General features: G+C 43.1%; 1 protein-coding gene across 1 annotated transcript; it reads left to right on the top strand.

Moving 5' to 3' along the window:
* Positions 1–19,118: 19,118 nt before the first annotated feature.
* Positions 19,119–39,933, top strand: WNT8B (Wnt family member 8B). The gene is made up of 6 exons (XM_020791201.3): positions 19,119–19,436; positions 26,016–26,049; positions 31,002–31,140; positions 32,618–32,743; positions 36,738–36,880; positions 38,739–39,933. The coding sequence occupies exons 1-6, from the start codon at positions 19,369–19,371 to the stop codon at positions 39,297–39,299; spliced, it is 1,071 nt and encodes a 356-aa protein (XP_020646860.1). The 5' UTR covers positions 19,119–19,368; the 3' UTR covers positions 39,300–39,933.
* The last annotated feature ends 32,156 nt before the right edge of the window (positions 39,934–72,089 follow it).

Below are 72,089 nucleotides of genomic sequence, written 5' to 3'. Positions count from 1 at the left end.
CATCTGCCTGAATCACAGCTCTGCAACTGATGTGCTTTCAGCTTACAAGTTGTATTTACAATGTCTATTTCTGTCCTGAGATGGTGTCTTCTGGGTCGAAACTACGGTTTGGTGTCATGTAAACTAATAGGGCATGTCTCCTTTGGCAGAATAGCTCACTATTTGGATTGCTTTTGGTGGCATTTGGTTTATGACACCCACATGGAGTCCCCTGTCTGGACTTGCCCTAACATAGAAAGAATCTAAAGACTTACCAAAAATCACCACCTGCTGGTGACATCATCACCCTTCTGTAGGTGTAACTGCTAGGCATGGGGCTTTGGAGGGAATTCCTGCAGACTTCTGTTGATTTTCAGTGATGAAAGACTTCCCCTTCTCTCCCAAAGGTAGTGTGCCTCAGAATCATAGCCAGCGAAGTTGAATAAGCCTTATTTTGAGGCAAGTGTGTGTGGGGCTTAAACCATAAGATCCTTACATCATTATTATCCCTTTTAAAAATAGTACTTTATTGTCAGTTTAATATACCATGGTTGAAATCCAGTTGTATGTTGCAACTAGAGTAGGCCTGCTGAAACAGTGGAGATTTGCAGAGTCAACCCTTTTGTAAGTCCCATTCATTCAAATGAACCTACTCTAGTAATTTACTACGGAATTCCAGCCAATGCAACTTCCAAATTATTATAGTTATTTTAAATTTAATTTCCTTTTCACCAGGTAAATTTAATTTAATTTAAATTTAAATTTCCATTTCACCAGATAAGTACATCAGTCAGGCTCCTCCTATGCAGAGCATAAGAGCAATTGCAGGAGTATTTTGCTGCGCTGGCAGACTGCCTGTCACACGACTGGTCATGCAAGTGGTTGTGTGTCTATTCTTGCAAGCCAGGTGACCTGGGGCATTTATGGGGGAGCCTGCTGGAGTAGAGAAAGTGCTTCCATGATTGTTTAATGCACAAGGCAGGTCATCACATCCAATTTACATTCATAAGAGAAACAAAAACAAAAGCAAGAACAGGGCAGGACTTACCATTATTATTTACCTTGATTTCAACTGATTATCTCTAAACAGCACTAATGAGCTAAACGCTGACTCCTCTCATAAGACATTAATTATGTTCCATTTTAATTCTATGTATACAAATGGATATAGAGCCCAGAGTTATTTAAATAGATTATTTCATGTCTGCCTGGAACTTTCTTCCTGTCATGTACAGTTTTGTTGAACAAATGAATGGAAACCAAATGCTAACAAGGTCATTTATGCTGTTTTGTTCTCCGGCTTGCTCACCTTCATAGGTCCATTCTTCAGAGAAGACTAGTTTCCAAACACATTGGCACAAGAACAAAAAGTACTGTTACTGAAACTGTCAAGCAAGGACAGACGGTAGTCCCAGGATGTAAAAGGGGTATCAATACTTTATTCAAAGATAAATCCAATGCGTTTTGGCTATTGCACTTTTAGCCTTCTTCAGAGGCGCTGATATTATGCTTATGTGGAATCTGTCTCTGAGGATATTTTTGTGGACAGTCTCTCACTCCATTTAGCCCCTGAAGAAGGCTAAAAGTGCAATAGCCGAAATGCGTTGGGCTTACAGTATCTTTGAAAAAAGTATTGATACCCATTTTACATCCTGGGCCTGCCGCCTCTCCTTGCTTGACACCCAAACACATTGGCACCTACTCTCCAGATTCCCCCACCCCTTCCATCCATCTTTCAACCAATTCTTTTCTGCAAGGAAATGATCCTCATGTAGAGGATTAAAATTGTCATAAATAAATAAACTCAGTCATGCAAAAGGTGGACACAGTTACGTATAATGGAAGATTTGTGATTGCCTCTGTTTCACCTCGTCCAGAACTGGGATGTTGTAGGAGAATCCTATCATTTATATAATAATGTCCCCAGTCTACCTTCTGCCTTCCAACATAGGGTGGTAGAATCATTGGAAATGAGTAGTAGTTTAACTGGAGTCATAGATTCCCTTTAGATGGTCTTAATATCTTGTTTCCCCAACCCTTGCTGAATTAAATTTAAAGTGTTTTTGTTTTCAATTTTTCTCCCAAGTTTCTATAGCTTTATGTTTTGCTCCCAGATTATCATTAAACCATTGCTACAGTAAAATGTTATATATTGTTGAAGTGCTACCTTTTATTTTAGAATCTAAGTCATTCTTAGACATTCAAATGTCATTGGGAGTTCAATTTCCCACTGTGCCTCCTGGAGAAAAAGAGCCAGCCTATGTGGCCTTGGGCAAGCTGCACAGTACCCAGGGCAGCCCTAGAAGAAGGGAATGGAAAGCCACCTCTGAGTACTCTTTACCTGGGAAACCCTGGAAAGGGTCGCTGTAAGTCGGAATTGACCTGATGTAATATTGATAAGATTACAGTGGTGCCTCACTTAACGGGTGCTCCGTTTGACGACGAAATCGCTAGACGTCGATGTTTTTGCGATTGCAAAAGCGGTCGCAAAACGATGTTCCCTATGGGGGAATTTCGCTTTGTGATGATCGGTTCCCTGCTTCGGGAACCGATCATTGCAAAGTGATGATTTTCGGCCAGCTGATTGAAAGTTTCAAAATGGCTGCCGGGTAAACAAAATGGCCGCCTGCTCTTTTCTGGCACGGATTCCTCGCTGCACAGGCAGCAAAAATGGCCGTGCTATAGAGGATCTTCGCTGGACGGTGAGTTTCAAGCCCCTAGGAATGCATTAATAAGGTTTTAATGCGTTTCTATGGGCTTTTAAAAATTATGTTTTCGTTTTACAGCGATTTCGCTAGAACGAATTAACGTCGTAATGCGAGGCACCCTTGTATAAGGATTACAAGAGGTCTAATAGCTTGCTTCCTCTTCCACATCAGTGTGGTATCTTATCTGCACGAGAAAACCAAACTACTTCCTCGGGGGTCTGTTTCTATTTGCTCTTGTTTTGACATTGACTGATCTGGGTTTGATACGCCTATCACTTACCTCTGACAAAGTCTTCACAAGCACTTACTCCGGCACAATACTGATCGTGTAAGTCCTCCCTCTCGGCAACGCTGATTTATTTCACAGTATGAGAAAACATTTCTGAGTTGAGAGCAGTGTCCTTCTGAAAGGGCACATTGTTTAAGCACAACACATCTCACTGCCATCACTTTTAGCAAAAAAGGAAAGAGATGCCATTCTTTAGATTGTCACTTCTTTCTTTTTCTAAAATACAGTATTAGCAGAAATCTTGATTTATCACCAGAGGCACAGGGACACAACTGGACTAGTCAGGGGTGCCCCCTGCTGGCCCAGACTGTGATAGGTACATTTAAGGAGAATAGGGTGTGGAAATGCTGGCAGGATGCTCAGAGACAGGCATTAGTTACTATCTTGTAGGAATCATGTGCCGTCCTGTCAATTTTGACTTACGGCAACCCTTTCCAGCATTTCCAGGTAGATAATACTCAGAAGTGGTTTACCCTTCCTTTCTTCTGGGGGTACCCTGGGACTGTGCAACTTGCCCAAGGCCACACAGGCTGGCTCTTCTTGTTGGATGCACAGTAGGGAATCAAACTCCAAATCTCTGGCTCCCTAACCAGATGCCTAAACCATTGAGTTTTCCAGACGGCCTAGTTACTATCTAGGAGTGGTGTAATTGAGTCGCATCTGACCAGTACATCAGTCCAGCAGCTTTTTTTATTTCCTGAAATCAGAACAACAGTTAGCAGCTGGGGCTGTGATGGTTTCACCATAAGTAATGGTTACCATTTGACAAGAAAAGAGAAACATGTAGCTTGGATTTCCTCCTTCTCCATTTCTTCAGCCACGGCTTCTGGCCTTGATTCACATATAGAGCAAAACCCATGAATACAGATCATTAAAAAAAAAACTTTAAACGTATTTAAATGAAATGTATAAAACAAATCCCTGATATTAAAAACGGTTGCTCTTGGATGCATCCATGTGCAGAAAATATATATATTTTTTGTAAAAACAAAGCCACAGACAAAAATGTGTAGCAGGGGAGGCTTGGGAGCTGCAGAAATGCCTGTGGCATAGGCTGCGTTTTGCCTGTCTCTGAGGTACATGGCGCAAATGAACAAGGAATAAAGATAGAAGATGCACAAATGAGAAAGCTCCTTCAATACCAATCCTCAGAATGCCAAGAGCAACTAAAATCAAAACTACTAAGAGCTTCTATGAAATAATACTCTTTATTACCTTGTGAGAACTGCTGCATAGCACAGTGGTGTAGGTCTCTGGCTGTAGAGCCCGAGGTTGGCAGTTCGATATTCCCCACTGTGCCTCCTTGGCAGAGGCTGGACTCAATAATCCATAGGGCCCCTTCCAGCATGCAATTCTAAGATGATGATGATGATACACATCATTTATTAATGTGATCAGCCTTCACCCAGGTTAATCCCATTTAGAATACCCTTACTTTGAAAGGCTTGCCTTCAGCCACTAACGTATGAGCCCAAGCGGTTTTAGAATGAAACGTGAGGATATAGGTTTTGTAGCACGTATTTGTTTTTCAAAGTTCCACATGTGTTTGGGATCCTGGTCTGGGAGTCATTTCTTGTTGTGACTTTTGGAGGAGAGCAGTTAAGGCTACATCTCAAGACTGATAAACATGAAATTCCATTCTAATTGCTTGCCAGCTTGGGAACGATAGACTGGACTCTGGAAAGTTACAAGTTGGGCATGGACTTGTGAACAAAGGATTGTATGCTGGTTAGATACCATCAAGAAGCAGAGACTTTGATTTAAGTTATAGAAAGGGGGGCTAGGTGTGTAAGCTGGAGAACAAGGAGGAAGAGGTGGTAACAGGTTTAGAGTCTTCCTTGATTGATTAAGGAATTTAGCAATAGTGACTTAGAATACCATGGTAATTAAAGAGTAAAATCATTATACACTAGTTAGTTAATCATTTTATTGTTTTATGGGAAAGATTTACAGGAGCTTACTTAATACTTAGATGCTTGGCATTTAACAGTCCCATTTGTAACTTTTTTTGTATTTCTTATGTTTGATAACTTTTTTTTACTGTTTTTAAATAAACCTTTTATATTTTACCCAAATATGATTCTTGGGGGAACAAGGGTTTGAGTGTCTAATGAAAGTGCCTTAGTCAAAAGGGCTGCGTTTGCTACTTTTGTTCTTTGGGTGTCCTGTCTGGTAAGGCTGGTGTGCAAGGTTTAAAGTACACAACCAGGAGTATTTGATCCCAAATAAGGAAGGAATTGGAAATCTAGGTTAGAAGCTTGCCCATAGTTGCCCAGTCACACACACTCTAGGTCTCACCCAACCTAAAGAGCAAAGGGTGGTGGAAAATGGGAACTGGAGTCGGCACCTTCTCTTAGTGGAATCGCACGTTAAGGAAGCACATTCGTTACAAAACATATGAGATGTTCTTTATCACAACATAATAACTGGCAAGACAAGCAGAGTTCAATTTAAGTTTATACTGAGTTATATGCCAGCTCTCAAAATTGCAACCTCCCTCTCCCAGATACAAAACAACTCTCTCTCTCTCTCTCTTGTTCTCTTCAGCTCTTCTTGACTCCACCTCCTACAGGCTCTCCTGGATTGGCTCACCTTCTGCATTCTCTCAGCCACTCACCTTATTTCTGATCTTAATAGGCAAAATTGGTTAGGGTTCCGTCACATTCCTCCCTCCTTTGCTTTGTTGCTCGATCGAGAACCTCTGATCAGTTCTCCATAACAAGCAATGAACCATGGAGCATATATACACAATTCACCGTTTTTACATATTTCACATATTTTTAACATTTAATTCATACACATCTATAATCATACTTATCCAAAATACAATCTTATACCAATTCACCATATAAATAATACATTATCTTTAGTTAACCTTACTAGTGATGGTTCTATATGTAATATTATTTATCATACTATTCAATACTTTCCCCACTTTTACTTTTTCCATTTTCCCCTTTAATAAGACTAATTTATATCAATACTGTATAGCACATTCAGGAGCATATTCAAATTCCAAACCATTTGACAATTTTTACCATTTAATCACATCACTTTTAATGACCATTAGTAATTAATTACTTATTTTCCAAATACAACAATATATACATATAAAGTCAATTTCTTCTCCTTCCGAAGAATTCTCTTTCACCAAGACCTCATTGAAGCCCTCTCTCCACCTCACAAGAACTGATCTCTAGGTCAAGGAAATCTGGTGCTTGCCATAGAAACAGTTCTTTTATCTCTCCAGAGTAGTTTACTTTGGAATGACAATCTTTCCAGGTAGGACAGGTAATCAGAAGCTTGAACTTTTCATTTCCTAGGCTGAGGTGAATCCCCTACCTCCTTTGATCTCACATTCTCAGGCACAGTTTCCTGGGATCTCACCAACAGTCTCTTTGTACGAGACTCGTAATTGAGCAAGTTTTTCCAGATGTCAATGGAGTTTCAGGATTTGCAGTCACTGAAGCTGCTGCCATTTTGACCATTGCAAGTGGCACAGTTATTTATTTTTCCTAAAGCTGTTTTTAACCACTGCTTCTCCTCTCTTACTTCTTTTAAGCTTTTCACACAACCTTTTGAATGTGAATGTCTTGCATTGTCCTTCAAAGGTTTTACAGTATAGAAGCTTTTTTTTGGGGGGGGGGGAACTTTACCTCCAATACAGTTTTCCCTTCCTTTGCAACAGCTGTTGATTCTGGAATGTAAAGCAATCTCCTCCCCAAGTGGAGCTTTGCCAAAATCAGACAGATAATTTTCTAACGTGTGATTCTAGAAACTCAAGGGACCATTCCAGGTAATTAACATTGTTGACATCTCCACCTCTTTCTCTTTCTATTACAGTTCTGCCCATATTTTGCAATAATTTTGATGTAAAGTTTGTACTCATATCCAAAACAAACTCCATCAGAAACCCTAATCTACCATAGATGTTTATTAAGACGTTAGCCACTGAACTGGATTCTATATTACTGACCATTCCTCTGTCTGAACCAAACTTCAATTCAGGTCAAAGTACCTTTATGTCTATGAGTGATGTGTTGTACTGATTTTTCCTCCAACATTTTCTAGCATAATTCTTCCTTTATCTATAAATTACAAGTTTAATACCGATTTCTCCAGATTTTAATAACTCTCTCTCATTCTCTTCAGGTGTTCTTGATGCCACCTCCTGCAGGCTGTCCTGGATTAGTTCATCTTCTGTATTCTCCCAGCCAGTCACCGTATTTCTGCTGTTACTTGGCAAAGTTGGTTAGACTTCCAATCACAATTAACCATTTTAAAGGATTTGTAACTTCAGGAAAGAGTTGTAAGGTATATATGAAATGTATAAACAGATAAAACCTAAGCGCAAGCAGGGAGTTGGGCTTGATGGCCTTATAGGCCGCTTCCGACTCAATTATTCTATGATTTTATGAGATCTGGGGTGGTGAAGACAAATGCGAAGAGAGAAGAAGTGAGGCTCAAAGCACCAGAGGGAGAATGGAGGAAAAAATGTGGAAAAAGAAGTTAAAGAGGAGGGAATTCAAAACTCTGCCAAGCAGGAGCTAAGAAGGACGGTTGTCTTCCCAGGACTTTGATGTGACTTCTTTCATGAAAATGTTGTTCAGATATAAAATGTGTTAATATGAGCAAAATGAACTGCAGAGCACTGAGCAGGCAACCAGAATGCCCAAAAGTTCTGAGAGGAAAAATGTGGATCAACTCATTTCCTTTACTCTTTTATGTGGTAACCTTGCTGCTGTGAAGGGGTTAGGGAGGACATCTAAAACTATATTCAGGGCATTTTCTGATTTTCACTTCAAACATTGTAGTACTGAAGATAAGACTGCTTGATCATCAACCGCTTGTAGGTCTTATCAGATGCTTGGTAAACAAATTTGCTAGAAATATCAGCTCCTGACATGAAGCCACAGAGTGATATGCAACTGCGATATCTCTGGAGGTCATCATGATTTACCTTCTTTGGCCGCAATCCTATGTATACTTTGGAAGGGCTACACAGAGATGGAAATTCAGCAGAAAATGGCTATTAGTTCTGTTAAATGTTTAAAGATCTCAAAAACCCAATTCAGGCTAAATTGAACAAAATTCTAACACACTTTTTGATGCTGAATTGTTATCTAAATTTAAATCAGATTACTACTACCTTACTTCTTAGAAAGTGAAACACTTCTATCCAGAAATTAGGTTTTGACTTGTGTGGAGAGGATTCACAGATACAAGAAGCCTTCCTCGAGAAGCATGTCGTACCCCACTCAACTGTTGAATTCACATGTTGAAACTGACGATGGAGGGGATGGAGTTAGCCCATTTTCCTAAATATGTGTAGTCTTCACACACTTTCTGAATGACAACATAGAGCATCCCTTCAGGTGAAATGGGACTTCTAGTTGTGAGTGAGCATTTAGGAGATTGTAGGCAGTGCTATAGCAGAGAAAAACAGGTTCTTTTTTTTAAAAAGGGTTTATTTCTACAACACCTGGAAACTGCTGCAGGAATGCAACTTTGAAATCTCTCTGGTACTGTTTCATGACTCTGGTTTAAAAAAAAACACTCTGCCACACAACATTTATTTTTCTGATTTTGTGCACATAACTCTCTCTTTCTCTCTCTCTCTCTCTCTCACACACACACACACACACAAACACACACACACAGAGAGAGAGAGAGAGAGAGAGAGAGAGAGAGGGTTACAAACAAACAAAGAACATGGACTCCAGGAAAAAAATTTAATTTGTGTGTAGTAAAAACATAAAGTAGCAGGGGAAAACCCTTAGGAATAAGAGGGCACCCCCAGAGATGAATACAGTGGACCCTCAACTTACAGACGGCTCGACTTACAGACGGCTCGACTTACAGACTTCTCTGGCTGCAAAATTTAGGTTCAACTTGCAGCCAGAGAATTGACTTACAGACCAGAAAAAAAAAATGGAACAAAAACGGCCGGTTACGGGATTAATCGGTTTTCAATTCATTGTAGGTCAATGGAGATATCATCATATCTCAAGGTACCCAAAACCAGCCTGACCACCACATTTTGCACCTGTTGTAGCTTCTGTATCACCTTCAAGGGTAGAGAAAGTGCTTCCATGATTTTTTAATACACAAGGCAGGTCATCACACCCAATTTACATTCATAAGAGAAACAAAAACAAAAGCAAGAACAGAGCAGGGCTTACAATGATTTCAACTGATCATCTGTAAACAGCATTAATGAGCTAAATTCTGACTCCTCTCATAAGACATTAATTATGTTCCATTATAATTCTATTTATACAAGTGGATATAGAGCCCAGAGTTATTCAAATAGATTATTTCATGTCTGTCTGGAACTTTCTTCCTTTCATGTAGTTTTGTTGAACAAATGAATGGAAACCAAATGCTAACAAGGTCCTTTGGGTAGTGTGGGTGGCATATAAATTAAATAAATTAAATAAATAAATAAAATTTATGTCGTTTTGTTCTCTGGCTTGCTTACCTTCAAGGGTAGCCCCACATAGAGAGTATTGCAGTAGTCAGTCTTCACGACTACCAGCACATGAACTAGTGCACTAAAAACCATGTTAGTAGATTTAAAAAATACTCCATGGCAGAGGATGGGTATACCAACTGGTTCTTCAATCCAAATGCTGTAGAGCAGAGGTTGCCAATCCCCGGTCCGTGGCCCGGTGCGGGTCTGTGGCCTGAGCTGGACTGGGTGCAAAGACAGACCTGGCCCCCCTGCACGCACTTCCCTCCTCACAGCTGCTTTCCACGTGTGCCAGCACCAGTGTGAGTGCTCCCCCACTGCTTCGTGCATGTGCCCAAGTGCCCATGTGAAGGGGTGGGTGGGCATGTGGGCAGGTATGCGGGCACCTCTGTGCATGCGCAAAGGGGTGCGGAGCACTCACACAGCCGTGGGTGGGCAGGCGCTCCCCCACCGCTTCGCACATGGGCCTGAGAGCATGCACGCACCTGTGGGGGGTGCCTTCCTCAGAGGTTCAGCCTGTCCACGTTCCCAAAAAGGTTGGGGACTGCTGCTGTAGAGTAACACTACATGGCGATATAAGTAAAATAGTATGGTTGGATTTTAAGCCATGATTATATTCAGTGTTGCAAGGTCTCCATTCATGAGAAAGGTTTAGGTCAGCAGTCTCTGAACTACAGCCTGTGGGCCACATCTGGCCGCCTTGCCTTTTTATCTGACTCAGGCATAGGAAGAGGAGGGAAAGGGGACCCAAGCAATCCCCCCACCTCGCTTGTGTCCGCCTTCGCTCCTCTTCCTATGCCGAGGCAGAGACAGGAAGAGGAACGAAGCCTGACAGAAGTGATCCTCCATCTTGTTGTCTTTGCAAAGACAGCGGGGGGGGGGGGGACAGAATTGCTTGGGTCCCCTTCCTTCCTTCGGCCTTCAAAAATATGTAAAATATATGATGTGGCCCTCATACTGAAAAGTTTGGAGGCCCCTGGTTTAGGATATTGTGGCTGGGTAGGGTAGCAGCTGTGAAGATGATTCATTTGCAAGTTAAAATCCTCTCCTTTCCTAAGTTTTGTTGAAGGGATTTCCAGCACCCTGTTATTTTGGCAAAAAAGAGGAAATGCAGATCCTGGGATTCACTGCTTAAAAAGATCACACACACACACACGAACACCACCTTGTTTAGCTCTGCAAGATGGCTAGTATCTATTTTTCAGATATTTGGGGGCAATCTAAGTAATTCATGGATGTTTTGGGGACAGAATACTGGTCCCCAGACTCACTCAAGTTTTCTTTCCCATCTGAGATTTATTGTCATTCCAACAGAGAATAACAGAAAATAGTTTAATTGATTTTTCCAAATTGTGTTCTGTTTTGTCTATTTATTGTGCTGTATTCCATTTCACGTAGTTCATAAAATAAGTTTAACATTTCAAAAAAAGACAACAATACCCTTGACCTGCATTAATGGGGTTTACTCTATGTGTGAATTAAGGCTAGAAGCAGTGGCTGAAGAAGCAGAAAATTCCAGCTAGACTTTTCTCTTCTCTTGTCAGATAGCAGCTACTACCTATGGCGGAACCATCACAGTCCCAGTTTCAAACAATTCAAAAGCTGCTAGACTGATCCACTGGACAACTTAATTACACCACCTCTAGATAATAAAATACTGCCTGTGCTTGAGTGCCCTGCCAGCCATATTATCCTTCCTCTCACAGTCTGGGACCAGCAGAGGGCACTCCTGACTTAGTCAGTTGTAACCCTACGCCTCTGATGATATATGAGAATTTCTGTTGATACCATATTTCAGTAATGAAAGTGTTGGCGTTCCAAAGAATGGGTTCTACAGTATTTTATTCTTGCTCAAAGTGATGGCAGTTATGTTATGCATAAACATGTCTTTTCAGACACTGCTCTTAGTAATGTTTGTCCAAATGGGCTGGGTGGCCTCTTCTGAGACTGTGAATGGTTTTCTCCTTTCCTTCTTAATCATCATCATCATCATCATCATCATCATCATCATCATCATCATCATCATCATCATCATCTTAGAACTACAGAGCTGGAAAGGACCCTATGGATCATACATTCCAGGCCTTGTCAAGGAGGCACAGTGGGGAATCAAACTCCCAGCCTCTGGTTCCACAGCCAGAGACCTAAACTGCTAAGCTGCTATTATTATTATTATTATTATTATTATTATTATTATTATTATTATTATTATTATTATTATTATTATTATTATTATTATTATTATTATTATTATTATTATTATTATTATTATTATTATTGTTATTATTGTTATTATTGTTATTATTGTTATTATTGTTATTATTATCATTATTATTATCATTATCATTATCATTATTATCATTATTATTATCATTATCATTATCATCATCATCATCATCGTCGTTGTCATCGTCGTCGTTTGTTTGCTTTTGTTGTTTTTGTTGTTTTTGTTTTTGTTGTTTGATATCTGGTAGTTGGCTCTGTAACATACCTGCACACACAACTTCTATCCCATTAGTTAACACTGCAAGCTTACCTTGCATGCTATTGATTGATTCACTTCACTGTGTCCCAAACCTGATTCCTCCATCAATGGCTACATTTTTTATGACACCACATATGGCAAAACCTTGGCAAAGAATAACAAACTTGGCAGAGGGTGCATTTATCAGATACTACTGGAGCAAAACTAAATTTCTTCACCCCCTGCTACTTCAAGCTAGCAGGAGCGCCACCATTCATCAAGAAGGTATTACCAACCTCCAAAGTGCAAACACCCAGCTTTGCCCTGGCTGATCTCACAAGTCAGGGTGGGCAAGGCTCCAGAGGACACGTGGCATGTCTCTTAGTCCTCCCAGACTGTCAACCTGTGTTCTGAATGGTGTCTCTGCTAACATGCCAGAGGCAGAGCCTGGAAGCAGTGAGTTATAAATAACAGACTTCAGTAAGTTTTTTTTTTAAAGCATTATGAAATTAATCTTCAAAAGTAATGTTGAAGCCTTTTCAAGTATTGATTGACTGATTGATTGGTTGGTTGGTTGGTTGGTTGGTTGATTGAGTGATTGATTGATTGATTGCAGTTTTATACTGCCCATTTACTCTGAGTAAGAGTAAGCCACTACTCTGGTTGGTTTACAACAGTTAAAACATCCCAGCCATCCAGTATAAGTGAAACTAAACAACTAACAATAACAAAACTACCCCAGACGTGATTGCAAGCAGAAACAAAATTTAGACCTAATGGGGGTCTATCATAGGAAGAGGATGTCCTGGAAGACCTCCTTGAGAGAGCCTGTTTCCTGAAGGAGAGGCGGGAAGGTGCCTGGCAGACATCCACAGGCAATGCCTTCCAAAGCATCACAGCCATCACTGAGTTTTAGGCAATTCTCGTATCAGTTCTAGCATTTTCAAAAATAAAAATTCAGAGAAGGATGACAAAAAGGTGATAATCAACACAACAAATTGTTCAGCAATCGAAAAGTGTAATGGAAATAAATTACTTGGTAAACACTATAATGGGTAATGAGAATGAACTAGCTTAAAAAGTCACCTTCCAAGCTCTATGCATATAGTGTACCAGTCCTCCCTCTCCCTGAACCTGTTAGAACAATGGCCATCCTCATTGCACTGATATGAGCCGTCAGCTTATCTGGTAATCAGTAACACAGGCCGTTTGATAACAGGACCAGCACCAATGACGAGACTCATCGTTCCTGAAAAGAGCCGCATTGGATGGCCCTGAGTCCACAGATTGGTGGCAAAGAGGCAGGATCTTTGAAGAACAAGTCAAAGATAGGATGCCTCCACCCCCCACCCCACCCCCGATTTTCATGGAGTGGGAAAGGACAACAGTGCTCCTTTCCTTTCCCTGGTGTGAGACAGGAGCTTTGCCTTTGAAGGACATCCTTGACCTTAATCCTCTTCTCAAGCATGCAGCCTTCGCCAGCCTGTGGCTTTTCAGATCATGACCACTTGCCATCAAGTCCTTTCTGACATGACAGCCCTTTTCAGGGCTTCCCAGGTAGAGAGTACTCAGAGGTGGTTTACCATTCTCTTCTTCTGGAGGTGTTCTGGGACTGTGCAGCTTGCCCAAGGCCACACAGGCTGGCTCTTCTGGGATGCACAACGGGGAATTCAACTCCCAACTTCTGGCTCTGCACTGAGCTATCCAGCCAGCATGCCTTTCAGTTATCCGGACTATAAATTTTTGCGCTAGGGTATGCCAGTGCCCTCTCTATTTCAATTTTCCATCTGCCTCCCCATGCACTGCAATATATATTAAATTACCAGTCAACATTGTAGTGCGGACACATGCACGTAAACAGGTAACAGGATCTCTATCGTTTAGCGTGACTTACATCTTACTCATTGCTTTTCTGGACCAATATCAGTTAAAAGGCACTTGAAAATTAATGCCTTTTACAAAATTAATGTAAAGAGAAATTGATTGCCACATCCTCAGTAGCTGCTTTAGATGACGAGGTAGATATCTGGCAGTGTCATGAGACAGAGGTCAACCCCTTGATATAATTTTGATTTCTTGCATGAATAACAGTGGCTTGGATTGGCTTTAGCTTTCCATGAGAAAGAGAGCGGCAGATCACACAAGATCAAAGAGACTCCAGGCTTGTGAATCTGATGCTTCCATGGATCATGGAGAAAGCTAAGCTGGCTTGATGACCTGGGGAAGCTATTGGCACCTTGATGGTTCTGAGGAGCTGTGTCCCAGATCTATGTTTCCTGGATCCACACCTGAAAAGTCTTTGAATCAAGGCAAACTGGAAACTGTAAAGCAAGAAATGGAATGTATGAACACTGCAATGCCAGTGAACTAAAGTAGACTGGAACAGGATGTTTTCAGTCAAACAACTACAAAGTGTTCTATTTGGAAAACACAATCTCAGAAAAAATGGAGTGGCTCTAATACTGAGGCAAGATGTAGCACAGGCAATTAGGGGTTATAATGTAAGGTCTGACTGAATAATATTAATCAGACTTCCAACAAGAAAGCACTGTCCAACCAACAATAAAGAAAGGGTGGAAGCAATATACTAAAAACCTACAGAGAAAATAGAAAAGGATGACAGACTCCTTTGAAGAGGAATTCTATGACATAGAACTTGTAAAGTGAAGTGAAAGCTGCTCTGAAAGCACTAGGAAGAAAAAAATCACCAGGAGCAGATGAGGTACCAATAGAACTATTTCAAGAAACAGACTGAATCTGTCAAAATCCTAATAGGAATATGCCAACAAATATGAAAAACAAAATAATGTCCCACAGACATTGAAAACATTCAATATACATTCCAGTCCCCAAGAAAGGAGATGCCAAAGAATAAAGGCTCATTCCTCTGTTTTCCAGTGGAAGCAAAGTGATGCTCAAAGTGTTGCAATGAAAGCTTTTGCTTTAAATAGAGCAAAGAATGTCTGAAAAGGAAGAACCTCTAGAGATCATTTTGCAAATATCTGCTGGGCCGGCTACTAGAAGCTACAAAGAATTTCAAAAGGAGATCAGCCTATTCGTTATAGACTTCAGCAAAGCCTTCATGGATCATTAGAAACTATGGATTGTTCTAAAAGAAATGGGTGTTCCCAGGGATGGGGATCTGAGTCATAGGACTTGCTGTAGAGTTGGATTTCACTTGCACCAACAACACAACTCAGACTCGACTTCTAAGAAAAAATGTTTGGGGCTCGGGACTTGGGACTGAAACCCAGAGACTTGCCAATATCCCTAGGTGTGCCTCAGCAATTGTTTGTCCTGATCCATAACCTGTACTGTGGACATGAAACTACTGATAGGAAAGAATATGGAGAGAGTGAATGGTTTCCTATAGGAAAATGTGTCAGACAAGGGTGCATTTTATCCTCTTATCTATTCAGTCTTTTGCAGAACATATCATACAGAAAGCAGGACTGGATTCAGATGAAGAGGGAGTAAACATTGGTGGAAGAAACATCAAGAATTTAAGATATGCAGATGATACCCTCTTACTGACAGAAAACAGCAATCACTTGAAATGACTTATGATGAATATAAAAGAAAAAAGTGCTAAAGCAGGACTGCAGCTGGACATTAGGAAGACAAAAATCATGACTACAAAACAACTGTTGTTGTTTAGTCGTTAAGTTGTGTCCGACTCTTCGTGACAGCTACACGACTGTAAAATTGAGAGTGAAATGGTTAAAGATTTTGTATGCCTTGGTTCAATCATCATGCAGCCAAGAAATTAGAGGAAGACTGAGACTTCGAATGGCAGCAATGAAGAGGTTAGAAAAGATAATCACGTGTAAGGACGTGTCACTGCAGACTAACACCAAGATCTTCCACACTATTGTACTCCCAGTCACCACATATGGATGTGAAACCTCGTCAGTAAAGAAAACTGACAGGGAAAAAAATGATTTGTTTGAAATGTGGTGCTTGAGGAGAGCTCTGTGGATACCCTGGACTTCCAGAAAGATGAACAAGTGGGTCCCTGAGCAAATCAAGCCTGAACTGTTTCTGGCAGCAAAAATGATGAAACTGAGGCTAGGCACACCATGAGAAGGCAAGATTCTCTAGAAAACACAATAATGCTGGGAAAGGCTGGAGTCAGCAGGAAAAGAGGGAGAGGAAACACAAGATGAATGGACTCCCTAAAGGAACCACAGGGTTGAATTTACAATAGGTGAGCAGAGCCGTTGAGAAAAGAACATTCTGGAGACTACTTATTCACAGGCTCACTGTAAGTCAAAGATCATTTGACAGCACATAGCAACAAATTGTTCTCTATAAAAGACATGATCATTTAATTTTGTGGCATGTGATTATCTTAACATTTGCTTCCAAGAAGACACGGCAAGCATAATAGGTACTTTAGAAATTTTAGTTGAGCTTTCTGGATGTTGCTTGAATAGTACCATTGAACCTAGTATAAATGCCAATTTAGCTTACATTTTGGACCACTATTTTCCAAATACCAGATGACATACATGAAATCATTATTCAGGCTGACCCTGTTTTATACCCATCTGGACCTTTTTAAGTTCAGCAGCAAAACTACTCTGAGCGCATTTGGTTTTTGGTGTGATGAGGACTGGATCAGGTATGCACGGGGGCGGGGAGTTGCTTTAAATGAGCTTGCACCCAGTCAAGTGCCTCTTTTCAGTGTGATCCAACATGATCCTGTTTCCCTGTCTGATCACATCCTGTGTTTCAAAGAAAGAGACTTGGAGGGCATTAACATTTGATTACTATATTGACAACATTAATTCAGTGATTTAAATATTTAAAGATGTAATTTTAATAGCAGAATTTACTTTCTGATTTCTAATGTTCAGCTTTAACTAAGATTTTGACCTAAGATGCCAAGTTCTGCTTTTCCTCCCTTTCCCGCTATTCTTCCATCATGTACAGAAGGGTTGAGAAGGTTAGGTTTTCTCTGCTGTGTTTTGGAACTTAGGAAACATCTTACATCTTTTCAGCCTCCCAAGAATTCAGAGATGGAAAGAGGAATAATATTCAGAGCATTTGGGAGACGTCCATCAGAGGTGGGTGAAAGAGTGGCCTATTGACTGTGCTTGTCCAGCCCTGTATTTCTGTGCTGGTTTTTATGAAAAGATTCATAGATTGCTTTATGAATACCTAGCAGATCGGTTCCCTATTCTACCTTATGAGAGAAGAGCTAGCCAAATGGGTCCAGAGCACCACAAAAGGAGGGACTAGAAAACCACTTTTGACTACTTTACACCTAGAAAACCCTGGCAGTCACCATACATCAGAATCATCTTGATGAAACATTATTATTATTATTATTATTATTATTATTATTATTATTATTATTATTATTATTATTATTATTATTATTATTATTATTATTATTATTATTATTATTATTATTATTATTATTATTACACAATCAGTTATCCAAGCAACTAAACTTGCAGCACAGCTTCTGGGAGAAAGGTGGGATAGAAAGAAAATGTAAAAATAATTAAATACAGTTAATAGAATGTGTTATAATAACTGCATGCTGCCAAGTCAACTCTGTCTTATGGCTACTCTTCCTGGGGTTTTTCTAGGTAGAGAATGCACAGAAGTGGATTCTCATTCCCTTCTTCTGGGGGCACCCTGGGACTGTGAAGCTTGCCCATGACTACACAGGCTGGCTCTTCTCCCAGATGGCACAGTGGGGAATAGAACTCTCAACCTTTGGCTCCACAGCCAGACATCTAAACTATCCAGCCAGCTTGATACAACGTGTAGGAGAGACAAAGGTTCTTCTCTCGTGGTGATTGTGAGAAAAGCAAATTGGATTCTTTCCGCCTTTGCTTTTCATTTGCAAGTCATAATAACTCCAAACATGAGGTGAATAATTGGTGGTTTCATTTGCACGCGGTTTCTAGTGGAATTTTTCTGATGCTTCATAAAGTTTTGCTATGTTTAGACAAAGACAAAAGGCTATGTGCCTGTATAAAACATTTGAGATAGTAATGGGAGAACTGCATGTGCCAAGTGTTATTTGTTTTATGTCAAAGAAATGGATGCATTCCAAACATTACTGGCTATGTCTCAACCAGGGAGAAGGCAATCCCTCTTCCTGACACCACGGGATGAGATGCCTCCCTTGCTTGGACCATGGAAAGCCAGTGAATTCAAAGGCAGGAATGGGAGATGTGAAGAATGCCCTCAAACACCTCAAACAAGCCCAGAGATACCCTTGAAAGGCCCTTCATGGCCTCAGCTCAGCTGTCTCTTGACTGACTTCCCCTTCTTCATTTTTGTATACATAGAGTGACGTAGGAATAGGGCCTGAGCGAACACAGGAGAAGTGGTTTGTTGTTGAATTCGGTGGAAGTCTACTTCTTCCTTCCATATTAAAATTTCATTAAGGAAGCAGGAAATGGAATTCTAGTGAGTTCCCTGATAAAACTACTTGGCATGTGTTAGTTTAGGCCCTATTCCTACATCATTGTTGTTTGGTTATGATGTGGAGGTGTTGCTGTGTGGTCTGGCCCAGCATGAACCACACTCCTAATGTATGCAAAAGAGGAGCAATGTAAGCTGGGCAGACATTAGGATCATATTCTGCCAGGGCATCCCTGTCTATAGAATATGTTGCGAAAGGAGGGTTGAAAAGGCCCAAAGGAAGGTTGTATAGAAAGGAGAAAGTCACCTGCCTTTTGGCACTGACTCCTTTTTTGTCCAGCTCTCTGAGGGATGAGTTGTAAATATCCTCTGTTTCTCTGCAGCTTTAGATCACCCCTTTCCAAAGCAGCTCCAGCCCCTGGATTCTTAAGAAAGCACAGGATTCCTCTCATGTTCATACAAACCCATTCACACAAGCACTGGTTTTCAGTGGACGTCTCCAAGGCAAAAAGATCAAAGATTTGTAATAAGACTTTCCAAGTTGCCTTTGGGGATGTTGCAGGGAGGCTGATGGTGGAGATTGCATCCAGTGACTATTGGAGGGATTTGCTTTGTCTCTTTCTCTCTTTTATCTCCTCTCCTCCCCCCCACCCCAATTCCTTTCCTTGGAGCATTTGTCTTTGAGGGACCTGGGGTGTTCTTTTGATCAGTTCAGTCTCTCTCTGGCACTTGAGTCCTGATTGGCTGAAGGACTTAGAGGGAGAGGAAAAAAAACTTTAATTAGGAAGATAATCTCTTCTTACAAATTTCAGTGGCTCCATTTCACCAATCCCCTTTGCTTGCACTTGAGGACTGATTGTCCTCCAGCGAAGTCCGGATACGGGGGTCTTTCAACCTCTCTACTCACTTTAGGAGTAGAGGCTAGAAGCTCATTTTGCTCTTCTCCTGGTTTGTTTCCGCCATCTCCACCTCTCCCCCCCCTCAAAAAAAATTACCATCCTCATATTTTAAGTTCTTCTTTTGCCGTCTTTCTTTCTTTTATTTTTGAGGGGTGGGGTGAGGAGAGATTATGTTTCAGATGGGCTCTTATCCAGGAACCTTGCTCCTTGCATCCCTCTTCCACTTCAGCCATCCTTGGTGAGTATTCAGTGCTCCTTGCTTTACGTTACAGACAGAAAGGACAAACATTCTGCACTATCAAGTATTTGTGTTCCTTCCCACCTGGAATTGTTATTTCTCTCCCCCTTTTCCCTTGGATTGTTATGATGTTTGATATTTTACGGACGTCCAACCTCACTCAACGGCAGATCCTACAGAACCATTTTGATCTCCAGAAGCCCAGCCAACCGTTTGGATAAACCTGCAGAAACCCCAGGGAAGCTGTTGCTAAAGGTTCTGGGGTGTCACTTCTCGTAGGTGAGATGGGCTAGTTGCAGAGCTTGCAGTTCTTCTGTCTGAAGGTTCTTGATCTTCATCGCCTCATCTTTATTGTTTCTCTGTTTCTCTTTTGTGGCCTTAACTGAGCAACTGAAAGCCAGGGATTTCGCTGATATTCTCCTACAACGAATGTAAGAAATTCAGTGGCTTTGAATTCACATGCGATGGTTGTAATAGCTTCTTATGTCTACAGTTTGCTAGGAAGAGAATACACAGGAAAACCCTAAGAGAAACCAACCCCCTACATTTAGCTGTAGTGGCTGATTTCTGAGTTAATATCTTTCCATTGGCTTTTCATGGCAGCCAGTAAAACTGGGTAAAATCTCAGTTGATTCAGACAGGCCCTTTGGCTGAACTTCCTCTAATTTTATTGCATTGGTTGAAAATATTTAGAAGGGTCAAATTTTATGTCGGGGTACCCAGAAAAGGGGAGATTTTTTTTTTTCCTGGAAAGGAACCCAGTGACTCTCAGCATAATAATAAGAAGGGAACTATGTTTGCTAGTATGTTGATATAAAATGTATGCTTTCAGATACATTGAATTTACCATTAGCAGCATGAATTTAGACAACAGGGATCCCCCTGCCTTCATCTTTTTGTCGCTCTCTCATCCTTGTTGATTCATTGTTTAGCAGACTCCGTGTTTACCCTGCTCTTTGCAAGTTAGGTGTCTACAGCTTGTTGAAAGAAGGCAATGACCAGTTCATCTCTGGTCGTTGCCATGTCACATTCCCTTTAGCCAGCTGAGGATTCACTTATGAGTATAAATCAAGGTATGTGGAAAGGGGAGAATTCTTCAATGAACCTTGTTGCCCTTAACAAGGACTAAAAGAGTGATAATTAAAATAGGAGAAATCTGTCTTTCTTTGGCAGGAGTAGTAAGCTGTGGGGTCCAATCCACAGCTCAGAGGGCTCCGGGCAGCTGTGGGAATGACATGCGTTTCTGCTTTAACACCCAAAGGAGAGCTTGTGTGGGTGATATAAATAAATGATATCCATATTTTGAGTGTATCCATTTATTTGCTCTTTGGACGTTACAGCAGAAGGACAGAAAGTGTGACACACACATCTGCTTGTAGGTGCTTCTTGAAATATCGGAAACCATCCGTGGTTAATGCCTTTCAGTGGATTAACACAGGACGGCAGCTGTGTTTAGCTGGGATTTTGTGCCACAAGGTTAAAAACTCATTCGCTTTAGAAACAAAAGTTTCAGGAGGGTGAAAGGAAGAAGATGGAGGTTTGCCACCTTTGCCAGAGGGCTACAACAGTGGCCACTCCATAATAAAGGAGATGGTTACTGCTTACTTGAGGGACTCTGTTTTTTGAAAAAAAAACAAGTGTTTATTAAATTAAAATTTGTGTGCTAATTAAAATTAAACTGTCCAAGAACAATTCGATGTAAATTGAAAAGAGTGAACAAGAAAGGGGAAAAAATAGGATCCAGCCTCTATGAATTACAGCACCTGGAAGGGGAGTATTATGGTCAAGGGAAGTACACCATGAAAGTGATATAGGCTTTTAAGAACTCTTATCCTTTTGAAATGAATAAAACATCTGACAGTTGGGATCATAGTCGATTGGAAGACATGCTTTTTCCCTATTTAGATAAGTCACATACACATCAAAAAATGTTAAAAGAGGAGGAAGCAGTGGAACTCAGATGGCTGAAAGTAAGGAAGTGAAGAGGTGAAATCAGAGCATATTAAATGCACGTTCTCGGACCATGGTTTCTGTCACCCTAAATCCCGCCCTCCTTGTGCTAGAATGCTGAGGTTCAAGAAGAGATTAATCCAGACCTACAGATCAGTAGTTTTGACCCATGAACCCAAAAAATAAAAACTTGAGTTGTTTTTGTTCAGATCAAATAAATAAATAAATAAATAAATAAATAAATAAACAAACAAACAAATAAATAAATAAATAAATAAATAAGTTATTTATTTATTTATTTATTTATTTATTTATTTATTTATTTATTTATTTATTTCATACATCAGTAACAAAAGACTAAATCCAAATTTAGTCGCAACTAGAACAGACCCATGGGATCACTGACCAAAATTCTGCTAGTTATTTCTGCCAGCATAACGAGTCGGTATAAATCTGAGTGGCAAATTGCCACAAATTAAGAAGTTAGGAAAGGGATTTGCTTTTGTGCACCAAGTGGTGTGACTCAGCATGCAATGGCAACATTCTTAGGCTAATGTCTTAATTTGTGGCACTTAGCTGCATAGATTGACAGTGATTGTAAATTATACTGGCATAAAAACACAACAGGATTTTGGTCATTGAACAGTGAGTCAAAAGTTGTGTAAAGCCCATTTATTCAGCAGTTCTGACGTAGTTGGGAAAAGCAATTGGATTTAGGCTTTAATCAGATGCAGGGATGGATCTTCAATCAAATTCATTAGGGGAAAAGCAGATTATTTGAACAGTCAGGAAAGAGAAACTTGCTTCACCTCTTTGGCTGAGCTACGAGAGAGGAAATCTCCTCTTCCCACCAATAATTCTCTGCAGGCCCCAAAGCCAGTAGATGTGAAAGCTTAGAGGATACACCAATAGATGTAATTCAACGTAGTATTTTCAGCAAAGTGATTGTGCCTTTAAGTGAACACGTTCTACAGATGAAGATTTATACACATTGATATTGATTTGAGCTTCAGGTATCTGTGGTGCTTACTGCTTGCTGGAGATGAGGTAGAAACGCAGAGATGTCCATCTGAAAGTTCCTTTTCAACAACAATAGCATGTTGACTGGTGCCCCAGATGATTGGCAGATGAATGTCGCCCCGTGTCTGTCCAATGCAAGACTATTAAGTAATCAGTGAGGACATTTTTTGTTGGCTGTTAAAGCTTTGGTGAGTTAATAAATTAATCAGATAGGCTTTTGGTCTTTGTGTAATTAGAGGGGTTTCCCACAAACAGGTCTAGAGTAATTACAGGTAAATCAGTAAATTGCACAGTGGTGTTTCAGAAGATGGTCACAGGGCAGTTTTGTAGCAGGAAAACTGGAGTGCTTCCTGTGTAATATTCCTCAGGCATAAATTAACTGTCTCACTGCTTCAAATATAAGTTATATGTTCAGTCTACGCACTTGGAGAGCTACATTTAGGAAGACAGAAAAGGAATAGAATATGTGGCGAGCCCATTCACTCATGTCTAGTCATGTAGCCCTAAACAGTTCATATTAAGAATATTGATCAAGAGGCACTGAACAAAGGTTACTTCTGGGGGCAAAATTTCAGACTGTTCCTTGTAACATGAGCATATGATCTGGCTAAGATCACACTTCAAAATGTTATGGAAAAATCTGAGCTACAAACATTCAAGGTATCTATAATGATTTGCTCAATCTTAAAACAAATATTTTAAAACTAAATTAAAAATCTAAAATTAAATTAAATATTGAAAATAACTAAATGCTTTTATTTTTATTTTTGGCATTAATCATTCAGATTTTAACACTGGTTCTTACTTAACATCCAAGTGTTTTAAAGTTTGATACCGATTTAGCAGGTCTATTTCTGTTACTGTGATCTGATTTGTTTTGAATTTTTATATTTGCAAGTTACCTCAGGGACATTTTCTAGTTGTATCTCTGTGTATTTTAAATTTAAAAATGGAGTTACCACCATCCCAGTCTTCCAGTGTGGACTAAACTAGGCCGTCAGATAATTTTATTTCTCTCTTTGCAAACTGAAGGGTAGCAAAAGCTACCACTTTTCTCACCTTCTGTGCTGCTCACAGTAAAACAGAAAACAGCAGATAGCTTTGTGGAGAAAAACTTTCAGATATCATTCAAGCTGAAATGAAACTCAAATGATTCATGGCAAATGAAAATAATATTTTAGCTTTTGTCATCATTGAAACTCAAAGCACCATAACAATTGGCCTGCTTGAGTGAAGCAGATTCTTTATATGTGCATTTGTTTACATTAAATAATAAATTAATGAAAAGCAGGATTGCAAGAAAGGTTAAAATGCATCTGTTAATGCTACTTCATATCCCTGTTCTCATCACACTTAGATCTTTGAGCCTTTAGTTTTCAGAATAGGTCAGGGTGGTCTCTCTCTTAGTCTGCAGTCTGCTTAGTCTTTGGTCAGGAGAGTATTATTGTTCTGTCTGGCCACTGCAATAATAAACCGACAGACATTAAAAGTCTTCTTTAAAATGGGATGGTGGTGGTATGTGTATTTTTCAAGACAACATTTCCCCACAGAGATTTGGCTCCTTTGTCTCTAGTGAACTTCAATTTTTGTGTTCTTTTCTTTTTCTTTTTTTGCCAGAAGCTGTTTTTGTCTCTGAATCAAGATAAATGCTAAGCTATTAAAAAGTTATTTACAAAAAAGTCAGAAAAGGCATTTCAGCAGACGTATTTGCTATCCTCATACGTTCTAAACAAGGAGAAGGGCTGGATATAACTTGCTGATAAGGGTCCTAAATTTCACACATGCTGAAGATGGGCTGAAAAACTATGAAGCATTAATAGCCACATTTGTACTAGCGTACATCAACTTAAAAAAAACAAACCCAAATTCATGAATGTGGCTTCTGCTCCCTTGCTCATGATCAGTCAAACCAGGAAGTTTTCTAATTAATCTGTAGTTGTAATCAAAGTCCCTGGGATCTTGGGAAGCTGTGGTTATCAGTTTAAGGACAAGCCAAGATATTGCACCACATTTTAAAGTTGGTTTCATACTTTTGCCTTTTTCAAAGCTGGGAGGTAGTTTCCTAGTTTGATCATAATAGGAAATAATGACGAATTAAAGGATTCCTGGCTTGTCTGTTCTGAAGAGATGTAATAAATGGACTGTGTGTATGTATATATATGTATGGGCTAACGGCTCATTCCTTTCTTGGTTTATTAAGCTTAGACCAAAATCTGTAAAAGTGACTTTTTTGGGCCTCAGTCTAAAAAAAATCTGTTCACCAAACTCTGGCTGTGCGAAGACCACCCAAACTTAGCTAACATTTGAGATCAGAAATAATTAATAATGAAAGCTGAGAGAATGGCTGTGTGAGAAAAGATTTGGGCTAGACAGAGATCTCACCAGGGTTTTACCGATAACGCTTACCTCAGTTTCTTTACACTTTTCCTGTGGACTTTATTTCTACTTTACGATAAAGCTGCAACGATCTCTGAGATGATTTCCCGTGGCATAACCATTTGCCATGGTGTCATGTATTCAAGAATAACACCGGCTGGCTCTCGTCCAGCTTTAATTGCACATGCTGAACTTGAAAGGAGGTCCTGGATGGAGGCGAGTATCTTCACTCCCCTCCGCTCACATCAGCAGCTGCTTTCCTCGGGTGAAATCAGTGGGTGATGAACTTCAGCCTCCTACAGTCAGGAACGCTCTCCTAAACATTAGAGTAAATATTTCTTTTTCTAGACATTTCCAGTCTTTCCTGTCCTATTCTCAGCACAAAAGGGGACAAGGGGAATCTTTCCATTTTCTTCTGATTAAACAAATGAATTATTACTTGGATATCATATCATTTTTCAAGTCTTTGCATATTTTTCGATGCTCAAACCTCAGTTGAAAAACGTCCTTTTTTTTACACCAAATTTCAAAGGGAAAAGGTAAGGAACATTTTATTTTTTAAATTGCATTTTATTTTGTTTTCTCTATCAAAGTGTAAATCTCCTTGGACAGACTGCTTTCTTCCTGTCTTCTCAACAGACATTTGGGAGGGTCCTAACAAAGAGAGAGAACAGGTGGAAAAAGGTGCAGAAAAATCAGAACACTAGCCATTTGCATATAAAAGTGCAGAGGTTTATATCATAGCATAGAAATGCAAATAGCAAAGATCTATTGTCTCAACCCATCAGTTTTACAGATTCATTTCCAAGGATCCACACAACCCTCCATCCATTGTACAACTGCTAAGCATTTTTTCCCTGCCTGCTCATGTGTGCACAATTGGTGCAATTTTACTCATTAACATTATGTGCTGGCTGGGTGGTGGTGGTTATTGAACAAATATTCCAAATTAGGATTTTCATGCCCCCTCCATCATTTTTTTTCTGTTTGACTTGCAAATCTTTTTTTAAAAATCAAAGTAAATATTTTAACATAATTTAACAATATTAGCTCAGAGAAGGGAGAGGTTAGCCACCCGGAGCTCTCAGCTCGAGAATGTGGGCAACGATTGGCATGTGTGATGGGAGGCTGGGCAGAGTTCGTGGTGGTGGCGAGTGGACAGGGGTAGAGCAGAGGAATTCCAGGCATTTCCTCTGCGTCTCTCCATTGATGAACCCTCTTTCTCCCTTCCAGGTCAGTGAATAATTTCCTGATGACTGGTCCCAAGGTAAGTGCTTTTCCTTTGATCTGCGTTTCTAATTCCAATAAGCCCTGATCAGTTGGAAGTAGCTTGTTTCCAGCCCCTCAGCTTTGCTAAGGGTCAGTCAGACACTTCCTGCACTCCAAGCTTGGTTCTTGTGGGCCAAACCCAAAGTGCAAAAGCAAATAAAAGAAGCTGCTTTCCCCCTATTTCCTTGTCACAGTATCACGGAGAGGGATCAGGCTGAGAAACAGAGCTCTCTACCCCATGGCGTTCCAGGGAGCTTTGTGGCTGAACAGTGATTTCACTCTAGGTCTCTCCTGTCCAGATTCAGATTCTCTGCACTGCAGCAGCTTAAAGAAGCAGGCTTTTGGAGATTCTTCAGTTGTGCAGCCTGTTCCTCAGATTTCAGGGTCAAGACCAGAGGACAGAGAGGTCTTTGTGATGTCACAGAGACAGGGCAGCCAAGTGTTTGGAACGGCCAGAATTGCTTCCGGCCCTTTTAACTGTGGAAATGGGCACCAGAGGAAGTAAACGTGCCCAGAATCTTGGTAAAAGTCAGCGAATCAGAATAGTATGATGACTCGAAGCTGGAGGAAGCCCTGTTCTTTTCACCTACTGGTTAGGCAGCAAAATACTCCCAGTGTCAGCAAGGCTTGCTACCATTCTCCGAGGGCTGGCATCTTGCCTTATGTAGAGCACACCTGGCATGTATGGAATTTTTCTGTAACAGTGCTGTGGCTGCTGGAGGTCTCACCCCCTGCAACCCATGAGAAGTTCTCTTTCCCTACACCTTGTGCAACAAGAAGGCTCAAATACAATAAGCTCAAACTCCGCCCTGCCCCCAACACCACTCACCCTGCCTGGAGAGCCAGAAAAGCATAGCAGTTTCCTGATATTCCAGCTAGCGCCCGCGGATCTGGCTACCCTAACGCCTAGATTTACCCTGCCAGTCATTTAGTGATTCATGCTCCTGTGCCTTTAATAGTAGCTTGACGTCGTATATGTTGAGCCAATAGTCAATAAACCGTGGAATGCACTGTGGGAAACTCTCCATGATGGTTTCTGCAGATCAGGTTGCTAATAAAGGCAAGGCAGGGGAAAGTTACTTCTTTGACTGCAAAGTACTTTGAATTACCATGAGATTTCTTATCCAAAAAAAGAAACATTGCCAGATGTCCTAAGTAAAGGCGGAGATGCAAGCCAAGCCAAGCCATGGCGGGAGTGAGTGTGTGGGTGGCAGCTGGGGAGCAGATTTCAGTGGGTAGCTGTAATTGTTGCTTGTCCCTAAGGGAGATTCATGGGGCTCAGAGATATCAGATGTAAAATTTAATTGGGAACTATGCAAACCATGTAATAGGGCATATGCAGCCCCAGTGTCTTTAGACAGCAGCTTCTTATGACCTGAGCAGCAGGTCCTTAGCCATCCGCCTACACTGGGGTCGGAAAGGTTGTGTACTACTGGTCTATATGGTTCAAGGGCTGTACGAGGCTCAAAGCACAGAGGTCAGTTCACAGGTACAGACCTTCCCCTTGATCTGGACAGAAACCTCACACTCTTTCCACCTCTTGAATGATGGTTTATTGCAATTTCTTTTCATGGATAGGAGAACGTCCCTAAGTCAAGGTTTGCTTGACCGAATGCAACAAGGCTGCGCCAATTCTTGATTGTCCCTTCTGATCTGCAGGATATCTGCAGGGCTGCTCTATCTCTTAAAAGTTAAGGCATTGTGCTGCTCATGTTGCCAATGGTAACGGTTTCACTGCTGGTTTCCAGGTTTTCTTTCCTGCTACTCAAGCACTGAGAAATAAAATGGTAGTGCATCGCTCCCTTTGGACATTTTTTTCGGTTTGGAAGGTACCTTGGAGGTAATCTAGTCTGACCACCTCAGTCTAGGGAACTTGCAGCTACAACATTCCTCACAGATGGCCATCCAAGACTTGTGGGGAACACCCCAAGGGAGAAGAGCCCACCAGCCATGCACTGAATTGCTCTTGTCATTAGAAAAAAACTTTTCTGAACAAAAGCGAGACGTCTCAATCCCTTCCACAGCTATTGTTGGCAAGGCAAGTCTCACCCGTCCTCGAGTTGTGCCTTAGAGTTTCTGTATTACATCAGGGGCGTTGCTTTTGATCATACTGAATTTCATCTTAGTGGCTTTAGACTGTTAGCACGTAGCTAAAAGATCACCATGCTGTTTAACTTACAAATTGTAAATTAAATTGGAAACAAGTGTCCAATCCCCATTTAATCTCCCCCTTTTCAGGGCAAGGCTGTCTTTAGCAGTCTTGGCATCTAGGGCAAGCAGAACAAAATGCATCCTAAAATCAACAGGTTTATTCCTTCTGACCCTAGAAGGGTGCTGGTAGAAACACGCACCCCCTGCCACCACTGGCCTGCCCCAGAGAGGCCACAGCGCACTGGGAAGAACTGCATCTGATGGGTGCCGAATGTGGTGGTTCCTTTGGAGGCAATAATTTGCAGTTTACTGGTTGGATAGCTTAGTGGTTTAGGCATCTGGCTGCAGAGCCAGAGGCGGGGAGTTCAATTCCCCACTGTGCCTCCCAGAAGAGTCAGCCTGTGTGGCCTTGATCAGAATGGACTTGACGGGCACAGGATTATTATTTATTTAGGAAAGTTTTAATTTGGACTTCAACTCCTGGAAATCACCCGACCTGCATAAGTTCAGATCCAAAAAGTTACTTTTTCTGAGCACTGCCCTTTCTGTCTTAGACTTCTTACTCCACCCAGTCTGCACTTATTTTTCTAAAGTAATGTAATGGGTTGCAATGTTCCACTCTATTTGTTTGGTCATTACTTCTAAAGTTGTAGCTTAAAGGGGGGTTTGGAACAATTTTTTTTTAAATTTTTAAGTTGTTAGAAAAATGTTAATTGTAGTAAATAACAAAAAGTAACCAGTCAGTAATTAACGTGTTACTCTTGAAGGCCAAAGGCTAATGCTAATGTATTTTAAAAGATAACATGCCAAAGTCTGGGCTATAGGATGGGCTTGTATGGAGGAGAATACTCTTCAACTGGGTTAGAAGACAGATGGAGTCATGTTAAGGTAGTACTTGCAGTCTGTTCTAAAGAGGTTCATGTGTTTGTGTGTGGGGGATAATCAAAGCTTGAAGCATGAACCGGAAATTCTGAAGAAGGTTTATTACTCATGATTGCTCATTACTCTCATGGATTATTTTCAGAGAAATACAGTGTATTTAAATGCATAATTTAGCACTGGGCATCTTTGAAAGAATAGTTATTATAAAGGAAGAGGAGGACACTTGTAAGACTTGTGCACTCCTTTTTCAATCAGATTTACTCAAATGGAAGCCACATTCAATTCAATGGGCCTTAATTCCAATCAATAGTCCATAGGAACTGGTTCTATGAAGAGCAAGTTGCTTGGTTAGTTTTTATTTGTTTTTTTAAAAAGCAACCAGTCTACTGGGGCACTATGGGAGCAGGTTGGCTCAAGGGCAGAAATTTGATTTCCACTGCAAGGGGCAGAGAAGTTTGCGCCACCTCCACCTTCAGTTTTTGCCTTCTCTTTGCAGTTGGGCAGCAGTTGCTGTTCTAAGTTTGGTGCCTGTGGCAAAGCCTCAGTTGCCTCATCCTATTTATGGCCTTACTATCCATCTTTTCCCATCGTTTCTCACAGACCAGGGCCCTCCTTTCCTTGTTTTCTGTTCTGTGGACACTCTCCAGTTTCTTAATGTACTTCTTAAAATGTGTGAGCTCATCTTATCAAAGCAAAGTAAAAGTATAAATATTACTTCTCATGCTCTGGCCACTATGCTTTGGTTAATGTTGCATAAATTGCATTGTTTTTTTAAACATTGGCAGCCACATGGCTGCTGGTTCATGTCCAGCTTGTTACCTACTTATGTGGTGCCCTCTAGATCAAAACAGTTGAAACTTCTGGTACATCCCAACCTTTGGCCATGCCTAGATGGCCACATGAAATGCAGGACAGGACTTTTGGTAGAAAAGGAATTTCAGAATGTATAGTTCATTAAACACGTTTTGCTTTAATAAATCTGCTCGTCCACACAACCATTAAAGATGCTGGGACCCTGTCCTTCTTTCCACATGGCCACCCTTGTTCTCTGGGGAGCTGAGAGATGAGAGTTCTTGACAACTTCCCTTTGAACAAGGGAAGCTGTCAACAGGAATTGTACTGGAAGAGGAGTCAGTCCAAACTAGACAATGCAGTGAGCATAACTTTAGATTCAGAACTCCCTGGAATGATGAAAATGTCTAATAATCCTAAACAATATTACATCAAATACCATTAAATAAACTATAGTAAACTTCAGAATGCTCCGAATTGTTGTATGCTTATTTAGTTTGTCTCCTGGCCCAGATGCTTAATGCTCATTTGTGAAGAACTATAATTGGATGCAATTTGTTCATTTCAGTCTTTGCAGGCTCTCCAAATTGTGTGGACTTCTTCATGTAGAAGAATTGCACCTGGCTTTCCCTGTTCCTTTCCAGTTTCCACAAGGCAGGGTCCAGCACTCAGGACAAAGGGCAGCTCAAGACATGGATCCTAGAGGGAACAGACTCAGTTCCTCGTGGAGAGACTGTTAGACATTAGACAGTGTGGGCTCAGTCAGCCTCAACAGAATTCCAGTTCTGTTCCTCATGCCCCAAACCAAAGATGAACACTCTTGCCCAGAGCCTGATTGAGGAAGGATAGGGTCTAGACTACAGCAGCTCTCTTTTTGGCCTTACATTCTCTGCTGATGCTGCATTTGGAACCCATCTGGATGAAGCTGAGAAAGATCCATTCCAAATAACGACGACACTGTCATTTTTATAGGCTCTAGGTACAAATAGGAACTTACACGTGAGGTAAAAATAAGCCCCTAAAAATAGGCTTTGAATCCTAAACCCACATGCCTGGTGATTTTTTTCACTTTTCATTTTTCTCTTGGAGACTCTTCCTCTGATTTCACTGCCTTTTCCCTTACAGGCATATCTAATCTACTCCAGCAGTGTTGCTGCTGGTGCACAGAGCGGTATCGAGGAGTGCAAATTCCAGTTTGCCTGGGATCGTTGGAACTGCCCGGAGAGAGCCTTGCAACTCTCTAGCCATGGAGGTCTGCGTAGTGGTAAGAAAAATAAGCCATAGGCAGCAGCACTGTTGGTCACAAACAGGACTGCTTTCACCCTTAGATGCTAAGCGTGCTCTTACCATGCTGCAGCCCTGCTAAATAAGAGGCTGCCGCAGGACATAGCTGCCTGCCATCTCTGTACAATCTCCAGAGTGACCGTGTTGCTTTTAAAATGCAGCGCTGCTATCTTATTGTATTGCAACTCACACAAATCTAAAGCAAGTTTCCTAGCAAATTTTTCAATATATGTCTGGGGAAATGAAAAGCATTTTGAAGGCCTTCTGGCCAGATTGCTAGCAGCAGTTTCGCTCAGTCTGACATTATGACTAAATATGGGTGCCAAACATGGCTGCTCTCCCTATTGGTGGCTAATGCGAAATATCACAACAGACCTCCACACGTGACCTTTTATTTTCACTCTGAACCAACGAGACATCAAGGATTGAGAACCTGGCTGTTTTTTTTAAACTCCTAATGCATTGTTATTATACGTCATCAAGTCGCATCCAATTTATAGTGATCCTATATGGGGGATATTTAAGGAGTGGTTTTTCAAGTGTCACCCCACCCCACCTCATGAATTGCCATGGCCAAGCGAGGATTTGAACCCCAATCTCCTGATTCTTTGTCTGCCACTCTATCCACTACACCACTGGTTCTTAACCTTTGTTACTCAGGTGTTTTTGGAGTTCAACTCCCAGAAGCCTTCACCATCAGCTCTGCTGGCTGGGGTTTCTGGGAGTTGCAGTTCAAAAACACCTGAGTAACAAAGGTTAAGAACAACTGCACTACACCACGCCAGATCTCTCTAGTAGTTTAATCTTCTTTTAATGCAACACAACTGTGAAATGCTTCAGGCCAGTGAGGGCCCATTATCTGAGCAAGGTATCCATGGCACCTCATCTCACCACTGCAGGATGGGGTGCCTGTCCACTCATCCACAGGCCGTTGGTACTTCAAACACAGAGCTCTTAAGCTTTGCCCTGGTCAGAGTCTTTCACTCATGCTTTCTGCCTAGCGTTTCCCTTTAGCAAGCAAATAAGTCAGCAGCTCCTTCTCCATCAATCCCGTGGTCAGCCTGAAGCTCCTGATTTCCTGATGACATCCGTTTGTAGGGGCTCCAGAACAATTTATGAATGGTCGGCCATTCAGGAGCAGCCCATGTTGGAAGAAGAGAAGAGAATTCTACAGGTTCTCTCCCTCCCATGATTGCCTTCTGAAGTGGCAGGCTGAGCAATCCTGCTCACGCTGGTCTGAGAAAGTATCAAATCAACAGTGGTATTGTTTCATTTTGTTTATCAGAGAGTCATATTTCTTCCTGCCCGTTAATGTTCCTGGGTTTTACATGCCACAGTAATTACCATTACCATCATGTTCCTACTCCGTTTCCATCTTCCCTCATTAGCAAAAGATGCTTCAGATTGCAGACACTGTGAAATTTCTTCAGCAGTTTTCTTGTGTTTTTACTTGACAGCAAACCGAGAAACAGCCTTTGTCCATGCTATCAGCTCTGCTGGAGTCATGTACACACTGACACGCAACTGCAGCCTTGGAGACTTTGACAACTGTGGATGTGATGATTCCCTCAATGGACAGCTTGGTAAGGAACAGTCTCATCAATACGTTACTGTGCCATATGCCAGGAGGAAGGTAGACATCTCCTTACCTTTGCCAAGCCTCCTTAGACCCCAGACACGTAAGCCCATATTTGCTGACTAAATCTGCATCCTCCCCTTGGGGAACTGAGGACATGGTTCAGGACGAGTCTGACCAAACACAGGTTAGAGCCCATTTTGGAGTCTATCCCATTGTGCTGATATGAACAAATAAATTATGCATCAGTACCCCTGCCATGTCACCCAGCAGAATTATTTTCAGTTGTGAAATACCTGACACATTTTAGGGACATGGGTTCTAATTATTATGGCCCACTGTGATGATTCTGCACGGCAGTTTTCTGATGCAGTTGCTTATATCCATTCTGGCTTGGACTCCAAATTAAAGGGAGGATCTGTAGGGGTGAATGAGGCACTGGCTGTCTAATTCGTATAAATTATTATTGTCTTGTTCAGACTGAAGATAAAGATCAAGTCGCTGGTTTGGCCAGCTATCTGCTTCTTGAACCAATGTATATCCCAGGAAACCATAATGCCAAGAAAAGCTGAGTGGATAGGTGGTGATCATTTTAAATGCTATCTTGCAGGACTGCTGTGTCATTGTTTCACTGAAGAAATCAGTTGCAAGACCACTTTCCAAGTGTTTATTTGAGTAAATCTGAACCCTGACCTTTCTCAGATGGAGTATGTAAGCCCTTTCTAGTCTAGGTTTAGACCCAGTTTGGGAACATCCTCAGTCAGATTGATGGGTGGGACCTGATGGGAAGTAGACAGTGCTTTGGATTCTACTGGATCCCTCAATGGCCCTCAACAATCAACCATGGTATCCATCCGGGACCTGGGACTTTGGTCTCAATCATTATGCAGACAATACTCAGTTTAGTCTTTGTTTTTTGTTTTTTAACTAATGTCAAGGAAGTTTGTTTGTTTGTTTTATTTACATTTTTATCCTGCCCAACTAGTAGCAAGGCTACTAATCTGGGCAGCAAACACAACCAAACATAACAATAATAGAAAGCAATTTAAAAAAATCAGTAAGGAAAATTCCAAATCCCAGGGCTATGATAAATGAGAACTGATGGGTCCAGTGATCAAACAAGCCCATGGGCTGCAAATAAATAAATAAATAAATAAATAAATAAATAAATAAATAAATAAATAAATAAATAAATAAATAAATAAATAAATAAATAAATAAATAAAATTCACAGGAGGCAGACTAAGAGGAGAATGTAAGAATCCTTTGGGATGAAGTAAAGAGTGGTTTGGGGAGAGCAACCAGCTCTTAAATTGCCTCTTGAAACCCAGGAGGGATGGGGCTAGCTGCACTTCTAGCAGAAGGAAATTCCAGACTGAGGTGGCCTGGCCACCACAAAGAAGCCTCATTGTGGGTGGATGGCTTTTGGGCCTCCCCTGGGGTGGCCACCCAGAGCATTCCCAAATACAAGGTAAGGGTGGGATGGGAAGATGTTTTGAGGGAGAGGCACTCAGACAGGTAACAAGGTCCTAAACTGTTAAGGACTTTAAATGCTAACACAAGCACTTTGAATTTGGCCCAGAATCATACAGGCAGCTAGTGCAGATAGGCCAGGACAGGAGTTACATAGCCATATTGAGATGTTGCAGAGACCAATCTGGCAGTAGCGTTCTGTACCAGCTGTACCTTCTAAACCACCACTATGTGGCAACCCCACATAGAGAACATTGCAGTAGTCTATTTTTGAGATTACAAATGCATGGACCAGCATTGTGGGGGATTTCCTGTTGAGATAGGGTGGAGGGTGGAGGGGCAATCCACCTCAGATGGTAAAAGGTGGACTTGGCCACAGCCAAGATCTGATATTCCATTTTGAGGGCTGGGCCCAGCAGCACACCAAGATTTCACACCTGATCCTTTCAAGAGAGTGTGACCCTGTCAGGACCAGGCAGAGAGTCACTGGGGTCTCTCCCAACAACAGGACCTTCATCTAGTCAGGATTCAATATCATCCTGCTAGCTCTTGTCCAGTCCACAACTGCGGCCAGGCAACGCTTCAGAGTCTGCACAGTTTCCACTGCTGAGGGGGGAAAGGAGAGATATAGTTATGTGTCATCAGCGCACTGATGGCAGTGAACTCCAAAACTCCAGATGATCTCTCCCAGCAATGTCATATAGATATTGAACAGAATGGGGGAAGTGATCAACCTCTGTGAGACAACACATCGCAGCATCCAAAGGGATGAGGCAGCCTTCCTCAGCCGAATCTTCTGGGACCGGTTCCCGAGGAAGGAACGGAGCCAACTCAACGCTGAACACCCAATCCCTAACCCTGAGAGCTGGTCCAGGAGGACACAATGGTCAATGGTATCAAAGGCAGTTGAGAGGTCCAGGAGGACCAGCAGGGTCACCCTTCCCCGTTGGCCTCCTGGAGAAGGTCATAGACCAGCACAGCCAAGACTCTTTCAGTCCCATGGCATGGCCTAAAGCCCAACTGATTTATAACATCCATGCTCCATCTTACACTTGAAAAAATATTTCAGAACAGTTTGCCTATCAGCAAAACAGACCAACAAAACAGACCTCAGACCTCAGATTTATACTTGTAGTCCCGAACAACTGTCTCAATCCAGTTTGGGATTGAACATGAACTTGTTCATCCTTCCACACTTAGCCTGGGAATACCGCAGTCTGAGATGCAGATATGTTTGTGATTTCCTTTCCCGCTTACGTAGCCAAAAGGCAACCACAAAGGCAGTGACCAAATCACACTAGGATAGGCCAACTGAATCAATGGGGTTTTGGCGAGTCACATCCTCTGCGTGTTCCACCAAGGTTTCTTGCAAGTATACAATGGAGTGGCAGGTCTAAGCACCAGTTGAGCACAAGACCACTGAACTTAAACTTATCCCTGTCATCTGTTACAAAGACTAGGGATGTGTATGGGCAAAATTTAAGTTTTCGTTTCATTTTGAGTACTTCCAGTGGGAAGCGCTTTTATTTTTGCCCCCCCCCAATGTATAGTTCCCTTTGTTTACCACAAACAGTACTACCTTTTTCAGGTAATTTCGCTTCATTTCATCCTCTCTCAGTTTTCCAGCACTATCCCAAACAGCCCTAAAGAACCCATAAATCACCTCACAAAAAAGCAATAGCAAGACAACAGAGAATCAATCTCTACTCCAAAAGTAGGCAACAAGACAAGTGCCACAAAAAAAAAATCCCCCAAAAGAACCGATAGAAGCAATACAGCCTCAAAAATGAACAGAGATAAAGCCCAATAACTCTGAGGAAAGGGGAAGGGGCAAAACAATGTTCATTTTCCAAGCCAACCCTGTCTGGAATTTCTCATCCCCTTCCTTCATAAACTTTCTAGAAGGATCCTTTGATAAAAACAGGGCTCACCACACCCATACTTAAATCCCTGGGTGAGCAGCATTGAAGCCACCACTGTCATCAAGCCAGCACGGATGCCCCTTGAGCAGGTACTTCTTCCTACGGCAGTTCCTGTCCCTGTTCATTTTTCATACTGTTCTTGGTCTCCATCCCCATCACCAAGGGCCCTCTCACCTAACCTTGCCTCTCTGCAGCACACAGGGACTAAGGTGGCTACAACCAGCAAGTACACCAAGGAGGTGCACAGTGGCAAGGCAGGGGTGGGAGTGGGGTCCTTACTCTTGCTACCACCAAAGCCTTTGTGTATGTGTGTCTCATTTGTGGTAATATGAAGACCCAACTGCCCAAATCATGAGCAGAGAAGACTCGCTGGAAGAGAAAATAATTCTGGGAAAAACTGAAGGCAACAGAAAAAGGTCTGTAACTGGGACTGCGGATAACACAGAGCTCCTTATCCATGCTTTGGTCACAAAGATCCAACTCTTATGAAGAATCCACCCCTCACCTGTTTTGACGTTGATGGGATTGGCTGGAATTGGCAAGTCCCCTTCTTGCTGACTTCCTATAGCTGCCAGGTGGCATCTCTTTCCCTCTCTCTCTCCACAGGAGGACAAGGATGGCTGTGGGGAGGCTGCAGTGACAATGTGGGCTTTGGGGAAGCCATTTCAAAGCAGTTTGTGGATGCACTTGAGACCGGGCAGGATGCCAGAGCAGCGATGAACCTGCATAACAATGAGGCTGGCAGAAAGGTAATGCCTTCTCCATCTGCAATGGACCCAAAAGCCAGAAGAGGTAAAAGGTGGGATTCTTTGATCCCTTACCAATAGCAGCAGGCTTTTTTATTTTTTTGAACAGGGTGTTCAGTGGAAGAACCAGAAGACTTCAGAATATCTTGTTTTATCTAGTTATAGGAAAAAGTCTTGTGGCACCTTAAAGTTTTAATTTGGCTTAAACTTTTGTGGACTATAGCCAGACACACCGTCAGAACTGATTATGCTTTAAGGCTGGTGTGATGCAACAATCAGCATGCATCTTGGCAGGGAACAGCTGTCACTGTGTGCAACTGCCATTGTGTACGAAGTTATAGACCTTCGTGAACAACAGGATGTGGCAACAGGGACTGCTAAACTTGGAGTTACTGCATTATGCCAGTGAGTGTAACTAATAGGATTCTGGCCTTTTTTTATTGTGTATTTTTATGATCACTAGCCTACTTTTTGATTCCCACATGGCTTTAAAGAGATTCATGGTAAGATCATATCTATCATCCCATCAAACTCAGACTGTTTGCCTGTTCCTTTCTTTCTCCCATGCCACTTTGCTGGCATGGTTAGAAATTGGTCCTATCGGAAAACTGAAAGTGAATATAAGATGACAGGCATTATTTAGAAAACTTGCTGACTTTCCTATTTGATATCAGCAACCATTATATCACCTTCCAGTCACCCATACAGCCTGCCTTATCACAGTGCATGCTGGCTGAGGCTGATGGGAGATAAAGCCCAAGGCATGTGAAGGGCAACACAGATGTTGGGAAAATCATATAGTCAGTCACAAATCATCAGACCTCCTCACCCTGATTTCAGATTACTTGCATGCCGAACCAACAGGAGACTTTCCAGTAAGGAAAGGTGCAAAGAATTGCATAGTTATGGCCTAGAAAGAAAGAGTCAACACTGAAAGCATGGTTATAGGGAAATGAGCAAGAACTGTCACTGTTTGGTGGACATTTCCATAATGATCGGATATGGCCTTATTTGTAACTTACAGAGCTGCAATTGTGACCTTGGAAAGGGAAACAATGAGATATGTTTTGTTACCCACTAAAGCATCTGCTCACTCTAGAACAGTGATTCCCAACCGTAGGTCCCCAGATGTTCATGGATTACAGCTTCCCGAGATCCTGGCTGGCACAGCTAGTGATGAAGGCTTCTAGGAGTTTTAGTCCAAGAACATCTGGAGACCCAAGGGTGGGAACCATTGCTCTAGAAACATTGTCAGATGCTGCTGGAAAGTGGCGGGCATAGCATTTCTGCATGAAGAGGGCTCTGCGCAGCTACCCTCAAATGGTTAGCTTGTGACAGTGTGGATGTCCTGTGGGATGAAAGGTATCCATACAAGCTGCAACAGAGACAACTGTGTTCACTTAGAGAAATTTTGCCCAGTTTTAGCCAGCCAGAATGATCAAGCCACTTAATGATTCAGGGCAACCTCCTAGAGATTTTTTTTCTGATCACTTATGTTATAGATGAAATGGAGCTTTTAGGATAAGTGCTGAACTTGACAGCTATAGCACGAGATGAGGACACATCATAAAGGACTGGGAAGGTTTAAATATCTGGATTAGTCAAAATGGTGGGTTCAGAAATTAATCACCAGAGCTCAGACAGTATTACATATTAAACTGACAATTAGGAGAAAGTTCCTGACTGCATATTTATGGTGCAAACATCTGAAATCGTTTCTAGTTGACCTTCTCTGCAGATCAAAATTAAGACAGGGCTCAGATACGGCTGTTCTAGATGTTGAACTCTACAGAGACAAGGGGCATCCTGCCTACCTGGTTGTGTTGCATAGTGTTCACTGTGGTATTTTCCTTCACTGCAGGCTGTGAAAGGGACAATGAAGAGGACTTGCAAATGCCACGGAGTATCTGGCAGCTGCACCACCCAGACCTGCTGGCTGCAACTGCCTGAGTTTCGAGAAGTGGGGACGTACCTGAAGGAGAAGTACCACAAAGGACTGAAGGTCGACCTGCTGCAAGGGGCAGGGAACAGCGCTGCCAGCCGGGGGGCGATAGCAGAAACCTTCAGCTCCATCTCCAAAAAGGAGCTGGTTCACCTTGAAGACTCGCCTGACTACTGCCTGGAGAATAAGACTTTGGGTCTGCTGGGGACCGAGGGCAGGGAGTGCCTGAAGAGGGGCAAGGCCCTGAGCAAGTGGGAGAAACGTAGCTGCCAGCGCTTGTGTGGGGACTGTGGGCTAGCCGTCGAGGAACAGCGCGCTGAAATGGTGTCCAGCTGCAACTGCAAATTCCACTGGTGTTGTGCTGTTCGCTGTGAGCAGTGTCGCAAGCGTGTCACCAAATATTACTGTGTGCACAAGGAGAAGCGGGAACGCAGTGGGAGCAGTACAGCTTCCCGCAAACTCAAAAGGAAGCAGCCGTAATACCCTTGTCAACCTCTAACAACCTTCTGTCACCACTTAGCACACATCTCTCCATTTTTGATTTATTTTCCACATATGTAGGGAAGTCCTGTTTGCATAGTGTTTAGTCCTGCTTTGGGGTCCTTACATGTTTCAGCAAAGAGGAAGCCACCCTTAAAAGCTATAGGATTATGGATTTTGTTTTAATTCCAGGAATTTTCTCTCCCAAGCAACGAAACAGGCACTCGTTTTAGGGGACAGAGGCCATCCTACCCTTAAAAACCTCCATCCATTTTAGGGATCATCATCAGCTTATCAGGATTTGAGTTTATTCACCCAAGTAAGGGAAAACAAGGTTCTGAGGAAACTACTCTACTTCTGCAGCTCTTACTTATATAGGCAAGGATTCCTGGAATGCTCCATCTGTGCAACCCTTCCTGCTTTCTCAAAGTTAGCCTCTTTTAGCGTGCTTACCATTAGACCTGAACTCTTTATACCATTGCATAGCTGAGATCCGAATCATACTTCTGTTCACAGAGCCCATGCTGGCAAGAGCCCCCTCCCTTTTAAAGCAGTTCTCCCCCATCTTATCCCCATTTCAGAATTCTATATACACAGTACTGCAGTGGCAGATTTCGAAGTATAGGTGCCCCATAACCAGGCTCGCCAGCAAAGAGAGTTCAAAAACACAGGGAGCAAGTTCCATCTGTATTAACATATGAATTCTAACTGGCTTTCTTTCTACCAGGAATAGGTCTTTTGCAAAGATAATGGTGGAAATCCTGTTGTGTCATTACACTGGCGGAAGGGAAATGGTGTAGCTTGTGGTGACAGACTGCTGTTAATTAATAATTCCTGGTTGTGTGTCAAACCACTCAAATGACATACTATGAGGTACCTAAGTGGAAACTCATTGATTAGTAGCAATTTGCCATTTACCCCTTTCCCTTCTACTGGCACAACTGTGAAATAGGATTTTGGCCAATGGCTCCTAAATGCCATTTTAAATCTAACCACTCTTAAATGTTTTGCATTAGAACAAGGATAGGTTTCAACAGTACACTATTCCTTGATTTCTCTCTTAGGTTCTGTAAAGGCTGCAGCTAAATTCAGAGGCATTGCAGCAGTGGAATCATAGTTCCTGCTAGTGAGAAAGTCTTAGGTCATTGACCCTATGAACCTGGTTCCACTACACCATTAAATATATCTGTTTATTGTGAAAGGAAATCATGGATTGAAGCAAGGTAAGTATGTTTAGTTACCTTAAAGAATAGAGACAAAAATAGCCATGCTGATCTGTGAAAAGCAGGGGAAACCCCAAATCCACAACTGTGAAGTATTTTTATTAGAACCAACTAAGTAACATACCGTGTTTCCCCAAAAATAAGACAGGGTCTTTTATTAATTTTTGCTCCAAAAATGCATTAGGGCTTATTTTCAGAGGATGTTTTATTTTTTCATGTACAACTATCTACATTTATTCAAATACAGTCATGTTGTCATCTTCTTCTGGTTGCTGCACAGTGAGTTGCTGGTGGAAGGTAGGGTTTCACTTAACTGGGACTTATTTTTGGGGTAGGGCTTATATTACAAGCATCCTGAAAAATTATACTAGGGCTCATTTTCAGGTTATTTTTGGGGAAACAGGGTAGAAGCATACACAGTTGCATGGTCTCTAGAATTGTTTCTCAGGATAGATGATCCCAAACCCCATGAGACTAGAGAAGGACCAGGGAAGGCCAATACTTAAGTCAGATATTGTGGTTATGAGGCCCACAGTTTAGAGTCAGCTTCAAAATGGAGATTGCAATTATGTCTAGAATCAATGCCCCAGAAATATATAAAGTATACAGACTAAAAGTTGCAATGGGATACTGTAGCAGAAAGGGAACATTCTCTTGATGTTCCACATTCCAACAATTGGGAGAAGCAGGAGACCTTTGTGGTTCCTCCCTATTGCCTTATTTGCCAAAAAATCAGTAAAACTACTACATTGTTTGAATATTCATTTCCCTGCTAGATACATGCTACTCAGGTATGCACATCCAGCCTAAGTTAGAAAAAAAAGTACAGCTGCTCCCTCATCACCAAGTTCCCTCACACCTATTCAACATCTTCAGAGCATAAGATATTCTATTATTGTTGCTGGATTGGGGCTAGCGAAACTCTCACTGACTGAGACTTGTTTTGAAATAATTCAGGAAGCCTTTGATGGTAGAAAGTGAATTATGAAGAATATCAGTTGTAATTCTTCAGTTCATAGCTGGAAAAAATATTGCTGGGTGGAGGGATTGGCTGAATGGAGTATTTCGCCCCAAATAATTGTATTATGAAAAAATATTAACCCATGGGAAGGAAATATCTGATACAACAATTCCAATTTAACTGAAAAATACTGGCTGAAATTCAGTAGTAACTCACAACTACATTAGGCCCATTGAATCTATGAAATGTATAGAGGAGCTGACTCATCAAATGCCCACAGATTCAGTTGGCCTACTCTAGCTGCAACTTAGTGATTGAAAGTAACTCATTTTATTTTGAATACTTAGATGATGGTTGGGATGCCTTTCTATGATAAGAAGTCCCAGGATTTTTCATTAAGCAGTTCATCCCTTCTTGACTGGATTCTGTGCTTGTCTTTGAGTGGAATCCTCTGCCTCTTTGATCATCTCTGCAGCCCTCACCAGTGCAATGCAGTGTGAATAAGGGGTTTTACAGACTGTGGCTGAAAAATGTCCGGGTGCCATTTGACCTTCTTAATCAGCTGCTGTCTCAGATTTAGAGATCTCATGACTCACTCACCCTCTCTCTCTCTCTTTTTCTCATACTGAGGTTGAGGTACATTTGGAACATTCACCCTTGCTTTCGGTGATATTTTTCTTTGTCCTCATGCTCCTCACCAATGTTTAGCTTCTTTCTAGGAAGTCATCTTGGAAAAATTATTCCCGGCATTATGTGATACGCATTAGTGTATGCGCCAATAATGTAAAAACAAACACACTTGCAATATGGTTAGGGCTTATACATTCCTAAAGACTATGGGTCTGAGGGCCATCCAGAATATCTGGTCACAGGCTAGCTACAGTCCTGAATTGAGTACTACAAGGTAAACAAGTTCCATGGCATTGGAACCATTTCAATGTCTTCCATGTTGAGGCTCAGTGGAAAGGATCCTGTGTTCAAACAGGTCTGCGATAAGCACAGGGACTGCTTTAGGGCATACAGATAATACAAAAAAGTAAAAAAATAAATACCAAGGATTATGTGTGGTAGTGGGGAGGTAACACAGAAGTTGTTGATCAGTCAGTTACTCCTATGCAAGATGGATCTTACTCCTTTTTAAATTCTGTGTAATGTTACTTACAAAACCCTTCCCCTTAGATGACATTTATAACATCAGCAAGGTATTTAATTATGTTGTAAATAGGAGAGTTAAGCACTTTGAAGTTTTATTTATTATACAGTTGACTGTGATATACATAACTTTTTGCTGACCTAGACTGTGTATCTTTAGTTTTAGTGGACACTTTCTAATTGTGGATGGAAGACCTTTTCTCTCTTCTTCTTCTTATGTATGGGCTGGATTACACAACTTTTGTCAAGGTCTGTAGGGAACTCCCCAGGAGATATGGCATACTAAGAGGGTGTGTGTGTCCCCAGGGCACTAATCTATCTATGTTATTCTGCAATTGCTATCAATTTTCAGTATGAAAATGGTCCTAAACCAGTATAGCTATGTATTGTGAGTCAATAGACCAGTATATAAACCAATAAAAAATTTCAAAGCTCACCTTTTGCTGTTAAGAGTTTCTGAGTAATTTTTTAAAAACATGTTTTAAATTTCAGTCTACTATACCTTGGGGATCCAGAAAGGGAAGGGACATTTTTTAAACAGTGTCAAAAACCTTGGTAACAGCTTTGGTTTATACACAATGGTTTATTCTTGTAAAAGCATCTTCACATTCTGAAACATGCCGTGCTACTTTTTTTTCTTTAGAAAACTGACATTTCATCAAATACAGGCACCTTTCTAAAGTCATGCTAGATTATCAGCCTGTCTTGCATTGGTGTGTGATCAGTTTCCTATTATTAACTGCTCTACATTAATTCTAGATCCTGGAGACTAAAGATTCATGTTCAGAAAAAGAGAGAAGGCTGACTGGCAAGTAATCAAGTGCAGGAGAAGTGGGAATAGAATAGAATACCATATCCTTTGATATTCATTAACTTGGACATCAATCATCGCTGGCAAAATAAACCAGAGGGTTTTTTTTTATATCAGACACAGCTGCACTGTCGCCCCCTCTCCATATGAAAAAAGGACACATATTTATGAAGTGAGGCTCTTAGAAATGACAACCAGCTCTTGTCAAGACAATTGTCCACCACAACCCTCTTGGAAGCTCCCAGATCTGATCTCCTCTTTTCTATCTCTCAGTTGTTCTTGCAACTTCTGCACCATCATCTGAGGACCAGGTTTCTTGCTGTTACTTTGTGGAATAGGACTGGTGAGGGGCAGTGAGACGAGGGAGCTCATGCCAAATGCACAGAGCTGGGAGTTGGCATTGCAGTGTAACCAAGCACAGCTGTGTATGGCAGGGATGCAGAAGACAGAACTATCTCACAGCTACAGATATAAAAGGGGAGATGGAGATGCAGGTAGGTTGGACATCTTGGGCAGTTCATGTGTTCATTGCACTGACATCTCCCACTTAGTGCAAAATTGGGCATGCCTGCACTTTGTGAACATACATGCATCCACTTACTTCTAAAGTGGGCATGGGGGCGCATTTCTGCTTTTAATATTTTGCTTACCACACCATGCTCCCTTGTATTATGCTGCTGTTTTAATCCAGCTCAAAACTTTTCTGGTGTCACAGCCTGGTGACTTAAAATGTAAGACTGGAGTGAGATACAGCAGAAGCGGGTGATTGTATTTTTAAAAAAATCTTCCAGATGTCCCATCCATGTCTGGTTTGACCCAGAGCGCAGCTGGTCCAGGCCTAAAGTCTGCATCTTAAGATAGGATGTGATGGGGGCGAAAATCTCTGTTCTGTTCCTGGTCCTTTCACCACCAGGCTTAGAATGCCTCTTGGGGGTCGTCCTGTGGCTGCAGCCTAGGTTGCAGTCATTTGCGCCTCTTAAGTTGGGCAATTGAAAACAAGAGAGGAGCATCAGCACCTTGGATAGCACCCAACAGTGCTGGGGCTGGAAGCCCAACAAGGACTTCTGAACACTCCTTCAACAAAGGTCCCACCCAGGCTGAGCTTTAAATAAATAATAATAATAAAAAGTACAGTGTGGAGTGGAGCCAGGTAGATCATTTCTTCTTCCAAGGTAAAGGATTTAGGCTACTGATTCCTGACAATGTTTTCTCCTTCTTCCTCCCTATTTAGTTCTCAGCTTTCATAAACATATAATAAAATATGAAGTTAGTAAAACTTAGGTTGTTTGACTCCTCAGAGATACAGGAGAATTTTCATCAGTTTCCTGTTTCAGAACTAGTTATGGGATGAAGATGCTTTTGAATGCCTTGACAGACTGTTTATGTTGGGAACAGAATAGGGGATTTTTTAGACAAGAGCAAGCTTTATATATTCAGGCATAGTATTTTTCTAGTCCACTTGGGGGGGTGGGGTGGGGGCTAGATTTAAAGCAGTCATTCCCATTTTAGTACCATGCTTCCTTTTTGATTATTTGACAGACTCTCACCTTTCCTTTGTTGTTGTTATGTGCAGTCAAGTCACAACTGGCTTATGGCAACCCTAACAGGGTTTTCAAGGGATGTGAGATATTTGAAGAGTGGCTTTACCATTGGTACATGAACACACAGGTACGTTTCCACAGCCAACTGTGGATTTGAACCCAGGCCTCTTGACTCACTTTGTCCATCACTTTGTCCACCCACACCAAACTGGATCTCTACCACATTGTTTTAACAAATAATTTTATGATTTATAGTTACTACTACTACGACTACGACTACTACGACTACGACTACGTCTACTACTACTACTACTACTACTACTACTACTACTACTACTACTACTATTATCACACTAAGTTGCTAGTGCTAAACAAGATAAGTTCAGGAGCTTTCCTGGAGACTCCAAGCACAGCTGCACAGATGTCAACTTTATGACACTATTGGGTTTGTATGATTGTGGAAGGAAGCAGGGACGGGGACTCAAGTCATGGGACCCACTGTCAAGTTAGACTTAAGTCACACAGGTGACTCGACTTGGGTTCCCCCTTCCCCAAAGACTTAGGCTTGACTTGCGACTCACAACCCACCCCTTTTTTTTTTCTGGAGAAAAAAGCTTGTTTTTAATAGGGACTTGGACTTGGGGCTTGGTACCGAAGACTTAGACTTGGACCCAAACTTGGACTCAGACCCAAAGACTTGCGAACATCCCTGGAAGGGTGGTTGCTACATAGGCTTTGATTGGATACGTCACAGTCAGTGAACTAAGTTCTGTCTTTTCTGCTCCCATCTTTTTTTCGCTTCTCTTTCCACTCCTTGGTATGGGGGTGGAAATTTCAACCACTGCTTGGAAGAGGCCTGTAGCACAGTGGCTAAACTATAGTATTCCAGTAAAAACTCTGTTAATAGTCAGTGTTTGATACCAAATGATTCGGACAAGTTAGTAAAATAATTATCCAGCTGTCTGTGGAGGAGGCAATGTGTAACCTGTATAATTAAGCTGTAAACCATTCAGAGAGTGCTTTAAAGCAGTGGTTCCTAACCTTTTTGAAAGAATCGCCCCCTTGAGCCATTGAGGAAGTTATCATTTCCTCCTTCCCCCAACATAACCTCTCAATCACAACACAGGGAAATAATTCTTCAATTTATGCAAACATGTTTTTTGTTTTCTTTAAAATTGTCATTAGGGCATATCAATGCAAATAATTTATTTCCAGTCTTTCCCCCATATCTTTAACTGTGCGAAAAATTCTGATGCCACCCATCACTTTACTCCCAAACTTTGTGATACATGTATTTCATTATTATCTTATTTATTCAAGACACTGAAATCCAATGACCACTGAAAACAAAAGTCAATTGCAAGAAAATGAAATGCCTGAAAAAAAACACCAGTAACATTTAATGATTTAATTACAAGTGAATTTAAAATGCAAAAAGAAATATAAAAAGGGCATAAGAACAAACCGCAATGCAGGAACAAAGAATTTCAATATGAAAACTCTGAAACTAAATTAAGATTTGAGGAAAATATATATTCATGTACACTGTAAAAATGGTTAAAAAGACACAAAGAAAAATTTTATTTATTTATTTTATTTATTGAGCTTATATGCCGCCCATTTAGACATAGTCTACTCTGGGTGGCTCACAAGACGCAGAATAAAAACAATATCAAATAACAATTTACAACATTTACACAAAACAAAGTAAATAAAGATAGAGAAAAAAAAATGAAAGTTACGTAGTGTCCAGAGGGAAGGCCTGTCTATATAACCAGGTCTTGAGTTGGTTTTTGAAAGTGCCCAGCGAGGGGGCTAGACAAATCTTGGGGGGGGGGAGAGCATGTTCCAGAGCCTGGGAGCCACTGCCGAGAAGGCCCAGTGTTTTGTTTTTTCTTTCCGGGCCTCCCTCAGCATTAGGCTCCTCAGTCGCCCCTCCTGGCTAAATTGGGTGATATGAGTAGATCTAGGGGGGAGGAGGCATTCCGCCAAGACATCACACACAGACACACACACACACACTGTAGCGGGCCACTCTGAAGCCTCTGTCAACTCAGGACTCCAGGAGTGCTCACTACTCTTCTTCAAACTGCTGCCACCAACCTATCCTTAATACTCAAAAAAGGACAAGTGTTTCTTTCAAAACAAAACTGTTTTTAATTGATTTCACAAAATAAAAAGGTTGAATCACAGGTAGCAAATCGAGTTGTAAATCACGTTTTTCAATTACTAAATTGCACAGACTTTTCCCTCACTGACTAGCTCTCACAAATCTATCTCACTCTCTCAAACAATTTCTCTCATCTTCCAAAACTCTCAAAACTCTCTCTCACACACACATCACACACACCCCTTATATAATCCAGCTCCTCCCCCTTCTGCACCACCCTCCGTCCTCTCATTGGCTGATGTTCCCCTGCCCAGCTGTGACAGACAGGTGAGAGCAGAGCTGTTATGTTACACACAAACACACACACAAAGTTTACACGAAGAACACAACTGTGTCCAAATGTTCATGGAATCACCACAGACACTTTCCTTTTGAAAGCCACCTTACTTCGATGTGCAAAAGGAGACGTTCAAACTCCTCGTCATTTTCTTATTTATTTATTTATTTATTTAATTTATACCCCACCTATCTGGCCCACCGGACCACTCTAGGCGGCTTCCAAATATAAAATCAAATAATAAAACGTAGACAAATACATAATAATCAAACAAGAACAGCAGTAAAGATAAAAAGGAAATGTAAGAAAAAAATCAAGAGTTGGCTGGAGGGAAGGCCTGAATAAACAGCCATGTTTTTAATTGAGTTTTAAAGGTGCCCAGCATGGGGGCCGTGCGAATCGCTGGAGGGAGATTGTTCCAGAGGCGAGGAGCCACCGCCGAGAAGGCCCGGTTTCGTGTCTTCTCCTTCCGGGCCTCTCTCGGCGTCAGGCTCCTCAGCCTCATCTCCTGACTTGCGCGGGTGATCCGGGTAGACCTTGGTGGGAGGAGGCGTTCTGCCAAATATCGAGGTCCTAAACCGTTTAGGGCCTTATAAGTAAGCATTAAAACTTTGAAGTTGACACGGAAACAGATGGGCAGCCAATGCAATGTGGCCAGAGTTGGAGAGATGTGTTGATATTTTCTCACTCCTGTAAGGAGCCTGGCCGCCGCATTCTGCACCACCTGAAGTTTCCATGTCAGCTTCAAAGGCAGCCCCACGTAGAGCGCGTTACAGTAATCTAATCTTGAGATTACGAGCGCATGCACCAAGGTAGTGAGCGCCCCCATGTCGAGATAGGGTCGCAGCCGGGCAATCCGCCAAAGATGGAAAAATGCAGTGCGGACTACCGACGCCACCTGAGTTTCCATGGTGAGCGTCGGTTCCAAATATATGCCGAGGCTGCGGACCCCACTCTTCGCGGCCAAGGTGGTCCCCCCAAATGTGAGAGAGCCACCCAAGCCACCTACCACGGGGGCACCCACCCTCAGAACTTCTGTCTTATCCGGATTCAGCCTCAGTCCGTTCTCCTGCATCCATTGCAGTATGGCCCCCAGGCAAGGAAAGGACAGCATCACCTGCAGTTGGTGAAAAGGAGATGTAGAGCTGGGTGTCATCGGCATATTGATGACACGAAGCCCCACATCCCCTAATGGCCCCACCCAGCGGCCTCATATAGATGTTAAACAGCATTGGGGAGATAATCGACCCCTGTGGAACCCCACAATTGAGACTCCACGGGGCCGAGACGCTCTCCCCAAGCTGAACTCTCTGGGGACGGTCCCCCAAGAAGGAACGGAGCCAGGCAAGTGCCGAGCCACCAATTCCCAACTCAGAGAGCCTCCCCAGGAGGATACCATGGTCGACGGTATCAAAGGCCGCCGAGATGTCGAGGAGGACCAGCAGGGAGATTTTGCCCCTGTCGGCCTCCCTCAACAGGTCATAGTACAGGGCGACCAATGCCGTTTCAGTACCATGGCGCGGCCTGAAGCCCGACTGAAATGGATCCAGGGCATCCGTTTCATCCAGGTGAGCCTGGAGCTGATCGGCCACCACCCTCTCAACCAGTTTGCTCATGAAAGAAACATTGGCGACGGGCCTATAATTGCCAATTTCGTCCGCTACCAAACTAGGTTTCTTTCTTATGGGCCTAATGAGTGTCTCCTTGAGGGCGGATGGAAATCTACCCTCAAGGAAAGACTCATTTATTATTACTGTGGCCCATTCTGTTGTTATCGGCCTGGCTGCTTTGATTAACCAGGCAGGGCAAGGGTCCGAGGAGGTGGTGGCTCGGCAGCGGTCAAGCACCCTGGAGACGGAATCAGGCATTACAGGCTGAAAAGAATCGAAAGTCACTGGGTAAGACGGAGCGCTGGACATCTCTGCTCGACTCACTGTTTTTAAAAATGGAGAGAGCTCCCGGCGGATGGCCTCCACTTTAGATTTAAAAAAGGCTGCAAACTGGTCAGGGGAAAAACTGGGGGGGGGGCTATCACCTGAACCAGTTCCAGATAGGTCGCACACTATACGGAATAACTCCGCCTGCTGGTTGGATGCTTCGCTTATCCGGTTAGCGAAGAATGATCTACATGCAGCCTTTACCTTAGTCAGGTAAAGGTTAGTTGCGACCCTGACAGCTGTCCAATTGTAATCCGTCGGGTTCTTCCTCCACCTACGCTCTAGCCTTCTCCTATGTCGCTTCATCGCTCGGAGCTCCTGGTTAAACCAGGGCGCAGGCCGAGCTCTGAGCCGGAGAGGGCGTTTAGGTGCGATCGTGTCTATAGCCCTAGTGGCAGCGATGGACCAGCTGTCAACCAGAGCCTTGACAGGAGCGCCAGCCAGGTCAGCCGGAACACCTCTCATGGCCTCCTGGAATCCAACAGGGTCCAGTAGCCTTCGAGGGCGGACCATAAAAATAGGTCCTTGGTCCCTGCGAGGGGGGAGTGCCACTGAGAGGTTGCATTTTATTAGGTGGTGATCTGACCATGACAAGGGGACCGACACGAGGTCAGTCACCAGCAGACCACACTCGCTCCAGTTGGTGGAAAAAACCAGGTCTAACGTATGGCCACCCACATGGGTGGGGCTGATGACATGTTGAGACATGTTCAAGGAAGCCATGGTTTCCAAGAACTCAAGAGCTGGCCCTGTGGTCTCTGCCCCCGCATGCATGTTGAAATCACCCAAGACCAAAAGCCTCGGGGATCCCAACAATGCCGCGGAGACAAAGTCAGCCAGCTCCGGTAGAGAAGTGGCTGGGTCGCAGGGAGCGTGGTAACCCAGCAAAATCCCAATACCTTCCCTAGCCCCTATCGACACGTGGAGTGCCTCTAGACCTGGCTTTACCACCGAGGAGCGCCTAGTAACCTCTAAGTTGGATTTGTAGACAATGGCTACTCCCCCGCCCCGCCCCTCCAGTCTACCCTGGTGCTGGACAGAATAACCAGGCGGGCAGATGAGAGCCAGAGGAGGACCCCCCTCCCCATTAATCCACGTCTCGGTTATGCATGCCAGGTCTGCATCCTCCTTCAGGATAAGGTCGTAAATCACCTGGGGTTTGTTGGCTACAGACCTGGCATTCAACAGTACCAGATTTAGAGTGGAGGGCTGGCTGATCCGGCTACCTCGATATTGGGGTTTGGTCACAGTCTCAGAACAATGAACAGCTTTCAAACATCTGTCCATCGTTCTACTGACACGAGTAGGGACTATGCCAACGCCATATCTCCCTCTACCCGTGATCACAGGGATGTTAAAAGACCCCCTGCTGGGTGAACAGGCCTTCCACTCCATATCCAAGAGAAAGAAAAAGAAAAATAGAGACCAATTAACCTAAATTAATAAACCAAACAAACTTAGATACAAAGCAGGTACATGAATCAAATATATGCAATAAAACAGGAAAATTACAAAAAATAAAAATAAAAATCCCAAAATTATGAACCCCCTGTGTAACATTAAAATAAATTATTGAGAAATCAAATACTAAAGCCCCATGTATAATCCTGATCCTCCCTCCTCCTCCACACAACCTTGTCCATTCAACAATGTTTCGATGTTATTTTGAATATTGGTGTTAAAGATGATGTTGAAGGAGGATTAAGAGTATTACTCGTGGAGGTGAGCCAAGTTGTTTCAGTCGCTGGCCTTTGTGTGGGGGCAGAGCGTCTTTGCAGATGGTCCAAGAAGGGAGAGTGAGTGAAGCAGTCTTAGAAAAAGTTCTGTCCCCTGGAGATCCAACATGGCGACCAGCCAGCCAGGGAGCGGGACAAACAACACACTCTCACTAACCGACACCCAATATTCCCCCCCAGCCTTCCACACTTAAAAGCCTTCACTCCCCCTAAGCCAGGTGGCTGATGTTGGGGGGGGTGAGGCAATCAGGAGTAGCAGGGCCTAGTCCTGGAAAACGGAGGGAGATAGAGCCAAACTCCGCATGGCAGTTGACAACAGCCCAGCCACAGTTCTTATTGTCTCTCACCCAGTGAGATTGTGGCAGGCAGAAGATCTTCCGCTCCCCCAAAGGCAGGAATGTTGGTCCGGTGAGGCCCTGAGAACACCTTCGGCTTAAAAGCCTTCACTCACCCTAAGCCAGGCGGCTGATGTTGGGGGGGGGGTGAGGCAATCAGGAGTAGCAGGGTCTAGTCCTGGAAAACGGAGGGAGATAGAGCCAAACTCCGGATGGCAGTTGAAAACAGCCCAGCCACAGTTCTTACTGTCTCTCACCCAGTGAGATTGTGGCAGGCAGAAGATCTTCCGCTCCCCCAAAGGCAGGAATGTTGGTCCGGTGAGGCCCTGAGAACACCTTCGGCTTAAAAGCCTTCACTCACCCTAAGCCAGGTGGCTGATGTTAGGGGGGGTGAGGCAATCAGGAGTAGCAGGGACTAGTCCTGGAAAACGGAGGGAGGTAGAGCCAAACTCCGGATGGCAGTTGACAACAGCCCAGCCACAGTTCTTACTGTCTCTCACCCAGTGAGATTGTGGCAGGCAGAAGATCTTCCGCTCCCCCAAAGGCAGGAATGTTGGTCCGGTGAGGCCCTGAGAACACCTTTGGCTTAAAAGCCTTCACTCACCCTAAGCCAGGTGGCTGATGTTGGGGGGGTGAGGCAATCAGGAGTAGCAGGGCCTAGTCCTGGAAAACGGAGGGAGATAGAGCCAAACTCCGCATGGCAGTTGACAACAGCCCAGCCACAGTTCTTACTGTCTCTCACCCAGTGAGATTGTGGCAGGCAGAAGATCTTCCGCTCCCCCAAAGGCAGGAATGTTGGTCCGGTGAGGCCCTGAGAACACCTTTGGCTTAAAAGCCTTCACTCACCCTAAGCCAGGTGGCTGATGTTGGGGGGGTGAGGCAATCAGGAGTAGCAGGGCCTAGTCCTGGAAAATGGAGGGAGATAGAGCCAAACTCCGGATGGCGACAACAGCCCAGCCACAGTTCTTACTGTCTCTCACCCAGTGAGATTGTGGCAGGCAGAGGATCATCCGCTCCCCCAAAGGTTGTGAAAAAGTCAGTTGTTCTTTGACTTAATTTTATTCACAGCATTAATGACATAACATATAGACTTGTGCAAATGGTCACTCAAATTTTTTGAGACAAGGTGCTGTCTATGAATGATGCAATGGACAGTCATAACTCCAGGTACAACCGATTTTACATGAGCTTGAAATCCACGATATCGTCCAGCCATGGATACAGCCCCGTCGGTTGCACATGCCATGATGTTTGTCAAAGGGATGTTTTTCTCATTAAAAAACTCTTCAGCCTTTTTAAATATCGAAGAATCTTTTGTGTACATGGCTAAATTTCGAGCAAATAACAGTTCTTCTCCAGTCTCATCATTTCCACTGATGAAACGGACATAAGCCAATAATAAGACTTCAGTTTCACGAATTGTTTACTCATCAATCTGCATCATGAATTCTGTACTTTTCAAGGTGTCAATAAGCCTTTCTTCCACATCAGCAGCCATTTCATCAATTGTTTTTGATATGGTGTCATTGCTCAAAGGAATTGATTGCAAGGAATTGATTGCCCCAACATGGTGGCAAAAATCTGTTTCACTGCTGGTAAGATCAGCATTTCTCCAATAGTGTGAGGTTTGCCACATTTTGTTATCAACAAAGATACGTCATAGGAACAAAGGAGCCCCTTGTCAGTGTTGAGTGACGATTTTCCAAATAACTTCTCAACAGTGCTGCGACCCCCAAACTTGGCCTTTAGGGACTGGAAAAACCATACCGGTTTGTCAGCTTTATCCGAATGAATTTTTACCAAATGGTCTTTCAGTCGGGAAGGCTTCATCGCTTCATTTGAAAAATGTTTTCTCACTAAGAAGACAAAACGGAAGTTGTACATTGGAAGGAGATGGAATGAATCCCAAATTTAGGTATTCCGTCGAATATTGGTGACACTTCCTCTTCTCAGCCATTTTGTGAGGTCTTCGAAATGAAAGAGGTCTCTTGGTTGAGAGGTCTTTTGGCCATGTTGAGAGGCTATCACTGCCCATTCTGGCCAATGGTGCACCACTGTATGGGTAGAGTGATAGAAGTTGCTGTGCAATGCGCATGAAGATGAGTGATGCGTATTCGCATATGTATGGTGTTAGGTACTGAAGCTAGCTGGAGGAACATTTTAAAACACAGTTCAATCCACTAATAGCGAGCAATCTGATGTTTTTGTACGACAGATATACAGCGGTTCACTGTACAAAAAATGTCTCAAAAGTGTCCCCAAAACCTCTCACTCCATCGCCCCATATTGCCCCTTCTGTTCCTTCACCCCTGCATCACCCCTTTTCGTTACATTGCCCCCCTGAAAAATAAATTTGCCCCCTGGGGAGCAATATCACCCATGTTAAGAACTACTGCTTTAAAGCACTATGGGGCCATATGTAAGCAGGACACTTTGTTTTGCTTTTGCTTGATCAGATTCTGGCTGTAGTGTTAAGGTCTAGCACATCTCTGAATGAGATGATATTGCATGTCTCCTCAGGTCATACCAATGTATGTTTTTCCCTGGAAAATAATAATATTTAACTACACTTCTCCATTCAACAACACTGGGATTGGAGCACCAGACCCTCATGTAGTTCAAAATCCATATATAGGTTTTATGCCCTCCCCAAACTTAAGTAAGGGGCAGAGGGCAGCTCCCCTCCAATCTGCATGCCCCAGAATTAGGTGTAGAAACAGTTGGGTATCTTCTGCATGTGTTGAGTATACAACAAAGCTAGCTTCCAGCTGAGCATTCTTGCAGCTCAGGAAGCTTTCCTGCACATACATACAGAGAAATAATGAGCAGACTTGTCGTATGCATTTGTTGTGAGGAGAGAGCCTTGGGCTCATAGGAAGGAAGGCACAGGATCTAAATGCAACAAGTAAGAATACTAATAATAAACAAGTCTCATGGACAACATCACAAAATGGCTGCCAGGGAGTGGCATAGTTAATCAGAAAGAACAAGGATTTTTTCCCGTAAAAGTGCAAGACCAGAGGGTAGTTTTGATTGCTAAATAGAAAGCTTCATGCTTGACTCAACATAACTCAACAAACCCCCAATTTTAAAGAAGGAAATTAGGGAAGGGAAATTGAAAAGGCTGAAAGAGAAGTAGTATGCAGAGAGGGTAAAATAACTTCTCGTATAAAGAAAGAGAAAGAAAAAGGAGAAGCAGGGGAAACAGACACAAACGCATGCACTCACACAGATGTTCCTGGAAGCTGCTGGGAATGCCTGGGGTGCCAAGTATTTATCTGGAACGGAGGATCAAAGAGCCAAGAGACCTCCAGATCCAAACTATGGATGTGATCCAAAGAAGAAAAAGACTTGCAACTGAAGATATTAGCGCCTGCTTTTCTCAATGCTATTAGAGCAAAGGAGAACAGGGAAATAATGTGAATTCAAATCACCTTTTAATTTGTATGTTTGCTCAGTAACTATAAATTCAAAATCTAATTATTAATTAGCTTTTTGACTATTGATACACAATATCCTTTTATGAAAAATCCAAACTATGCAGTTTTTGGTTTCTAAATATTCCTCCTTGGAATTCCATCTGTGCTTCAGGAAACAGATACAGTAGGAACTACATACTCTCTTTTCTGTATTGCCATTAACCCAGTGGGACTCTTATGAGGGGAATCTTTCCCTGTGCTACAATTGAGAAGATATATGAGGACAAGTAACCAAAGGGCCACTGAAGCCCCTATAACAGAAAGGAAAGGTTAAGTGAATAAACATTTTGTGTTTTTGGAGGGCTGGAAAATCCACCCTCTGGTGGTGGCATCTGGGAAACACCAGACTTTCATTAATATTCAGGAATGAGTATTACCTGGTGAGAAGATGTTGAGGACAGGATAAAAGCCTCTTGTAATCTAGCATTTTTGAGATCCCTAGGCATCAAAAATAGAGATGAATAAACCTGTCAGTTTCTATTTCTCCCATATTTGAATTTTGTGAATTTTGATAAATTTTGATCAAATCTGAACTGAAACACAATTTTCTCCTGCCCAAATGTTTCCCTCAGGAGATAACTGGGTGAACAAATCCCTGTTACCATACAGAGATTTATGGGATTTAGAGGTTAATTCAGTTCTCAGAAGATGGCCACTCGATTGCACTAGATTTTAGATTATAAGATGTAAAACTGGGCAAAAAGATACATCTGCACCTCAGCAGGAACAAACTTGCTTCAAGCTTAGGCACCAAGCTTTTACCACCCCCTCTTACTTCTCATTGCGGTTGTTGTGCACCCTCCTTCAGACTCATGTGCCTAGTCCTGTGTGTCCACATATAATATGCAAAAGGGGGAAGCCGTTCTAGCTACATGGTGTGCAGCTAATGCTTTGTGCTTTAACGAACTGGGGAACATGGATTTGTAAAGTCGGATAATAACTCAACCAACCATTCAAAACCAAAGCTCCAGAGTTTATTTTTTACGATGTACACACATTATAAATGGGGGGGGGGGCAGTTTGATTGGTATATCCCGGCAGCCATTTATTTATTTATTTATTTATTTATTTATTTATTTATTTATTTATTTATTTATTTATTTATTTATCCATCCATCCATCCATCCATCCATCCATCCATCCATTCATTCATTCATTATGTTAAGCAAGGTTGTCAAAAAAAGGCCTCTCTCTAAAGCAGTGCTTTCAAAAGTCTTTTAAATACATGTTGAGAGGGAGGGATGCAGAGGCAGCTCCAGGTGGCAGTTGGTTCTAAAGTTGTGTCACAGCACAGAAGGCCTGGCTTCGATTGGATGAAGCCAGGCCTGGCCTCCTTTGGAGTGGTAAACCCAGAAGATCATGGCCTAGAAGGACCTAGTGGTACAAGTAGATGACTTTGGGAAAAGAAAGTCTGACAGATAACATGGTCCCAAACCATGAAGAGTTTTCTAGGTGATCATCAAAACCTTGAATCTGACCCGGGATGCAACAGGTAACAAGTGTAGGTGGACCAAGACTGGGGGAAATATAGTCATACTTGCTCACACCAGCCACCCGTCTGGCCATAGCATTCTGGACCCACTGCAATCTCTCAGTGAGACCCACAGGAAGCCCCACATAGAGAGTATTGCAGTAGTCAATAGTCAATAGTTATAGATCTTTTTCTATTAGTCATAGATAGCTGGAAAACACAGGAGCACAAGCTACCCTCTGGACTTCAATACGATGAAACATCAGGCCACTTAGGCGATATTGAGTACTATAGGAACAGCCCGTGGATGACAACAATGGGAAAAGAACAATAACCAGAGGATTGGATAAATTCATGGAGATATTGGTCAATAAAATCAAGGTGTGTCTCTAGGCTAAATGTTGGAAAACAGAAGATGGAGGGTGCAGCTGCATCCATGTCCTGCTGGCTTGATCCTGTCTGACCACAGTCTGAACAGAACATGGTTCACATAGGCCTTTGGTCTGATCCAGCACAGCTATTGTAGTGTTCTCAATGCAGCATGAAGTGGCATCTTAAAGAATACCACCTTTTATATGTACGTAAACCTATCAGTCAAACATGCTATGGGTGATCTCAGCTGGCCCCTGTCCTGGGAGGCACAGTGGGAGATTGAACTCAGCCCCTATAGCTGCAATCAGGTTATCCAACCCACTAAGCTAGGGGTCTCCAACCTTGGCCCTCCAGATGTTCTTGGACTTCAACTCCCAGAAATCTTGGCTAGCAGAGGTGGTGGTGAAGGCTTCTGGGAGTTGTAGTCCAAGAACATCTGGAGGCCCAAGGTTGGGGACCCCTGCACTAAGCCGTATCTGCTCTTAAGGCAACACATTATGTGTCAATATTTCAATAAGTAAGTAATGACAAGACATTGCTTTTCAATCGTTGTAACAAGTAACAGGAACGTGCTTCTTAAAAGCACAACTCTCTGAACTCTGCTTCCAAGATACTGATAATGGAATTTATGTGACACTATGTCTCTTCAATCTGTGAAACCTGGCCCTGGATTCAAAAGCTTCTTCACTAGAAGGTAAAACTTCCTCTCCCGATGTACAAATGAATACACATCTTTCTAGGCAAATGAAGCAAAAAGGTGGTTCCAGAAAAGAGCCAGGGCCACTGGCTCCAGAAATATGGGTTAGGTGCCAGATGGAAGCAGGTATAATGCTGCAAAGGGTCATAAAAACATTCTTGGAAACCAAGAGTAACCCCCCTGGGTGATGTCAACCACACAAATGCGATGGGTTTCCAAACAAATAGAAAGAACAACTTGTGCCCAAACATTAGGGCAGTTATAGGCTTCGCAACAAAGAGTACAAAGGACTCAGTGGCTCTGAGGGTGGACTCAGAATGGGGAAGAACAAAGAGACCAATTGTTTACTCTGAGGAATGAAAGGAAACCTTAGCAAGGCTCTAGCCTGCTTGAGTTAAAGCTAGCTGGTTTTCAATGAAGAAGCCACATTGTGAAATACAACTCGCTAGAGATTTGCTCAACAAATGTTAACATAAGGGGTGCCCAAGTGGTATTTGCAGTAAATCTGCTGAGCTCTCCGGTGGGTAGGAAAGCTTCCCTATCAATGCTCTGGAATGGTCCATTTGCAGATGTCCTCCTGGGTTGGCTGGTGGGGGGCAGTGGCTAGGCTTCGAGGTAGACATTCGGATGTTTTTTTAGACCTACATATGTAACCCTTTCTTAGTGCAATCAGCAGAGGGAACAAAGCTCTGTAAGCCTTCCAGGGCACTCTTTTTCTTCCTGTCAACCCATGTGGTGTGGAGTTTGTTTGGTTTTTTTGACCCCATTTTCAACCTTTCCTATCATCAGATGGGTAACAGAGTTTTTCAGGATATATAACTTTATGTTGGTTGCATGTTGAGAAGGGCCCACAATTTAATTTCCTCTACAGTACGAGAAGCCAAACATGAATGAAATAGATGAAGTGGTGAATTGAAAATGTAGGAGAAAGCCACCGCGTTAGTTGGTGTACAACAATTGTACTGTACTTCTTGAGCCAAAATGGCTCCCTCTGAACCTGAGTCTCGTAAGTATCCATTCACCTATATTCCTTATGCTCCTGTTCCTGCTCCTCCTCCTCTTTAAGAGCTAGTAACTTCCCTGAGATTGTAAAGTTTAGGAACGGATTGTTTATTTCCAGATAGCCCTGGACAGAGTGCCAAGACTAGGAACAAACCAGCTCTTCCGATGACTTGCCACTTGGGGCAACCACCTCTCTGAGACGAAAGGCAAGACCAGCCCTTGGAAGGAGACTGGCATGCAAAGGTGTACAAGATTGCAGTTTCAGCTGATGTTCGGCATGGCAGGTGCTGCCACCACTTAACTCTGTTTTCTCATGCTTTGTGCTCGGGAGAAAGAGGAAATCAATATGTGATGGGGGAAACAATGTGTTTCTGTTCCCACTTCCTTCAAATCCCTTTTAAAAATGAGATGGGTGTCACCTCCAACCGTGACTGACTGAAACATCCTTTCCAACCCAATCCTATCTCTGCTGAAATGCCCAACGGAGAGCATTTGGATCCACAAAATCTCACACTGAAATGAATGTTAAATGCCACATTTGAAAAATTTCCCCTCGGCTCTTATTTTCTTATCTCCACCCCCTCCCTGTGCTATCTCCCCTGATTTTGCCAGCCCTCTTTGCCCCATTGATCTCAGCAGGGCTTAGTTCAGAACAAAGCTTTATCTAGTGCCAATAAATAGGCACCAGAGTTCAGCCTCAGCAAGGATCACAAATTGTCTCCTGAAGCTATGTTGATCCCCCTCAACCCCCAGCCACTTTCCCCTCCCTATACTGTGGGGGGGAGGAAGTGTGGGTGAGAAAAAAATGTGTGTCTGTGAAGGCCTGTTTATCTTTTCAGGTGTGCTTGTGTGTGAATACTCATCCTGGCTTCCAGCTCTACCCACTACCCCTGCCTCTGCCTGCCTTTGGCTGCTATACCTTCTGTGCCATCTGACCCAATGAGCACTGGCTGCCATGGTGAACTTCCTTGGCAAAGCCTTTGTGAGTAGTTGAGAAGACTGAAAAGAGAAGCATATTATCTACTTTTACATTGACTAAGAGGCAGTTCTCCTGAGCTGTCTTATGTTGCCGCTTTGATTTTGGATTTAATCACAGCATTTTGATATTTATGTGTCTTCTGCTACTAATATGGATATAAATATTTAGCTAAGTCCTATATATTTCTAATTTATGTTTTCCTTGTTCCAGTATTCCAACAGCTTGTTTACTGCTTCATTCACATATTTTCAATTAATCTTGTTGTGCACTGACCTTGGCCTGCCCATCCTATCCTCTTTTTTGCCAGATGAGATGAGTTGCTCAGAGACAATAGCCTGAAAAATCCTGCACCAAATTAAAATGTGCTTTTATCTTTGTAAAGACTAATAGAGAGTGCACAATAACCCCTTTATTAGCTGTTTGCTTATCATAATACTGCTCATTAAAAATACACAGGGGAAAAGGCTGAAATGTTTTAGGGCCATGTGATAGCTTGGAAATTCTCATCACAAGGCATCTGTTGATGGACCACCTATTTAGAACAATTTAACAAAATGAGAGGCATAATGGAAGTAAACCTATGCCTTTGATTACATAAACTAGAAAAAAATACCACCTCTCTTTAAACTGACTTGAGGTGTGACTACAAAGCCATAGAAATGTGAATTTGCTTGCTGTGAATTCAAGGAATTCAGGTTTTTCTGGGTTTCTTGAAATTAACCAGACAAACAGGGAGAGGAGGAAATTGGCTAAATAGATTTGCTTGCAGCATGTTAATGTAGTTCTTCTGTAGCCCTGCAGGAGGCACAGCTACAAAAAATGCTTAATAAGCTGTAAAGAAGAATAAAGTGGCAATTTCCTCATATTTCCTTCTTTCTCTCTCTCTCTTTCTGTTCCTGTCTAGGTGCCCTAGCATAACAGCACTGGAAACAAGTTGTTTAAAAAGAAAACAATAAAGGAAAGAAATAGCATATTTTGCACAGAAGGGAATGGCAGAGAGTGAAGGATCACAATTTTCTGCATCAGCTTGAGACACCACACCACTTGAACCAATGCAAATGGATCTGATAAGAAAGGAGGAAGAAGAAACTCCAGTGGCAGAAGTAAAAATTATGGATGGAGGGTGAGGACTCTGGGCTGATTCTCATTGGCCTTTATATGATAAAAAAAATAAAAATAAAGGGGGAAAATGTAAATCAGCCAGTTCCAACCACATAGCATTTCCTGCATTCTCTTTCCCCCCCCCCCCCATATGGCTGCAGCCTTGTAGAGGTAAAAGCTACTTCCTTGTGGTGCTATCCATTGCTGTAAAGCAGGTGTAAGGACGAGGACTGGTCCTAAGGCATAGATTGCCTGTTAGGTCCAGTTCAGAGGACCTGATGTTGTCAGTGGGCAGAATCTCCTCTGAAGCCTCATTCCTTTCCCAGCCTACCCTTGTCCCTATTTGCTTTTCCTTGTGCAGAAAGAGGCCCTGAGCTGTATGCCTCTGCCTGGAGAAATTTAGCTACCCAACATCCAGAGGAATGACTCCTCCATGCTCTGTATTTGCTGTTTCCCCCAGTCAGTATGGCCAGAGGTACCCTGTTTCCCTGAAAAGAAGACCTAACCTGAAAATAAGCCCTAGTATGATTTTTCAGGATGCTCATAATATGTCGTACCCCCAAAATAAGCCCCAGTTAAGTGAAACCCCGCCCTCCACCGTTGTGCAGCAACCAGAAGATGACACGACTGTATTTAAATAAATGTAGATTGTTGTACATGAAATAAAACATCCCCTGAAAATAAGCCCTAATGCATTTTTTGGAGCAAAAATTAATATAAGACCCTGTCTTATTTTCAGGGAAACATGGTAGATGAAAAGGTGCGACACAAATCACCGAATGGTTTCACCTGCTACTTGTCATCTTCCTTGGATGGCAGGTAGGCAGACTCGGCTAAGTTGCTCCTCCAGGTGCCACTTTTATAAGTGGGCCAAGTGGAGAGGGGGCAGAAGGTGCAATGTGGATTCAGCCTTTGAAATCTTAGATTCAGAGTTGGGATGGCAGCGAAAATGGAACGAAAGCTTTTTTAAAACATAGCTGAAGAAGCATTGTGGTAGAATAAGGCATGGTTTCTTATGTGTAGCCTGCATAATTAAATTGTAAACCACCCAGAGAGTGCTTTAAACGCTATGGGGCGGTTACATAAGCAGCACACTTTGCTTTTATTTTTTCTTGCTTTAATGCCTCATGCTTCTTTTTCCTATACTGATGTTTTCCCCATTCTTCCTCTGATCTCAGAAAACTTATCGGGCTTGTATGCTGAAGGCAAGAGCAGATTGTCAAAGTCATGAATAGTTTTTGGCTCCTCTTTTGGGGAGCTCTCTTTGTTCTCCCGCCCCCTTCTTGATGCCAATTACTGGATGGATAAACTGGAGGAAGAAGAGACACAGGGACCTTAGGGAGCACCTTCACCCTGCCCTTCCACTCCTTGGGAAAGCAGAAAGGCTGAGCCTCCGACCAATGCAATCCCTTCCTTCACTGTCATCGTTATTTTATTATTGCCTGGACAATTGGCCCCTCAAGGGCCTGGTCACTCAGCACAGTGCCACCTGCTGGTGAGGGGCAGCACTGGTTGCCTGCCTTTGTGCCGCAGGCAGGATGCTGGGAACTCTGGTGACAGGCTCCTTTCTGTGCCACAAATGCCAGCACAGCAGCTGCGAAACAAGCTGGCCCTCACAGCAGGCCAGGGCCAGCCTTGGGTCAGCTGGAGCAAGAGGCTTCCCAGCGGCAAAGGCAGCGGGCCATTGTGCTCTTATATTGGTTGCTTCCACATATTCATTTCTTCTTAATGAAGGTGCATTCCTGCAAGGAGAAATATTTACATTTGGCTTCCCAGGTGGTCAGTCTCATACAAGACAACACAGAACCAGCTGCCTCCCAATCAAAGCCTCTTTAACAGGCTCTGCGAGGGGAGGGCGAAATGAGGGAACAAAAGTCTAATAACGGAGACAACCCCACCGCCTCTCCCCTCCCCTTAACGGAATCAATGGAAAGTCCATTTCACATGCTAATCCCCATGGCTCTCTTCACAACACCTTTTCCAAAAGTGTTTGGGAAAAGTCCTTGTGGCGGGTACACAGCGCCCTGCTGCTCGGATTCCTCCTTGTTTAGTTCTGTGGGTCTCTCACTCCAGCAGGGCCATTTACAAGCGGGAAGAAATTAAACAAAGACTTTGGAGTTCATCAACCTCCCACTGAAATTCACAGCTGCTGAACAAACTAATCCCCTCGCAGGGCTTTTTCCTTTCAATGGGCTCTTGGCTTCAAAGACACTTTGGGAAAGGACTTTGCAGGGACTCACACTGTTCCCTCAAAAGAAGTTAGTACAAGTATTATGCTCAGAGCAAGTGCCTTTACAAACCGACCCTGCTGAACAATCTGGCCCCCTCTGCCGCCACCAGAGATATATATATATATCTATACATACCAATCTACTTGTAAGACACCACATTCTCTTTCAGGCACGTTGCCCTCTAGAGCAGAAGCAACATGCTCACAGGCACTATTGGCTTGATGGAGACAGCGTGAGACGTATCACATGCCACACTACAGAAAACAACAGAGCGTGTTTTCTGAATGTGCTTCCGGCCAGCCTTTAAGCAGCAACCCCACTTGATCTGAGAGCAGGGCTAAGAGTCCTTTTGGATGTCCCATTCAGCAAATATCAGCAAGGCAAAACCTCTGTGCTCATTGATATGGTACTTTAGGGCTAGGGCATTAAATCGGGCTGTGGTGGAAGCTGCTGTCTTGAGGTAACCTTGACCGTTAAGCCAAAGGCATTTTCTGTCATCGTGCAGGCTAACTGCCGTAGGCTTCTTGGCTCTTTCAGGAAGTAAAATGTCCCCCAAAGGCTAGTCCTCAGCAGGGTTTAGTGTGAAGGAGTCTGTTAAGATTTAGGCTTTGCCCAAGTTTTGCTGCTCAGGCCTGGTGCCGAGACGTGCCAGTCTATTCCTCTATATTTCCCATCGGTTTTAGTCCTTTGCATAAGTAATGAAGCTTGTGAATTCTTTTTAAGAAGGGACCTTTGGCTTATCTATTTACAATTTATTTTAATGAATAAAATGTTTTAGGAAGGAAGGAAATTCTTGGACATCCAATGAGCATGCCAGTGAAGCACAAGTTTGCCTGCTATTTGGTTTCCCATGGGAGGCCCTGGGATTTTCTTGCACCACTTAAAAGGTGGTGCTGCTTGAATGCCACTCATCAACTTTCAGCATGTGCAGGCAGTCTACTCTCTGAGCATCCTGTCTTTTTGTACTCCTGCTATCTACCCCTGTCAGGTCATAGAAGGGGCAGCTGAGCTGGGGAGGGGGACATATCATGCCAAAATCTCTCTCTCTCTCTCTCTCTGCATGGAGAGCTCAGGAAGCATAGCAAGTTCCTAAGACTCAAGCTGGTGCCTTGAGACTTGACAACTCAAATGATTACACTACTGGTCAGCTGAAAATGTTGGCACAGCAGCTTACCACAGCTTGGAGAAAAAAATGAATTAACAATTGGTTTGATATACATACTTGGCTAAATTTCAGCCCAGAATAAAGACCAAGAAATGTTGCAAGTTCACTTACAACTTTAGCTGACACCTGTATAAATTGTTCAGCTGTTTGTTTGCTCGGGGCAACTGGAGGGAGGAGGGAAACCATTGCTCGTGTGATTTGCTCTTGCTTCATGGGCTGAAACGACATCATTGCAATAAAATAGGAAAAATATAGTTGCTGCATGTTAGCTGCAAACAAGTGAGACTCACATAATACAAATCCAAACTGCAGCAGTTTTCAGTGGGAAATACTGCTGTGTTGGGGGCATGATGCCACATGACGTGCCTCACCTCCACCCTCTTTTAATTGTTTTTAAAAGTTATTTATGCACATGTGCAATTTGAAATAAAAGATTTAGGAGTGGACCCTGGAATAAGGGGGTTTAGTGGGTGCCCCCCTTTTTTGTTTCCCCTGTCACAAAGGTGTTGGGGTCTGTGTCAGGACAGGGGGTGGGGCTGTAGGGGCCTGAAGGGCTAGGGTAGACAAGGAAGAGGCTTGTGCCCTTCCATTATATTTAAAGAGAGAGAGAGAAAGAGAGAGAGGGACCTTGGTATCAGGTATTACTATATTGGTAGGCAGCCAATTGATACTTCTTGCCAGAGAATAATATCAAACTGTATGGGACCCAAAAAAAAAGGTCAGGGGAGGAGAAATGTAAACAGCCGCAAAATGCAGGGGACCCCTTTATTCTCCGCTGGTTCTATCTTTGTGAATGGCCTGATCATAGGACCATGTGGGAGAAGCTTAGCATATTAGAAAGGGAGAGAGTGCAGGCCAGGGAGGCTGATGGCTCCCCTGCAGGGCAGAGGTTTCGCCGGGAGTCCAAGGCTCCTAAGTGGGCTGAACTAAAAAAGAATGGGTGCTCTCCTGTATTGCTGTTTTAGAATGGAAATGATCCAGGCCTTCAGGGGCCTCCTCGACAGTGGCTACTCCCGTGATGCAGCAGCTATAGAAGCACTGGAGATAGCACCGTGGCCAGGATGGCCTCAGATGGCATTGGCCAGCACTCAGATGCAAGTGGACGGTGACGTGGAGCAGATGGCTTCATTCATGGAAGCGAAGATGGTGCAGTGAGGTGCTGTAGATGGGCCCAGCTCCAGCTTGCCAGGGCAGAGGAAACTCAACTCAACCGGTGTGCTCTTGGTGATTTCAGGATGGACTCAACCAGGTGAGGGTACTGTTACATTGAGCATGTGACAGCCTGCAGGTGCTTGGCCATGGGGTACTGAGAGCCAGATGGTGCTGGTCCCTCTACGACCTTGCCTCTGCAGACAACACAGGCTGGGGTACATACATTTACAGGGGTAACTACTAGTATATCCCTGGCCTCTATGGCTAGTGTAGAGTTGGGTGCTAGAGGAGCTCAGCTACCTATCCCTGATATGGGTTATAATCTGGTCTCCCCCCACTTTGCCCTTTCAGATGGAAACCAGTCCCTGCTGCTGAGGGATCACCTCTTGCCAACCACTGTGGAGAAGATTTGATAAGGTAGGTATGTAGATGTATTTGAGTTGCTGAACAGAAAGGTTGAAGAGGAGGAGGAGAATAAGAAACAAGAAAGGGATAGGGAGAAAGTGCGGCGGCGCAAGGCGGACTGCTGCTGGGCAAAGTGTTCGCCAGGTTCGTTTATCTATGTGGGAACAGTGGTTCACGCTCCCTCGGAGAGAGCTTTCTCCTTGATTCAGTATATGGACCTCATCTATAGAGCGTAAGTGGATTTCCTGGAGCATGCCTGGCTTCTTTATGATGATGGGTTCAGCATGCATGTGGCACTGCACTCCCCCATATGCGCTATCTCCCATGACATGCTGGGGTTTCAGCTAATGACCCCGGGCCAGCCCATATTAGGAGATAGGTTTGATAGAGGCCATTTGGGACAAAGGACATCACAGGCTGACGTTTCCCGCATGTAGGCAGGCCAGGTGGTTCAACCCTGCTTTGTCTGCTGGGAGTTTAATACCCAGGGATCCTGTAATAGAAAACCTTGTAAATTTAGGCACCAGTGCTCCATCTGCAGTGCAACTCATGCATCAGCGGCATACCCAAGAGATCAGTCGGGAGGAGCAGAGGGAAGGGAACCTGGAGGTGGTTGCAAGCTGCCTCCTGGCTCATCCAATAATCAAAAAGAGACCCAGTCCAATTAAAGTGCCAATATTAGAGCAGTGGTTGAAGGATCATCTTGACAGGGCAGCTGTCAAGTTTTTGAGTGAAGGATTTACGTTTGGTTTCCATATCCTGGCCAAAGGAGACAGGATACCTACTTGGTTGGACAATTTGAAGTCAGTTAGGGGGTGAGAGGTAATAGTTTGGACAAAAATCCATAAGGAAGTGTTAAAAAGCAGTGTTGGGCCCTTTTTCAGCTCCACCAGTGGCGCATCTCCAGGTGTTGCTGCTGGGAATGGTGCCAAAAAAACACCTGGTGAATTTAGACTGATTCACCATCTGTCTTTTCCAGTGGTGGATTTGATTAGTGACAGGATCCCACAGGAGCTATACACACCATTCAGTATAGCAGTACATATGGTTCAGAACTGTGGGACTTGGGCAGAGCTGATGAGTACAGTGGTGCCTCAAATTACGAACGTCCCTACTTACGAACATTTCGACTTACGAACAGCTTGGGTCACAACATTTTGCTTCGACTTGCGAACGGAGCTTCGACTTATGAACAGAAACAGGCAGGGAAAAAAGGCGGACAATTCAGATTTCTAACTGTAGGCGGTGACGAAGCTGCTTTGTACTGTAGCTCTTTCACTTTCGGCAATTAGAGACTGTGTTGTGTGTTGTCATTGGAGGCTTGGGGCTGCCTCCTTCTGCTTCGGAGTGTGTGTGTGTGTGTGTGTGTGTGTGTGTGTGTGTGTGTGCGCGCGCGCACGCATGCGTGTGCAGGGAGGTAAGCTGCTGTTTTCTCCCTTTAAATAACTGTTCTGGGCAGGTTTTGGCTGGGGTGGGTATGTTTCTGTGCTGTGTTGTTTGTGGCTTTGCTGTTTAGTTTTGGAGGTTTTTCCTTCTTAAACCTCAGCAACAGAAGTGGCTTTAGTGTTTGTTTTTAGAGTTTTTTCTTCTTCTTAAATCTCATCAACGGAGCACCTTCCGACCGGGCTTGCTATGTTCTTTTTATTTTTATTTTTTTTGGTGATTTTTTTTCTTTGGCCAGAATGGATTAATTGGTTTTCAATGCATTCCTATGGGAAATGGTGTTTCAATTTATGAACACCATTCCAATACGGATTAAGTTCGTTAAGTCGAGGCACCACTGTACAACATTAAGTCTGCCTTCTGTCTTCTCCCAGTCCATCCCGATGATTGTGATCTTCTTGACTTTGCCTTTGAAGGCAGCTACTATGTGGATAGGTCCCTACCTATAGGTTGCTCGGTATCCTGCTCAGCCTTTGAGCAATTTAGCTCTTTTCCGGAATGGGCACTTAAGCCAGTGTGCGCGTGGGTAATCCATTATTTAGATGATTTTTTTTGTTAATTGGAGTACTGTATATGGTACTTCACAATGCAGGCATCTCATGGTGGCATTCCAAGACCTAGCAGGTGAGCTGGGGGGTACCATTGGCAGAGGAAAAAATGGAGGGACCTAGCCAAGTTGTAACCTTTTTGAGGATTGGGCTGGATACCATTCAGCAATCCTGTTGATCATCAGGAGAAAAGCCGGGGGACCTGGAATTAAGGCTTCAAGGGGCCTTACACAGGCTAAGAGTACTTTGAAGGAGTTGCAGGAGATGGTTGGTGACCTTAATCTTGCCTGTAAGGTCACTGCCCCGGGCAGAACCTTCTTACAACTGCTGTGTGGTGCCATCAAGGACCTTACTAAACCTATCACCGGAGGAAACTGTCCTTCAGGATGAAGGAGGATCTGAGAGTCTGGTTACAATCCCTTGAGGGTTTCAATGGGATTCCCTTTTGGAGAAAACACCTATGATTAGGGTCAGAGTTTCAGGTGCAGACTGACAACAGCGGGATCGCTGGGATCTAGTATCTATTTGTGTGCAGGTGCACAGCCGTCTGAATGGCAAAAGAAGGGAGTTACAAAGGATCTTACCTTCTTGGAGCTTTCCCCCATAGTATGGGCCATGTGGTTATGGGCAGAAGTGTGGGCCAACTTGGTTGTTACTGTCTGGAGAGACAACTAGGTGGTTGTGCATGTAATTAATTCCTTTATGTCTAGGTCTCAGGGTTATGGGTTTGATTAGGGCATTCATGCAGCACTGCCTGCAGTTCAACATACAGTGGAGCCTCGCAAGACTATTTTAATTCATTCCGTGAAAATCGTCATCTTGTGAAAAAAATCATCTTGTGAGGTTCCCTATGCATTGGTCTAAAAAAAGTCTTGCGAAGCATTGGTCTAAAAGAAAAAGTCTTGTGAAGCACTGTCATAGAAAAAAGTCTTGTGAGGCACCATAGTGATCGCAAAAAACAATTGAATTGTGGGTTTTTCGTCCCACGAGACAATCGTCTAGCGAGGCACCACTGTAGTTTTCCAGGCTCGGCATGTTCCAGGGATTGCCAATGCTTTGGCTGATGCCCTGTACCATGAACATATGGACCAGTTCAGGGTGTTGGCACCGGGGGCACATGCTCAATCAGACATCCTACCAGATGAGGAATGGAGGAATGGAGGGTTGAGACTAACAGGTTCATGAGTTTGGCAGTTGCTCCCAGCACTTGCTGCAGTTAGACTGCAGCATGTAATGAATATTTTGCCTTTTGTAAGGAAGATGGTCTGGGGCATGTGTGGCTTGCCTCAGCTGAGCATCTGATGCGGTTTATTTGCACATGGAAGGATTGACATCTAGGTCACTCCAGGGAAGAATGTATGTTTTGGCCTTTTACACCAAACCACAGGGGTGTAGGTGATCACACAGTCAACTCCATATTCAGAAAATGATTGAAGGATGGGGTAAAGAGCAAGGCAGCATGAAGGACACCCGGACACCCATATCACCACCATATTGAGAATAGGAACTCCCTAGGGTGGGGTTTGGACCTGAAGGTCTGTCAGGATATTATGACCCACAATAGAAAATTTACTCTTAGTACATGAACCAAAGTTTACTAATAGGCATCCATCTTGAAACAGGTGTGCAGCCACAGAGTCAGCACATGAGGCTGATGCAATCCATTAAATGTGTATTGGATATGATGCAATGTCTAGGAGAAGACATCAGGTGATGTGCCCAGTGATTGGCTATTCACACTATATAAGTGATGCACACTATGGTGCTATGTGGAGTATTGCGTTCAAGAGCTTCTGCAAAAAGTGCTATAAATTTATTTACTGAAAAGTGTATTATTAAGTCTGTTGACTGATGTACATAGTTCAATTGTACATAGTTTGTAAATACTGTACACTGAAGGAATCTTCTATCTCTGTCTCTCTACTGTTTAATTGGGAGACTGACTTGTCTCAGAGCCATCTCCCACACCCCAAGGTCAAGGTCAAGGTTGACTACTGTTACAGAACTCTTTGCACTACAGTAGGCCCCCTTGTGGACAGGGAAGTTCAAGTTAAATAGGTAAATAAAGTTGTGGCCTAGTTACCCTATGTACCCTGTCTGTCTCATTATTCCGGGCTGGGCGGGCAAGGCATTGTCAGCTGATGCACTTACTAGATTCACCCCTACATCAAGATCAGTAAGATCAGTAAGGTTGTTGCATCAAATGGCTCAGCTTGATTCATGCAGGATATACAGTGGTGCCCCGCATAGTGAGGTTAATCCGTTCCGGATTAACCTTCGCTATGGGGAAACATCGCTATACGGATCCAAATGGGCCCAAAACTCACCGTTCTGTGATGTTTCCCCATGTTCCGGCGGCCATTTTGGGTGTTCCGGTGGCCATTTTGGGTGGTTCCGGTGGCCATTTTGGGTGTTCCGGAGGCCATTTTGGGTATTCCGGCGGCCATTTTGGGTGTTCCGGAGGCCATTTCGAACCGCCGGACAGCTGTTCCCCCTCACAATGCGAATAAACATCGGTATGCGCTCGCATTAGCGATCGCAAAATCCGCATCGGTATGCGGATTCATTAAATGGTGCGCTCGTTATGCAAGGCACCACTGTACACTGACATAATTACAATATATCAAATATATTTTCAAATATTGTTTCCTTCTGAACCTTAATGGGTGCCCCTGGATCACAACAGAGTTTTCAGTCTAGTACAGTGGAGTCTTGACTTACGGTCAGCTCCACTTACGAACTTTTTGAGATCCGTACTTCTCCAGTGGCAAATTTTCACTTCGACTTGTGGCTGGAGAATCGACCTATGGACCAGAAGAGGGAGGCGGGGAAAGCGCCAAATTCAAATTTGGCGCTTTCCCTGCCTCGCCCTTCCAGTACATAGGCCGCGGATCTGCCTCCGGATGCCTTCTAGGGCTTCTCCGCCGCCATGGGAGGCATCTCGGAGGTCTCCACCACCACCGATAGTGCTTCGGAGACACTATTGGCAGTGGGGGGGACCTCTGAGATGCCTCCCATGGTGGCGGAGAAGCCCTAGAAGGCATCCGGAGTTCCCCCTCTCCGCCGCCGCCGCCGCTGCTGCTGGGAGCCAAGCCATGCCCTGGAAGACATCCGGAGGCAGATGGACTGGAACTAATGCAAAGCTGTTTATTCCGTTCCTACCACTAGGGGCAGACTTTTTTTCCCTTTTTTTGGTTTGTAAATCGATTCTGCGTTCACAAGTAGGGTCTATAGTTTCCTATGAGATTGGGTTCGTAGCCCGAAACGTTCGCAACTAGGGCCGTTCGTAAGTCGAGGGCCCACTGTAAAAAGGAAAACAAGCAAATAACAAACTCAAACCTAAATAAGTGAATGAGTAATGGTAACTCCCCTCTGTGAAAAAGGTAAGCACCCTCAAGACTCTCTGCATATCAAATATAAATAAAATGTATTAGCCAAAAAATATATAATAATCATAATTTAATGAAGGGGCTAGTGATTGAAATAGAAAAGCCAAGGTACTCCTGTTGCATGTTCAAAAGGAAGCATGTTCATTTGAATCCACTGTTAAAATTCCATATAATCAGAAATTCATAAACACATTTGACTATTTTCAGAAATAACAGCCCTGAATAGTAATGGTTCAGAGTAAATGTTTAGATTAAGAAAAGAAATTCTGGAATAGTTCACATTTTAATTAAAGAGTGGAACTAAATTAAGGATGACCATTCCAGTCAATTTCATATTGCACCCATGTTCAAAATCTTACTATTTTGACCTCCCGTCAATTTAATCTAGATCAGGCTTGTCCAACCTGTGGCCCGAGGGCCGCATGCGGCCCAGGTCGGCACATTATGCAGCCCAGTGCAATTTTTTATTTTTAAAGAAATTCCAAAGTTTCAAGTTACACTGCTGGCACTTGCGGCCAGAATGTGGCTGGGGCACGTCACAACGGGGGGGGGGGGGGAGAGGGAAGGAAGGAGTGGGAGGGGAGGGGAGTTGCGTGACTGCATTGCACTGTCCCCATCAATAGGTGGACCCCCTCCCAGGCCCATAAAGCCACCGGAGTCGAAGCTGGCAGCCTCTGCTGTCTGAGATCGCAGCTGCCAGTAAGTGCATGGAGCAAGGCTGCAGTGGACGGCTAGGGTTGCCCCCCCATGCGGCCCAAACCAAATGTATGTGTGGCCCAAACCAAATTTTCATCTTCTAATGTGGCCCAGGGAAGGTGAAAGGTTGGACACCCCTGATCTAGATGATGATGAAACAGCTCAGCATTTTACTTGTTTCTTCCTCTGACTATGTGTTGTATTATTCACTGGAATAAAGACAGATATAACTGATGGATTTGAAAGTGATTTATCCACTATTTTTTCTCATGTTCTCTTTAGTTCTCACATTCTTTTTGTATCCATAATATTTAATTGGCTTTCTTACGGGAAATATTATGTTGTCATCATCTAAATCTTCATGCCCTATCTTATTACTTTTTTATCTGAACATCTTACTTAAATGATTTACTAGTTGTTCAGTAAACATTAATGAAGATCTCATTTTATTTAGCTCACAAATTGCAAAGGGCAATTGTGATTTCTTGCTAAAACACAAATATGGTATAATTTTGAA

This window comes from Pogona vitticeps, chromosome 3 (assembly GCF_051106095.1).
Source record: "Pogona vitticeps strain Pit_001003342236 chromosome 3, PviZW2.1, whole genome shotgun sequence".
Classification (NCBI taxonomy): Eukaryota; Metazoa; Chordata; class Lepidosauria; order Squamata; family Agamidae; genus Pogona; species Pogona vitticeps.
Note: the sequence above shows the minus strand (reverse complement) of the source record. Positions and strands in the feature narration are given on the sequence as shown.

Excerpts from the sequence above, each read along its gene's own strand:
- WNT8B (XM_020791201.3), top strand. The coding sequence starts at position 19,369 with ATGTTTCAGATGGGCTCTTATCCAGGAACCTTGCTCCTTGCATCCCTC. Across the intron at positions 32,744-36,737 it reads TTCCCTCAATGGACAGCTTG|GAGGACAAGGATGGCTGTGG; the intron begins GTAAGGAACAGT and ends CTCTCTCCACAG. Across the intron at positions 36,881-38,738 it reads ACAATGAGGCTGGCAGAAAG|GCTGTGAAAGGGACAATGAA; the intron begins GTAATGCCTTCT and ends CCTTCACTGCAG.